Raw genomic sequence first — 72,089 nt, forward strand, 5'->3', positions numbered from 1 at the left:
CGAAAACGAATTTTAATGATGATGATGATGATGATTATCATTTTGGGGTAAATAAGAATGCACCACAATTAATAATCATCTTGCTGATTCACTGTAGAAGGTGAAATCAGCGGAATTGTTCCGAATGCTCTGATGACCGTGGGTGTCTGAAGTAATTCCACGTTGGCCCTTGTTACCTCTCACCTGCCACATGCCAGACTCATTAGTAACAGAAAATATAGTGGTATAGAAGCGGAAGGCTCACGTGCAAAGTCGGTGGTTTTTGTTGCCATAGATACTTGATACAAAGGGTGTTCGGTTGTCATGGTAACAATTGTTCTCTATGTATTTCTACTTTACTCGCACTGTACTCGGTACCATGTCTCCACACAACTCCAATTAATCATGGACGCAAACAGACTTGAGTCACTTGTTTACTTACTGTGTAGAAGAGATCACATACCCAACACCTCCCCCGAAACCTGCCTGGGCTACACTGGGTTTTCTGTACGATCGTGCAGAGCATATTTCGACATAGCGACTCCTGTAGCGCCATTCTCTATTCTATCAAAGCATGTTATATATAAGTTATTGCACAATTCTAATAACACGAGAAAATTTGCGATACATAATTACAAACATACGTAACAGTTGAACAACATAAACACATATTAAGTAGAGTATCACATTATACTGGTGTCCACTCTCCTCAGCCCTACTGGGATGTCCACTCTCCTCAGCCCTACTGGGATGTCCACTCTCCTCAGCCCTACTGGGATGTCCACTCTCCTCAGCCCTACTGGGATGTCCACTCTCCTCAGCCCTACTGGAATGTCCACTCTCCTCAGCCCTACTGGGATGTCCACTCTCCTCAGCCCTACTGGAATGTCCACTCTCCTCAGCCCTACTGGGATGTCCACTCTCCTCAGCCCTACTGGGATGTCCACTCTCCTCAGCCCTACTGGGATGTCCACTCTCCTCAGCCCTACTGGAATGTCCACTCTCCTCAGCCCTACTGGGATGTCCACTCTCCTCAGCCCTACTGGAATGTCCACTCTTCTCAGCCCTACTGATTGTCTGGTGATTAGACATCTCAGTTATTCGTTGACAAAGCAGCAATTATAGAAGATTTTTACCTTCTGATATATTTCGTTTCATTTTATCGAGATACTTTTTATTTAATATTACCATATACATGTATATGGCATATATAAAACGTGTGCTTTTTTGTTTTTAGTAACATTACAACATTTACAGACGCTTCAGTGTCTAGGCATGATTAGTATGTTATTTATTCGACCATTCGCTAATTTTAAGTCGTGTTCACAGAGTCTAAACACAGTGTGCAGTTGTCTTAGATTGACGACGCTAATACACAAATTCCAAACTTTTTAGCAAATGACTGTTTGTATTTTAGAAGGACTAAATCACTAGTTTATAGTGCTACTTGTACATAGTTCTAAAGTCTTTTTCGAAATCATTTATTTCACAAGTTTATGAAGATATACCAGCAGTAAAGGAAGTTAGTGCAGCCTTAACAAGCCGATTTGGACAGATTGTTTCGAGAGATTACGTAATAACAAGCTATATATTAATCAAAGTTACAGATGGGTCTTGTTCTACTTCACATCTCGATGTAAGATCCAACACCCAATGCTACATGTAGTTTACACAGTTCTAAGTGTACATATTCAAATGGTGACTTATCAACGGAGGAGAGAGATTTTTCCGAGTTTTGGAATTAAGCAACTTTTGATAGAGATCCGTGTACCATACTTTGGATGTACATGTATATTTAAACAGTTTTTATTGAGCCCTAACAGGAAGATTTTTATTTCTATGAATACTGTTTTATTGCAAAAAAGTACCTTTGGACTCTTATCAGACAAGTGTTTTACAAAGGGGATAAATTTTCGCTCGGCACAACATTCCAAAGATACCTGTACTCATTAGTGGAGCGAATAGTTATTTAAAATTTGGAATTAATGCTTATGATTAATATTTTCTTTCTTTTCTTCTTCTTTTTTTTCTTTTTTAATACCTGACTGAAAAATCATGGATTTGGTTTTACCCAAGCAGGTTAACTGACCGATTCCGGTGTTTTAACAATACGACTGACAGTTATTGTGAGAGCGTTTGAGGCCCTCTGGAGTTTCTGACACAGGATGAAATTATCATGAGCAAAAATGAGAAATCCAACCTCAAATTTTAGCGATCATTTACAAGCAGGCTAAGGATATCATTGACAGTGAGCAGATTAGGGCTCAATCTGTCATATGGAAAATGTATGTCCCGTTTTCAGGGAAACGAGTCACAATCTTGTTTAAAGAGATATTGACAATTGGTTTCGCTAACTCATTACTTTCGTACATATAATAATGACCTACCGATTTTCAACATACGGAAATCGCATTACTCGGGTAATATTCAAGATAAATGAAATGAATTTTGCATATGTTTTTTTCGTTTCTCATTATATAGTTACATTAATCAAAAAGAACAACGTTTCGTTAACATATACATGTATACAATGATATGCTAGAATTTAATGCACAGTCTAACGTGTTTTTGATGTCAAAATATCATGAAAGTATGTTGTACTTATCCCTATAAATATTTTTGTTTAAAGAGATTTAAGGTCATCTGGTGTCCTTTGGTGGAAAGTCCTCCCTCCCTTCGGCGGTGGCCGAGTGGTTAAGGTGTCCCGACACTTTATCACTAGCCGTCCACCCCTGGGTTGCGAGTTCGAAACCTACGTGGGGCAGTTGCCGGTGGTTTTTCTCCGGGTACTCCGGCTTCCTCCATGCACATCCAAAACCTGGCACGTCCTTAAATGACCCTGGTTGCTTATAGGACGTTAAACAAAATAAACCAAACCAAACCAAACCAAACCCTTCCATATACCTTGGTATATTTACTTTTAAAAATAGAATAGCATAAGTTGGTATAACAGACAGAACTATCACTGAACTACTATGTTTAATGATTTCATTGGTAACAAACTCCGGGGCATATCATTCCCCATGTTTCAGTATCACAGAATTGACTCCACTGTATTAGTAATGTCGTTGTGTTTATAAACTATATATATATATATAAAAGGTTTAGTTGAGGTAAAGCTCTTTTTTCTGTTTCACTTACAGACATACACATCACTTCCAAGTATTTTAAAACATCATGGTCATACGCGTGTGTTAGTTTTATTTAATGATTTAAAAAATAGAAAAATGCCCCAATTTTCCTGATTATTGAATTAGCATATTTTCTAGTTTATGAAGGAGTGGCATTTCTTTTTATATCTAGACAATTTCTACAGTTTTAATTTACTGATTCGATTTACAACATTATGTTTTATCGTTATTTCTGCATATCGTTCCATAAGTGTTTATCCGCTGTGAGAACTAACGATCTATCCAGGGAACATTTCCCTCCTGTTTGTGAGTCCTTTAGCGTAAATATAAATTGATATGTTGATACAACTTACTCGCAGCTTTTCATATATTCCAGCTGGCCTCTCAGTCGCCGAGTCAATGCCCTGCCGAGTATGTCTATTACACGTGTATTTTGATTTTGAAATTTTACCCTATCAGTACATCACGAAGAAAGTGCATTTATTGATTGGTTTATTTTTATAAAGCTTTTTTCCAATAGTGACGTTCCTCAAACCTATTACTACATTTGGTTTCGTAAATGAACACAACAGTGCAATCTTCTTTAAGATCATTTTTATCACATCATTACCACTGAACATATCAATTCATCATTTTCATCACCCATCATCTATCCTACATCATTAAATTATTCGTATCAGAAATATTGAACAAAGTTAATGAGACTAATATCCATGTACGACACAATCAACAACACTACAGTCAGAATGGTATTACCTTTACTAGTGTTAGAGGAGGAGGCTGGTATATACACTACACAAAGATATGTATCTGTATTTCTTTCCTAAATAGATTTGTTTAATGTTATCCCTAGCCTACCTCACAGTGTTAGATTCTACGCCTTTAGATAACCACCACCTTTCCGTGTTTTCGTGTTACGTTCTCTATAAATGATATCACTTTAACCCTTTACAAAATATTTCCGAGCGACTACCACTCCAGGTTTCAAGTAAGATATTTACCCGAAAAGCTGCATATCATAGCACAGATTCGAAAAATGTCATTTATAAAGATTCATTTCTTGTTATTTCTGAATTAGATGAGAGGAGATATATATAATTAATTACTAGTAACTAATGGGAATATTTTTTTCTGTATTTCCTGATGGCTGTGTTCGTTTCATATACTCTGCCTGACTGCTAATCGTACCCGGTACCACAGCATTCTACAAAGGGGCTCTTTGATTAAAAAAAATAGTGAAGCTACATCATCATTGTCCATGCTATCTACTATGTATAGTCTACTAGTTTTGTAAAGAATAAAGAAAATGATAAATATATTAATTTTATACTGGATTATCTCCCCTAGTTTGAAACTTGGAAACCAGGCATATCCTTATACAGAGACGAACATTATAAAGCTTGATTTTGTTTAAATTTCTAATATTTCAGATACAAAGGTAGTCTATATGGAGAATTTCGTTGGTTTTACTGGTGTTGCTAACTAATCTTTTAATGGTCTATATACGAGTACATAACTTTATTTGTACATTTACAATTACAGTAGTAATTTGGTATTTATAGAAAATTATCACGTTTCCAAATGGGTTATGTAATGCGTGTATAATAAAAAAAAATGATGGTCGGATGGTACGGGGCTAATACACCTAGACGACCATGGTTCGATTCCCCGATCGGACATATAAATAGGTACATGTCACCTGCCTGATCACGTGTGTATATCCGGGTACTTCAGTTTCCTTCTCAGTAAGACCCCTCGCGCGCTTCCATCCGGGGCAACAAGACCGATTGATATAAATTGATATAGCTCAAGTTGTTTCGTTTTTTTTTTTTAAATAAATAAAACTTAAACAATAAACAAAGTGTGGACCCATCATTCTCAATTCGAATCTATTGACAGTAAGGGAGGGATGGGAAGTATATATAGTACAGGTAAAAAATAAAATCTCCAAGCCGGTACTCATTTGGAGAAAGTTTGCCTGTCGTAATGACGTCGACGTACGGTAGGCCCTATACCAATTGAGATTATGAAATGAAACAGGGAAACTATTCGCCTGAGCAGCAGATTTCGACTAGGACTGAACGTAACACGTACGTAGTTCAGTGCCCGAGAGACTGTTCTCAGTATTAACACAAGAAGCAATTAAATAACATCGGTGTATGTACATATCATGTCCGTACTACCAGTCTTACACACGTGTGTGCTTACGTGTGTCTTTTGTGTGTGTCTGCCCATACGCCCTCACACTGAGTGAGTGTAGTAAGAGCGAAACATCGGATCCTACCAAGGACGCCCGATTCTACTCTCCATGTTTAGGCAGAGCCGGGCCACTGAGGCTGGAATCTTGTACTGGACTGGTCCATTGTCTTTTTAGAGGGTGCATCAGGTTAAACTCGAGACGAAATCCAATAAAATTGTTTATAAAATTAATTGTATATGATTGGTTAATTTTGATGCCTATTATGTATATTTGTTGAGTTATTGTGATATATTATTGAAGTTTCTGCGTAATGCAGTAACCGTGCTATCATATAACAAAATCTACCCACTGAGTAAATAGACTTGTCCAAGGAAATGTATATGGAATCTCGGTACAATCCTATACGGGCTCCTGTATCTTGTCCCAACTCCCTCTATGCTGGGCTTACTTTGAGGATATTTTCGTTATTTTCTAAAACACTGAACCAGTAAGTCTGAATTTATATATTTCATCTCATGCTAAAAAAACATCATGTGAACATACCTTGATAACATTGATAATTTATCATGTTGTAATAAGAAAGTAATCTTAGATAGTAATATTTCCTAAGTTGTATTATCATTTCGTATTTATGAATATATATCATTACATATTAAGATAATTTATCAAATGAAAAAAGCGATGTCATGTTCTATCACCTTTGTAATGAATACCTTTGTGCATGGCTGACGTGTTAATTAGTAGCTGTTCATCTGTCATTTTTTTCTCTGTGCATGCAGAAAGCTTATCTGTACTTCACTTATTGTCAACATATACATTCGTCAGACATAGTTTTGATGATAATTTTGTGTAAAGGCGGGGCCGGACTGTCCGCCTCTTGGTTTCGAATGTTGTAAGGACCTTATAAAGGACGAGGAATTCCTTCGGATACTTCTGTTGTTAAGTCGCGTACCGCGTGTGCTGTTTTCCTTGTGCTGACGTTTTCTTTGCTTATTTCCGTTTTTCGTCTCCATCGACCGGTGTTCTCGCTCTTGCTGAGTAGTAAGAGAATTTCACTATAGAAAACACATGGATACTTTGGATATGTTTATCTACCACCCCGAGGATTACGAGGTATTACTTTAAACCTATCGGCGACGAATAACTACTGGATGCATGTGGGGCATTTACTAATGCAATATTTAGGAAAAAAGACGGTTTTGTTAGATTTGATGGTCAGCATGGTTATTTTATACTATCGAAGTTATACTTATCTTCCATTTTCTGTGTGTCAAAGTCTTTTTAAAATAAAAATCTCTGCGTCTAACTATTGGGCGAGATTCTTAGTCGGTAGTGCTATAAGTCATTCACATATGTATACGTCTTAGCGACAATTTATTATTTTAATAACAGACATTGATAATCATTTTGCCAGCTTGAAATTCGTTTGGGAAAAGAGATATAAGACTTATGTCTTGGCGGCCATCTTGGATTTTACCGGAAGTCGCTTTTTACCGAGTATACATAGCTACACTGACCATATAAGGCTAACACAATCGCAAGTAGAATATATACAGGTAGGTGACAGTTCAAGGTATTTATTGTAACCGATTTTATCACGTACAGGTAAGGCCTTGCCCGAAACAGGAAATGGCCAGAAAAAGGTCAAACATCCCCGGCTACATCACGGTAAGTGTTGCTCCACCATCTATATACTGTTTCCATACTGCTACACAACGTTATTATGTTTATATAATGTATATTTACTGTGTACATGTTTTAATTTGGTAATATCGCATCTACCTAGAAGTTATCCTATATAGTTTAAATAGCTATTTATCTATTGTACATACAGTTATTGTTTGCTGTTTTGCACTATTTATAGACGTGTATCCATTAATTTTGACGTTTTTGTAACACCCAATAGACAGTTCGATATTTAAGTCTTTATTCTATCTTTTTGTTACACCTACTTAGTGTATATGAATTACCTATAGCTGTCCATATCGTCGATTTATATTTTATCATTCAGTGATACTTCGGTGAATTTGAAAAATAAGAACAATATACATTACTAGATATATTGTTTCTAGAGTGTTAGGATGACATCAATAGTTTATGTGACATGTCCGATACCCTGTGTTACCACCGTATCTCTAGTATATGAATCGATCGTAACTGTTAAAGAAATTTCACGTTTACAACTTTTCCTGTAAAAAAAATGAAAATTCGTCATTGAAGTAAAGTGATTAAACGAGCATAAACCACCTTTCTGACCAGGATTTCCGTATATGCGGTATTATAATTATGGCGCTAATTTGCTGATTTTTCTGTTACCTGTCGCTACGGTCTAAATTAGGCTTGTACCCTCCTTGACCCACAACCGATATTTCTATTTCCGGTTCCGGCGAGCTGGCTGGCAGCCAAGGATAAATTCAAAGATGTGACAAAATATTGTATATGCAAACGGTTTACCAGAGCGAAGTTTGTCGGTTATTTTGCCCGTTTCTAGGTACCTCAAGTTCTATTAAGAGTTGTCGCCCATTTCTCTTTTGTAAGGGACACTAACGTTGGAAAGAGGTTTAGTAGAACGAACGATACATTTTGGTAGAGATTGCCATGATTTAATATCTTCTTTTTTTCTACTTACCATAACTGGGTTTTGCATTCCAATTTAAACATAAGATCGCCAAATTAAGACCTATTATATCAGTGCTGACACGACTAGATTGTTAAGAAGGTGAACCCTTGTTGATATAGATATAAAATGCAGTGTTCACTGGCATTTTATGTTGTGTACAGTATAGCCAGGCTGGTATAGTAATAAAACAGTATAGCGAGGCTGGTATGGTAATAAAACAGTATAGCCAGGCTGGTATAGTAATACAATAGTACAGATTAGAGTGATATACAGATATGATATATCTATTTAGGTAATAAATGGTAACATGACACCGCTAGTCAAAGGTAAAACCATTCACATAATTGCCTAAGCACTTATATGCAATTAATTGATTGATAAGACCTTTAGATAATCATACAAATGCATACATTATAATACTGGTTGTCTTAGAAAAACTTTACGCTCTTTATTCAGCCCTTTTTATTAGTTTTATATTAATGATGTGGTTGTACATGTACATATACAGTCGGTTGTATACAAAAATAGTGTGCTTTGTGGGCATTTCATTAAGTAACATTCACACAATGTAGTGGTTTATCGATATTTAGATTCACAACATTTACCGTATATTATATTCTACGCATTTACCGTATATTATACTCCACACATTTACCGTAAATTATACTTCACCCATTTACCGTAAATTACTCTCGGCACATCTACCGTAAATTACACTCCACACATTTACCGTAAATTACACTCCACACATTTACCGTAAATTACACTCCACACATTTACCGTAAATTATATTTCACACATTTATCGTAAATTACACTCCACACATTTACCGTAAATTACACTCCACACATTTACCGTAAATTATATTTCACACATTTACCGTAAATTACTCTCGGCACATCTACCGTAAATTATACTCCACACATTTACCGTATAAATAAAACTCCACATATTTACGGTAAATTATGCTACTGACCGTAGGCCGGTGGTTTTTCTCCGGGTACTCCGGCTTTCCTCCACTTTTAAAACCTGGCACGTCCTTAAATGACCCTGACTGTTAATAGGACGTTAAACAAAAGCAAACCAAACAAACCAAATGCTCCATACATTTACCGTAAATTACACTCCATACATTCACTGTAAATTATACTCCACACATTTACCGTAAATTGTACTCCACACATTTACCGTAAATTGTACTCCACACATTTACCCTAAATTATACTCTCCACATTTACCGTAAATTACACTCCACACTTTTACCGTAATTCCCTTAGACCCTTGTCCGTATTCTCATAATAAAACCAAACACATCAATAAATTCAATATATAGTGTTTATTGTAACCTAGCGATGGGAATACACGGCAATGAATTATACATTTACCGTAAATCATACTACACTCATTTACCGTAAATTATACTCAACACTTTTACTATATATTATACTCCACAAATTTACCATACATTATACTCCACACATTTACAGTAAATCAAACTGATAGTACAACAACTAACAATTATGTTTCATTAAACATTTTATTAAATAGAGTACATATACATTATTACATTTATAAAATCAATGCTTTTTATACAATTACCTTGGAATGAAGTGTATTGTCAGTACATTAATTAAGTATCACTCTTATGATATAACTTAAATCGAGGACTAGTAGCGGTACTGTTTTTACCGTGGTCTGTACGGCTGCTGATGCTGATCTCATGCATAGATTCATTAGCAAAGAAGTCTGTAGAGGTGGATCATGGTTCACGGGGCGTAAACAGACAGGCAGATAATACGTTAATACCCTCCCTGGAGGGAAGACGTGATCTGTTGGTGGCGATATGTTGGCGGGGGATATGAGGAGTGCGGGGTATCAGATTTCATCCTGATTAGACAGTATCGTGTAAGGTTACATAACATCTCACTGTGATAAAGCTTAACAAACTTTGTCAAATCGGTGTCTTCTGGTTACATCACAGACACCGTGCAAGTCAATGCAAATAAAAACGCATTAACCTTTGACCTTTGCACTCTCCTTTCCAACTGACGCTAAAGTCACATCACCTGACCTGTCTTGTATCACTAACCCGAAGAAAACATTGAGATTTTGTTTTGTTTTTTAATCATGAAATCAAAGTCCTCGTTCTTCCATGTCACTATTGAACACTATATATTTTTATATGTACAGTATGTATATAAATGAGCTAGGTCTAAGTTATGTCACTAGTATTTAGCTAACTGTCATGAATATTGTTTTGATTGATTGGAAATCAATCATATGTACACTCATAATAAGACGGCTTTCTAAACTCCAAACAGAAATACGTAGGAGTTGGTTTACATAAAAAATGTCCACCTTCTTTCATTTTAGAGTGCGTTGTTATGGATACCGTTTCTAAAAATAGATAATGGCCTTGGCTTTTCCCTATAATTGGTACAGTGTGTGTGATGATTACCTACGTTTGATTGACATTACCTTTGTTTATGAAGACGTTTTATGTACCGACGTCGTAATACCACACGCAAGCTGCACACCGCACGTGCGATGCACGTTCATTACATTTTCAACACATCGATGATCACAGAGTTTTGTCCATTATAATGACCTTTGACCTTGATGGTTAATTTATCCCTCTATTCATTAACGCGTACATAAAATGTTCCCGTAATTAACCTCTAGGGTTGATGTACAAGTACAATGGAGAGTATTCGATTTATCTTGCATGTGCACAATACACAGGAGAAGTCGACAATGTGTTACCAATTAAGAACCCTTACAACACAGAACCTGACATAAATAAGCATTTGCAGGGATAAATAAAAGAGAAAATGTAATGTGAGAAAAAAAGCTATCTTTAATGATATTTCAAACAGATCGTTAATCGAAACTGCACTATTGATAATTTCCAGATTCGAAAATAAGCTTTTACCCCCTTCCCCTTCCCCTCCCCCTCCCCCTCCCCCCTCATCCATTTTATTCCTACCCTCGATACTGACACCGAGTTCTGCCCTTATTTGAAAGGAGTATGTTAACTACGTGACGTCTATCGCAAAGCTGTACGCGTTAAAAATATGGAAGTAAAGAATAGTGACACCTCACTATTTGGAGTTACATGGTAGGTTGTCTATAGCCATTGCGTATAGTGGAACGATTTACAAGTGATTAACAAGGTATAACCTTCCGGACAGAAGTTTGTTGTGTTTGGATGTGGGAAAACATGCCAAGATGTACTAATTGTAAGCAGACTTGTTATCATCTCCTAAACTGATACGTGTCAATAAGGCTGCCTGGTCAGTCCCTGACCAGTCTGTTTGTAATCAAATCACCCTGTACGTACATATCTAATGTGCGGTCTGTAATGGATAATACAAAAGCCATGTGTTGTGTGTACATAACTTGCAGTTTTACGAAACATTGGCTCCGTAATTACTTTGGCCAAGGTCTCACTAATGATGTGGGTTAACTTACATTTTCGACCGCCATCTTGTCTTGTCTTATCTTTCTCAAATAACTCTCTGATAGAAGCGCTCCACGACATTGAAATCCACGGATGCTTTCAAATTTACTATTTTCTTTTTTCCCCACGATTTGGATCTCGTAGAGGATCTCGTATGACTCGTTTAACAGAAATCACAAGCTGATTAAACTTACGAGAACTAAATATAAACTATACATAAACTACATATAAACTATATATATAAATAATATTGAAGCACCATTTTACATATCTTCTAAATATTACATGTATATAACTATACATATGTACGTTTTGTGTCGTCGTGAACGTATTGTAATGAACATTCCATATACCACGATAAACATACTGATACAGGTACAAAACGTAGCTAAAGAGAATATCAGAGTGTCAAATACACCATAAACCGAACTCAAAATACTGAAACTAAGGCAGATATCAGGACGAGACAAGATTGAAACGGTACAGAACAATGATAAGTTATTAAAACTATGTACATGTATGTAGGAGTTACTAGTATTATACCTTTAAATGACTGTTACGCTAAGGATAACTGAATTATCACAATAGTATTCACCGATCATGATATTGTGGGGTTTTAAACTTCAAGCTTTAACTTTTTTAACATCAAATTGTAAAAAAAAAAATATAAAAAGTATAAAAAATGATTAAAGGGAAACTATACAATAGACACTTAAAATGTTACCGATATCAGCTGTATGTAACGCATGACTGTATTGATAAGGTCTTCGAAATCAAAACCTGGGCATGTGATAACCAATGGAAACGTATCCCCGAAATCATCTTCAGAATCCGGCTACTCTGAACCGAATTTTCAAACCAAAACGTTAAAGAATAAGAATAAAAGTCTTGTTTTGAAGCATTTTTAGGTCAATCTATTTATCAATCAGACAAATGGTTCTTAAATAATCAAAGCAATCTTTTTTTTTTCTTCTTCTTCTTCTTCTTCTGTTTATTTATTTATTTATTAATTTTTTAAATTGACGTCAAAATTTACCTTTTTTTATCATCATCTTGTTATGAACACATAGAAACCAACATCGCATTTTCTTTCAACTCTTGTCGTCGTTGATGATAATCTTTATTACATATTTAGTTCAGCATTAGATGCTGATTGGCCTACATCTAGCATTGCAGTTTGTGACAACGTATTGCAAACTCGTGCGAGTGTTCTGTGACGTCGCATAATTTCAGCCAATCAGATTTGTCGGACACATGTCCGCCAAGTTGCCCAGAGTGCAATATGCTGTTTTATCAAAGATGCGATTTTTGTAACGTTGTGGATAATATTATGGAATGATATACGATTTTAAAGGCATGGGAATATACCCAATATTGATCGAGGCTTGAGATTGATCGAAACAAATTACTATAATTGTAAAATGCATTTCATATTGACATTTTCTTTTGATCGTGCATTCAAGATATATTCTACAGATCGAAGTTTCGATGTAGATACCTTTGTTATGCCGAACTGTCATGTCTCGTTAAATTCTTCTTGTTCCACTGTTTCATTAAACTATCCATAGCAAGCTGTCTGTCTCTTTAACTCATGTCGAATTATCTTTCTCGTTAAATTCTTCATGTCGAACTACAGTTTATCTATCTCATTGAATTATTTGTGGCAAAGAGCTTGCCTATATTTAATGTTTTTCATATCAAATTATTGTACAATTGTTAAGACTGGCACGGAGCTCAGATAACCAATATCGACCGAGGCATGCATCATAGACTGATATTGGTCATCTGAACTCCAAAATTTGCCATATCGATAGAAATAAAGGGCCGTAACTGTTTTATTACATTTTATTATCAGAACTAGAGTACAGAATGTTAAAGGTATGACCCATGCCATTTAAACTACTCTGTATTCCATAATATTCATCAAAACGTCATAGATATCGCATCTTTGCTAAAACATCGTATTGTACCCTCGTGCAACTTGACAGAATATGTCTGCCAAATCTGATTATTACGCGACTTGGCAGAACACTTGCACGAGCGTGCAAAACGATATTTATCACTGTTGTAGAGTGCGATTCGATGTTAAATAGAACACCACGTGTTCGGATATAGACAAATCAGCATCTGACACAAAACTGAAAATGACATGAAATAAATCACGCGTCATTATGTTCTTTATGCTGTTTATCTTTTCTAAGTCGTATTCTCAATCTCCTCACTTCATTTAGCAGATTGTACCAGATCAGTGGAAACCAAAGTTATAAGTAAATCACGAAGGAATATACATTTATGACGTAACATCTTGTCTGCCTGTGTTCCGAACGAACCTATTACATGTAAGTCTCATATATCATACACCAGCGCGCCCACAGATGCAGATGGCTGATAGGTTACACGTGCGCGCGTGTTCTCGGTATGAGGTATCACGCAGGGATGACTTACCGAGAAAAGTGGGCGCCTCGAACATTTCTATTTTAGTATACATGGATTTATCTCTATGATAATGCTATCCAGAAACATGTAACATACATATATATATATGTGTGTGTTATAAATATTTTCGTGTCGATGAAATTCCACATATTCCCTACTTATCTAGGCTGTTTATGGCACTGATGTGTACCTACAAGGTGGTTCTCTCTTTGATATTTTTTATCCTTTATGTTATCATGATATATGGTTTCCAAGGTTAAGTGAAATTTAGTACTCTACTTTACTTTAACATTTAACACAAAATCATCAAATTGTTGTGACGAAAAACAACATATTGCTATAGGCATGTACTATTGGTTACTCACATTCAAGAACATTCCAACAGTAATGATGTATTTGCATATGGGGATATATGCCACTGACGCTCAGACATTGATCCAACTCTCAAAACCCACAAGAGCAAAGACAAAAGACAATCTCTGAGCACATAACCCCTTCCCCAACCCCCACCCAACAGTGTGAACCCTAAATTACCCACCCCTTCAATCGGGGAAAGCCATAAAATGATATAGACTTTTCTGACATCATATTGGCATCGAACCAGAAATAAGTCTCAATGCCTATTTCACTTACGTATTGATAAGACATATTCAAGTTACTCTCCTAATGGAAGTGATTAGGAGTTACCTACCATTTTATACCGAAACATCTGTGCGACCTTGTAATAACTAAAGTAAGGTTCTAATTTGTTACAAGACAGTTGCTATGTATCTATATTCGTATTAATATAATTACGCTCAGTCATTTTAGAGTGGAAGGAGACAGTTAGATTGTAAAGCTTTAACTCTACATCTTTTATTGATACTTCCAGTTTCGATAGCTGGGTCCCTACAGCTCGTGTGCGGATATGTGTAGGGGAACTGTTGGAATTACACCAACACGGTATTTAAGATATTTAAGATCAATGGAATGAATCAACGTAAACAAAATTCCGTACATCTCTACTGTCGTTAAATTCATGTAATGAAAGTGCTGGTTAATGTTGTGTTACTTTGTTAGATGACGAAACAATATTCAGTTTATGTCAGAATGGTATAAAAAGAGGGATTTAATGATAGTTAAATTTTCACTTACCCCATTAACGACATGTATCTATCAAAATAGGATGTTTAATGATGAAGAAGTGCTTTATACAAATTACATAACTGAAATTCCTTTGAAATGATTCCAACACTCCGACCTGAAGACGCTATAGCTAAAACACACACACACACACACCATGTAACGGCGCTACAGAAATATTACTTATAGGTATCATTACCTAACGTTCTCCGTATTATTATTGATATTCTAATGTTTTAATCAGTCTCAGCGTTTCATGATAGAAACATTTGCTCTTCATCCCTCTTTGATAGTTAACGTCTTATCATTTACCACGTAAGAAACCACCATTATGACGGAAATGACATTCCGACATTGGTATGTACCATACCGCTGACACTCATATAGTATTGTTTTAAACATCAAGAGAAGACTTTGTTATGTAATATATAACACCTTGTAACCAATAGGGACCTTACATATCACTCTAACGATAAATATTTCAAATCACCATAATAGTGAATATAGGTTTGGTGTGTAAATCTAGACAGCTACATTATTTCGTTGAACAAGCAATTTTGTCATCGTTTATGTGCTAAGTCATGTTTTACAATCCTGGCAAATGTTTGGTTTATTGACCAACACAAGCCGTTGTTTTGATGAACAGTTGCCAGCCATCATAAATGTATACATGTGGTATGTGTATTCAGAGATAAGGAATGCACCTCGTAAATGCACTGCCGATATACCACATACCAGTGTCCTATTTCATCTCACTTTATACTTCCGGGTGCCAAGTCAAGAAAATGGTGTAGCGAATCAATGATTGAAGACGGCAAAGTACACCATGCACGAATAAGTCAAAAATGCATGCTTCATCAGACAGCTACATGGGATTATCACTTGGGAGGAGGAAAAGTACGAACATTCTTTGGTAGATACTCATCTAATGTATATAAATAGTAAGGCAACCATAGGGGCACCCATATCTTTCCAAAAATAAAACCAACATCTAAAAATGGGTCATTTAGATTGTGTTATAGTGAAATGCCTTTCCTAGATTTAATAGAAGTTATATTGCATCTAGTATAACATATTGGCACTCGTATCCGCAACTTTAACACTGGTGGCCCCTTTCATGGCCTCCAACAGTAGTGAAAGTGTACGCAGTGACGTCACGGTGCATGATATGCTACTGATCACAAGGAAGAGATGGCTAGATGGAGGCTAACGTTACATGTTCTATATAAAGACCGAAGGCGTGTGCTCCAGTGCCTCCTTGTTCTTTCTACCTCTGCCAAACATATCCTGCCGTCTAGGTGAAGTGCTGAAACACCACATAATCTAGACTTGTTGTTGGACAGAAGATACCATCAGAACTGGTTCTTGTCTAACTCAATTTAAGTACCACCGCCCCCACGTTCTTATAATGGAATCGACTAGTATTTGTAATGAGCCAGTCTATTGTTTCAACGGGATGATAGGACACTTTCATTTTGGATGTGTGGAAGGGCATTACGATTAAAGTTTTGACGTTTTTGCATAACTTCGAGATACCCAAAACGTCAGTGCACAATTTGATATGGTATCCTATCCGTGTTTTAAGACTTCAGAAACATATTAAGCTTCCTAACTAGGTACACTACCGTCAAATCAAAACATCAGATCAGATTTAACATTTGACGACATAATGTTAAGTGATTGGTGTTGTTACATCACGGTGAAAGATATTACAGAGTGCTGCAGGAATCCTGCGTACACTATAAATAGATACATACATTGTATAGTGATCACGTGCGGCTATTGATTATATTTAAAAATAGACGTATAAACCTTGAAATCACGATTTTTATTATACAATCATTCTACTGAGACGTACAATATTTTATAGGTTTTAGTTCCAATTTGATGTGGCCACTCTGCTTGTAAATCTTATGTAAGCTTGCTTGAAGAGACATTTAAATTGAAACTAAAAACCAAGTTTTAATAGAATATTAAGGCTGCACTAGTCTTTAAGATCTATGGCTATATATGGCTATGATTGGTCTTTTACTTAATACAACACGCAAAAGCTAAGAGCATTTCATCTAGAAGAGCAAGAAATTGTATGGATTTACATACAATTTACATTTTGTACGTATGACTTAGACAAATAGCTGCGTGTTAATTTGTTAAATGATATTGGCCTGATTGTGTTAAAATGTTATAGAGGAAATAAGTAAAATATCGTTAAATCTACATTTATATAGTGCACCACTGAAATAATGTTACATAAATATATAAAATTTGAAGGAATTCAGCTTAATGTTCATTCCATATGACGTAATCGCGAATGTCTAACATTGTATCATTATTAAGTAAAATATGCAAGATATCGAAGGGAGATTGTTGTTATGATCATTCTATTGTACTTTGCTCCTGAAACTACGATGGCCGATGTGAGCCATGTACTTAAAACAACAACAGTGATAATATTGTACACGCAAACTTGACAAAGTGGCAAAGTGACATGTCGGCACACACGTCCAAGTAGTATATAGTTGTACATTTAAAACGTGTTGGGTACTGAGACCTTGAAAATTGTGTCAATTTGACATGGCACTTTGTCAAATTTCAAATGTACAAATTGTTGTTGTTGTAAGTACATGGCTCACATCGGCCATCGTATGAAACAGCCTCTTTATGAGTGTTATTGTTAAGTATTACCTGACAACACATAGAAATATACAATCACCATTATATATTCGTAGACATAGCTACTTCATATAAGCAGATTGGTTGTGAGCAGGATATGAAGTAGCCACTCCAGAATTTTCGTCTGCTAGTTAATCATTCTATGTTACGTCAAAGGAACATATTCCTCCATTTTTTCTATTAGTATTACAGTGGCCCAGATGTACCTATCATACCTCCTCTCGTCCTTCTTGGTGTGTTGTCTTTAGTGTCTATGGAATACTGTGAAACATAACTGGTTATAACTTCATAGGACTGTACAAATCTGTATACAGAGACTAGTACAGCCATATAATTACACTATGAAAACTTCAGTAGCAATCTTCGATTATAAATGTACCATCTAACAATACAATGATTTACAATACAAAAACAAATAGGATCTTTTAAAAGAAATACTTGTTCAGTGTTTCAAGAATAGCATCCTCATTTTAATGTTTGTGAAGTTGAGAATACAGTTAGTGTTAGCAAAATAAAAGAATCAACAAAATGGTTCAATAGACGTTCTTAGGTGCCTGGGTTTGTTAGCGAAACCTTATCCTTTCTTTCATGAAGCGTCTGGGGAATGCCTGATTTTTGTTACAAAACAACATGTACGTACTAATTGTCTGTGAATCATCCATCCTCCCTTTATCTGCAGGAGCATTTAGATAATACACCTTTTTGATTTCACTAAGAGAACAATATCCATTATTACTCTTAACGCTTTATGCATTGTTTACAAGTTTTATCCTTTTCAGATTTATCCGTCAATACCATTACTGGTCTGTGTACTGATTCTCGTTCTCCTATCAACTCTGTACTGTTATCTAGATGCCAGGAATTTAATTGGGATATGATAACTTACACCAAGTGCTTCTGAGGTTTTTATTGTTGGTTGGCTGCCATGCAGTAACTTATCTTACATGCCGTTGTTTCTGTTCTTGGTTTGATAGGATTTGAAAGGTTGGCTGTCTGTCTGTTAGCCTATTTCTCATGTGATCTTTTTTTTTCTCGCCGACAACACGAGTATCGATAAGGTATTTTTTTCATAATCACATAACCATTCACAACAGAAAGATATATTACGTTACGTGTACTTGAAACCACCCTCCATCTTTCGAATCTAAATATCTCATACGCGTATCTTATTATTGCATGATTTATATCAACATGAGATTCACTAGTGACTACTTACGAGTATATATTATACACCCTAAAGATAGTGTGTACAGATTTTTATTCAATTTATTTAAATGGTTTTACGTCCGCTGTGTACAGATAAAATGTTAATGTCAGCACTAGATGTTGTATTAAAGCTGATGTCATTATGTAATAATGTTTGGACTAGAGGTTATATTATATCTGATGTCATTATGTGATAATGTCTGGACTAGATGTTGTATTATATCTGATGTCATTATGTAATAATGTCTGGATTACATGTTGTAATATATCTGATGTCATTATGTAATAATGTCTAGTCTAGAGGTTATATTATATCGGATGTCATTATGTAATAATGTCTAGTCTAGAGGTTATATTTTATCTGATGTCATTATGTAATAATGTCTGGACTAGATGTTGTATTAAAGCTGATGTCATTATGTAATAATGTCTAGTCTAGAGGTTATATTATATCGGATGTCATTATGTAATAATGTCTAGTCTAGAGGTTATATTATATCTGATGTCATTATGTAATAATGTCTGGACTAGATGTTGTATTATATCTGATGTCATTATGTAATAATGTCTGGACTAGAGGTTATTTTATATCTAATGTCATTATGTGATAATGTCTGGACTAGATGTTGTATTATAACTGGTGTCATTATATAATGTTTTATTTCTACAGAGCACCAAGGGTCACTCAGTGTTGAGAAATAAATGGGGGTATGGAGGGAGAGCCATGTCACCAGTAGATGACCTCTACCTATCAGACATCTACCGCCCCAGATATTCTTCATACTATGGTAAGTGACTGTGGTAATAACTGATGTTATAATTGTCGTTAGAACGTAAATCCATACAACATCAAACCACGCCTAGGGTTTTTAAGGTACTTTTATTAGAATTATCCATTTACTAATTTTAACAAAATTCCTAATTTAGAATTACCTACACTACATATACCTTTCCAGTTACACAAAACATATATGAGACAGCTTGTCTGATTAAGCCCGGTTATAGCTTATCCATTACGTTTTTCCCATTGACTATGATTATTTCGAAAATAAAATGTATTTCATTCCATTGTAATGTCCCGAAAATAGCAAAATCAAGTACAACAACCTCTTGAAAATGAAGACTTTTACTGTATAATGAATTTTCTATGTGATAGTATTTTTAATACATATTCCATTATGTTAGGCATTTGTCTATGTAATTAACCACATTTCGCTGTTATATAATTCACTGTGTAAATGTTTTCTGTAGACTCTACGGGGACGGAAAACGAGATACGGAGAAACGTCAACCGTGAGCTTCTCTTTTCGACAAACGCTGCTGATGACGCCTTCGACGTAGCGACTAAATCTAGAAACAGAGACCAAGAAATTCTCAGAGAGGCCTCAAACGCTATCGTGAGTGATAATAGGCGTCGTATTTATCTTAACTAGTATTGTGTAGGAGTCTAGCGTTCAGATATTTCTAGTATTCATATCATTATATCATTTCATAACGAGGAATTCTAAGACGGGTATCATATAGGTGTCAGAACCTAAGTTAATGAAACCCCACTAATTATCGAGTCCGCTATACTTGGGGATCATAGGTTTACTACGCAAAACATTTCTTGATGCCAGTTTAGACTGGGTTTTAATTGAATTACAACATTCATTGGGATACTCTCGGAACACATCTGTCACAAAGCATTATATCGGTACATGGATTTATTACAGAATTATTCAGTTGCTTGAATCTTATAAGTTTTGTTCATTTCTTCGTGTTTTGAGGAAATCTCATCAGTTTTGATATGCTTAGTTTATTTTTGATTTCATTGTGATTTATTTGTAATGCTGTTCAATTTCTTCATTTTGTTTCATATTTATGTAGCCTGTTAGTGCATTTGTCATTATTAGTCATAGGGCCTTGGTATCACGTACACAATGTTGGTAAAACAATACAATTGTCATTTTTGTCATCACCTTCATTTTTCATTGACAAAAGTTAATAATCATTTAATAATCATTTTGGTTTATCAGGGCCCTCCACTGAATGTTTGATACAAACCATCGACTTTCATTTATAATTGTATACCACTAACAGTAGATTACTAACACAGGATGGAGTACGCATTCTATCATATTGTTTCAATTGCCTCTAGCATTACCTACCATCCGTCACATGAACAAACAAGGCCAATTCTTCACAATTCATAACCCAAGACTTTATTCAATGTCAGCTATGTAATCCCTTCCCTTTCTCTAGTGAGTTATCCCATTTAAACTGTCACTCATTGAAAACTGTATAGACAACATCAGTTCTACAAAACTAATTAAATCGATTACTGGCACTAGTCGTTTTGAGGCACGGTGTGTTGCTCATAATTGGAAAAAAAATATCTTTTTCATCTTGATTATTAGAATTTGATTAGTAATGTCTCATGCACCAAGTCGACGCATTCCTGTAATAATACACTCACTTAATTTTCGGCTGCAGCATTAAAAAGCTAGTGCTCTCCCTTATTTTACTGGTATATCCCCCTCTCCTTTGACTGAAAATGCGTACTCACTAGCCAGTATTTAAATCATACAGTAGCTCTGTATTCACAACGTTAAATATTTCCTACAATAACACTACTAAACCCCTGATTGAAACATTAAAAAATAGTGCTCTTCCCTTTTCCTTTACAATAACTCCTTATTTCCTGACTGTAAATGCGTACTCACAAGCAATCATGTTTTGTCTTTTAACATCATATATTCAATTTTAACATGTCAATTGGATAATCATATCATTATTATCATTTCATAAAGATCATCACCGTCATTACATTATAATTATGTATAATATTTATAGTTAGTGTCATATACATTTTCATCGTTTTTTTTATTGGCTGCATCTTATGTGTTGCTTAGTAGAAAAGACATACATGCTTTGCATACATGTGTATATTTCTCTTACATTACCGTATGTCTTTCGATATAGATTTCTTTATACAAGATCATACAACGTAGGTTCCTGTGAACGTCAGTTTCGTATAACGTTACTGTGTACCATTTGTAGTTTGATTTCTAGCACACACGTGTACAAGCAGAACTATTTGGATAAATAAGGTAAAATGAGATTTTTGGTTGATCGAAATTAACTGCATGTTTTTTTGTTTCTATCTCACTTTCTTTCTCTCACCCCTTCTGACCAAATTCTAAGATACGTCCTACTTTTGATTTAGAAATTATCGAACCCAACGACTTAGATTGTCCTGTATATGAATTCGACGATACTTAAATCATGTTATAGGTGTTCTGTATCTATAGAAAACAATATAAAACCTTCCCATGGACACATTACGACGAAGTTTCACAAATTTATAACCCGCTTTCCTGTTTCATCCATGTATTCCTACAGAGTTTTTTCTAAATCCTGACGATTAGAAAAAAAAAAGATTTTATGCTTTAAAACATATTTAAAAGATAATAAACTCAATATTTCGGGAAAAAATAATGTGCACAGCTTATTGCTTTATAAATTTAGTTTTAAATGTTGTGCTGTGTTTCATCTTGCTTTGATTTTGAAAGTCGATGGTCAGTTACCTCAAGATCAAATGGTACGATTCACCATAAAACCATATAAATATTTTAAAGATATATAATTACATTTACGAAGCGATGCCCATTATATTTTCCCCAAGTAAATAATTTTCTTTGTAACATTTGATACTTGAGGAACTGTGGCTATTTATAATAGGGAAAAAACAAGTAACATGTTGACATATTCAAATGATTTCATATACAATTCATTTTTGTTTAAGATCCAACTCGTACAACATAAGATTATAATGTATTAGATTATTTACGACGGAATATATGCATTTCATGTTTTATCTGGAAGATAACTATTTCTAAAACATTTTATTTCTCCCTGTAAAGTTGTTATGGCATTTTTATGAGGCAGCACAATCACTTATACAAAATACCCTCACATGTTCACGCAGCCCCCGTCGAAATCCACGCCTGCTGCCTACGACTCCAGCGCTGGTCGGAAAGTATCGTCTGCTTATGTTCCTCATAGGCGTTTTCAGACTGAGAGGCCAGATTCGGAATCATACAGGAGTTTTCTAACATTGAAACCATCAGGAGCTCGTTTCCAATCAGATAGGGTGTCTAGTTCAATATATAGAGATTTACGAAATCCCGACACATATGAACTGAGGCGCCGCCTCGCCAGAGAGTCCCCCATTCGCTCCCCCACCATTTCTCCTTATCAGAGCCCCAGAGAATCCCCTGACAGGGAGTTAGGACAAGGTCGAAGGTACAGAAGGGCCGGGCCCGGTCACATAGGAAGTTCCTACACTAGGCTGGTTAATAAGCAGACAAACAGATATCCCTCTTACGATGTGGAAGATTTCAGTGACATAGATGATTCATTCATTGACGATGATGACAGAGACAAATATTTGAATTATCCGATTAGGTGTGATGACACGTATGATGTTGGTGATGACATCAATGATGACGGGCAATCAACCACGAGTCATATCAGTAGCTATTATGTGCCCCCGCGTGAACGCTCGCCTAGCCCAGTTGAGTATATGGCTTACCAGCCTCGAAAACGGAGGGTATATGATGACGATGAAAAGTCGGAAACTCCTCCTCGCTACACAAGTGTCGCAGATATCCCCCTCTTTTCAATGTCGCCTTACCGATCCGCTTTGAATATCAATAAGTCCGCGTTGGTTCAGAGCAACACTTCGGTGCGGCACGGCTCCGCAGTTGCAAACGATGTCATGTTCCACGATATCATTTCTCAAACAGCCGCCAAGGCACGACAGGCTCTGAAGAATGTTAACCTAGATGAGTATGACTCGGCTGCTCTAGTGTTTAGTGTAGAGGGGGAGATGAAAGATCCTGTCAGGGGAAAACCTATGGGGTTCGAATATGTAGCTCGTCCTCTTATGTTGAAGGGTCCAATGCTAGCGGGTCCAGCTAGTTGCGCTATCCGCTCATCAGATCATGATTTTAGGGGCTACTTAAATGATTTATCAAACTTTCGACAGGGAATTAACGACAGACTTTCACGTGGCTATAGTGCCCTTTCCGAAGCATTAAGATTGCCCCGTTATCGAAGGAGATTGCCATTATCATTAGATTACGAGGATGATGAAGATACATACGGTTATGGTTACTCTTCCCCACTACTCAGTCGTAGAAAACGAATCGGGGACTACTCCTATGGACAGGAGAGACTTAACCTGTTTCCACTGCTAGGAAGCAGACATAGAGCTTTGACATCGTCCGATGCTTCCCTAGACCAAATCGATTCGATGGAAACGCACGAACCCGACGCAGAGCTTCAGCTTACAACTCTTGAAAAAATTAAGATTAAGGTAAAACGTTTGAGGCTTCTTCCAAATCCGAGATGATCCTCACATTTTCCTTCCTGGTGTTTGTACCTTAGATACCACTTCCCTTTGCACGTCCTGTTTCTGACTTGGACTCATACCTTAGTGTCTTGCAAGGTCGTAGCAACTGTGGAAAGTTCATATATACATATTTATATATCCTCTATTAATAATTAAATCGCACGTTTATAGTGTTTAAAGTATATAACTTCCCATTAAGCCCTACTAAATCATATATATACACGTAACTATGCCATGTTGTCAATGTGCTAATCAGGGCAGGGGTAACTTCGGTATAAGATACGTCATGATGTCAGTGCGAAGTTCATTGTTCTTCCTCCCTTTAGCCATGAATAATTCATCGCTTTAATCACGATGTGACAGTTTTGTGAGATTATCATTTCACTAAAAATTGTTCATGCAGGTAGTTATGAACTTATTATTGATATCATGACGGTTATTATTTTTCATTTTGGTAAAAATGGCAGAATATATATAAAAATGAAATAAGTTTCAGTGTGTATCATTCCTTATTGTTTCGTTCAAATTCGGTGATTGGGTCGGATATGTCTTGTTTTTGAGACCATTTTGAAGTTACTTTAGACCCTGGTCGTGTGCTTGTTGGAAATGTACATAGTCTAGAGCGAGTGTGCTTTCCGATTGTATCTAGTACCGTCAGTGATTGGTGTGTTCTCGTGAAATGAAGTGGTTGATATCGTCCCAGCCAGCAGCGCTTTCTGCTTATCTAACGTCGACGGTGGGTTGCTTGAATACAAGTGTATTCTTTTGGGGAGCTGAATAACTCTCTTGCCCATGAGAATGAACAATTGTGACTATACAAATTATCAAAAATAGCCCGTTCTCAATAGATAGACATTCCTGGTCCTCTTCCGCGAACGTGCTTTGCCTCATACAACACTCATCTACCCTCACAGAACAGAAATCAAAAGTCATCTATTTTGTTTCCTTTTCAGTGTTTATATCTAAATATTTATTTTTTATATTTCAGCCAAATCTAATATGTTTATTCTTCCTTATTCTCACATTTGACTCCTCGCCGACAGGTGAACACTGAGACCCATGCCAGTCCAAAAGCTGCAGTGGCCTCCAGGCGTGCACGATCCCATAGCCACTTCACGTACCACCACCCAACGGCCGCTCCCAAGTCCTACCACCTACCACCACCTAAGACCATCTCTACTCCCTCACACTCCTATGTCCGACGACCGAGGAAAGAGGTAGTAGTAGTATCTTCCTTCTCACGTCCTCGACCTGCTTCCGCCACGGACTCAATCTACAGAGTCTATTCCAAGAAGGCGGCCATGGCTGACTGGTATTACAGTAGAATTCCGACTATCCCATACTACTCTCCCTGGTGGCCTTACTACACCTCCGCGAGCCAACAATACCACAGCTATTATCCTATCAGGTCACCACGTTTGATCGAAACCGTCTATGGTCCGAAAGTATCTTCGGCAACCGAGTGGTATTCTAATTATTTTTCGGTGTTCCCTTCAAGATCCGTGTATCCGGCCCGCTACAGGTTGTACGATTACGATTACCCAACCTTCCACCGTAGGACTGCACGGTTTCTGGCCATACCTCTCGTACACAAACGAAAGTACGCCGGAAAGGTGAAATTGTCTTCTTCACATAAGCATTTTTGTGCTTGCGAAATATTTAAGGTTATTCACGAGAAGATAGGGGTGTATTTAGTTATTTATAAATCTTTTTTTTTTAATTTTTTTTTTTTTTTTTTAATTTCAAGCGTTTTGAAATGCACCGATAATTTGACAAAAAAAAAACCCTCAATCCTCATGAATTCTCTTAAATATTGTTTTGAAGTGAAGCGTTCTATAATAAATCAGATTTGGAACGGATTCCTTGTTGTCCATCAGTTTGTCGCAAGCAAACTAATCAGTCTGGTTCGTTGCAAACCCATTCAGCCATGGCTGTCATGCTTGTCCTCACGTCTCACCATCAAAACATGTTCTCATTGTAACAGTTCTATCCACAGCAGCAGTGTACATATATTGTTTCGTCTAAATCATGAACGAACATTTTTCGCTTTCTTTCTGACTATGTATGTTGTTTATTCTCATGGGAAGGACAGCGCGCGCTAGAGCTTTGTTGCTATGCATTTTTGTACTAACCGATGGGTGTTTCCATTTTCAGACAAAGTGAATATCGCTTTCAGTCAGTCAGTTAAGCATGCGTAAACATGTGGAAGTGTGAAGCATGATGGGATACCTGAATGACATATTCCACACTCAGTGACGTCATGTGGTGGTTGGTATTGCATGTGTCGATGTCGCCAGCATGGCTCTGTGGTGCTTTCGTGTGTCTCTCTCCAATAGCAGCAATTGTTATTATTTTATCTAATTGTATCAAATTATGAAATAGGTGACTTTATATTTAACTGATGTTTATTCTCATGTTATACAGATGATTATATGATAGAAGACACAGATGTTTTATAAAGCGAGTGATACTGCTCACAGATAAATCGTTGTTCATCACGTTTCTAGTGTCTTGGAAGATACAAAAAAAAGGATCAAATACGATATGAAAAGGAATATCTAAAACAATGCATCACAGTGTATACATCTCGAAGCTCAAAGAAACATAGAAACATATTGTTATATACTGTGAAACGTAGCATATTGTACTATCATCATGTATTATTTGATTTACACAACGATTCCTTTTCTTTCACGCAATTTGCGTTTTAATATTTAAAAATGCATATAGCAACGGTATGACATCAAATACGCCCATCACAAACGCTCCTCGGCGTGTCATTAAATGATCAGGGCCCTATGTTTTTTGTATATGTGGCTGCACTTTCAAATTTAGGGATTTAATTGGTGACCTTTTATCTCGATATCTAGAACCAGCATAATAGATTCAGAACTATACTTTGCATCTTTGCATTCGTTCGACTCGTTTATGCAATTTGTTGGAAAAGCCTCAACAACACGCATCTATTTATTACGATAAAACCGAAAGTTTTATATATATGATTTATGTTGTTAAACATACTTTTTCTGTTCTGGTGTTTTTCAACGCTTGGACTAGCAGAAAGGTTCTAGCTTTCTTGTTACTATGATTTATGCATAAACGTTAAAAGAGTGTTATCATTTGGTATTGTCATCAAAAAGTATTCCTCCATACATATAGTCCGCACAATGGGTTCATAAAAACGGAATTAAGTGTGTAGAGAATATAATTCGTGTATGTGAGATGCAGAAACTTCAACGGAAATATTTTTCAAACGGTTATTTCTGTGATATGCAGTCATCACTCACTTTATAATTATTTTCATGAAGTCGTGACAATGATTTGGATAATTTTAACCTGAACTATAAAGCAATACTATCAATGTATTTTTCTTTCAAATATATCACAAAACGGTTTTTTATTGAAATATTTTAAAGTGAAAAGTTTTTGTATATATTTCGAAATAAATGAATAGATTATCATTAAAACGATTCTAGCTGTTATGGATGAGACAACGAAATTCGTCTTCAGCCCATTTCGTATTGTCCAGCACTGATCTTACCTTGTTCCAAAACAGGCCGCTCTAGTGGGAAGCAAGGTCGACGTTGTTACACCAAAAAGCCGTAAACCCAAGTCGGATTATGCTGCCAAGGTTATTCGCAGAATTAGGAAGGAAGAGAGGGAACAGGTATTTATCATGGACCTGTCAAAAAGACCAGCTATAGAAAGCCTTCTTTATAGATATTCGAGTATTTCTCTCTCCTGCTAGTTTGGAATCGTATTCCTCAACTTGCATTTCAGTCTGATATTGTTTTCCATTGTGAGATGTAATACCTTAAAAGTCTAGTTAGAGTTGAGTGTGTGATGTATACTGGAATGATGAAAGACTAGTTATAGATGTTGTAGAACACATATGTTATACCCCTATCCTATTTGGAGAGAACTAGTCGATGGAACTTTCTCAAGAGGTTGATCTGTATGCACGTTGTTTCCCTTTTATGTATTTTTTTCATGTTGGTTTTTATTTTAGTTATTACTAGAGTTGCTGCTTCTATCATAGTTCGATCCTATTAACCTTTACAGACTGCCCCTGAGGATGTCACGTGTTCATCGATGTCCGCATCCAAGCCAGTTGTGAGTATTACCGCCGACGCCGTTCAGGACACACCATTTTATTTCTCCTACTAAACCGCCATCTATTAACATTCATTTTTTTCAGTGTCATCATAACGGTACAAAACCTGTCGTCATAATTGAACACATTGTGCAGATGCTTGCTCTAATCTAGCTATTGGCGCCATATTGTAAATGATCTGTAATGTTTCACAGACAATTCTATAACCAAACGTTATCAAGCTTTGAGTTTTACAAGCTAGCTTCAAGTTTGCTCATTTGACTGTGGGTTTTGTACACAAAGATTCCATTTCTGTTTGGCGCGATATCAAATGTTTGATACGAAAGCACTTGTTACAGACGAGAAAATGAAAATGCATGACACGTGTTGTATAGCTGCGCATATCATTCGTTGTCTTCCCAAGCGTTGCTAAGCAATACTATATTATAAATCCACGAAATGAAGGTAAACCGTTGTCCTTTGCATGACAAGATCTTTCATCCATCAGTTTCCATGACACCGGGACTGAAATGGATGGTATATAATCATTATGTTTTTAGTTTCATTTACACCAATTCATAATGATGGAGTATTATTGAAAACAAAGATTTTTAAAGATGTTTTTAGCAGAACTAGTGTTAGTTCTATAAATGCATTTCATTAATAACCTTTGGTTTTCAATACGTATTCCCTCATGTCCATACATCTACATACACACGCACACACCAAACGTTGTGGGAGCAGGTGGACGTTTTCGTAATTAAGGTCCCAATGATGTTAATATCATGACGTCATTGGCTGTAGTCGTTATTAGTGTTGATTCCAATCACATTATTTCAGTCGACAACGTCAACAAGAGGAGGAAAAGCTATCAGGGACGTTGATGGGTTTTCTAAACCCAAAAATGTTTTGTCTTGGCAGGTTTGTAAAGAACGTGTTTCGTGACTTTGCTAATTGTAACGCTGTATTAGAAACATGTTGCAGTATCTGTGCTTTAGCTTAACAGAGCATCTGTCTTAGCTAAGAAAACGCCTTCCATGTCAAATGTACGTTCATGTAAAGCAAATGAAGATATGTCAAATGTCTTTTGCTTCCAGTGTTGTTGCAGGATATTATTGTAATAGGCTATTATTTTTCCACTTGCATGATGTGTTCTCTCGCGAACAGAAACAAAGAATTACGTAAAATACCGATTTATTTTTACTATATATTTATTTATCAAAGTTTCACATTAAATAGTACAAATCAGATTTTTAGACTAAGCATTGGTTGCAAATTGATGTATACAGCTTTATTTGTTTATTATTGTTTTTGCCATGTCAATTCATTAATCGTCTTTATATTTTCAATTGTAAGTTTAACTGTTTCATCAATACACAGCAAAACGTTATGTAGTTTCCTAAAAGTCAATCAAGTACAAATAAGTGACTGTTTATTTTTTTATTTCATTTATTGTTATTAAATTCAATCAATTCTCTAATTTATTCAAAGTAAAGGTATCTTTTGTAAAGCATAAAAGCTCCTTTAAGTCAGCTTTTTCTTGTTCTGTTGACGTTATATATGTGTTCCGCAATATCTGTCTCTGTGTTTGAAGAGTAATGCAAATGAGAAATGGGTCAAGATCTCTTTTAACTACCCAGTCTTTTTTACGATTAAAAACATTCTATTAATTCACTCGCCTGTGAAGTTTTAATGTTCAGTTTAAGAAACAATCAACATTTGCAAACTCTTGCCATGCTTAAAATAAGCTCGAAATACGCTTATCTGTCTGCGATTCAGTGTGATTTTGTTTTTGTCAAATGCATTTCTTTCTGGTGTGATTGGCGCAAATTTCATTCTATGTTTATAAATATAAATACCAAAACTTGCTTTGCTTGATCAATCTTAAAAATACGTAAAATAAAACAACATACCTGGTTGCACAAACTCAATTCAATTTGTATTAAGATTTATGACCTGAATTTGGAATGACATGGAACATAAATTGTGTCCATTACCAAACGAAAGAACTGCATATTTTTTTTAAAACATTATTTCTTTGATATCAAACAATAATATACTTTCCAGAATATAATATCAAATAATAATTTCGTCATTTCTATTATTTCTTGAGAATTAATGTACATCTAGCAATATCACTAAAGGGTATATTTTATGTTTCATACAGTTAATGTCTTGAGATTGGATTATAATCCTACCTCACCTTAATATTCTATCTCTAACTAGACCTTAACAACTGGATCGTCTGTATTTAAGCATGCGCGGACATAATCGTTTATTATAGTACAATTATCTTTACTGCCATTAATTATATTGTAATAAAAATAAGTAAAACCATATTTGAGAGGTAGAACCTGTGATTAGCACGTTCCTGTTGCTGATTCCAGTATCGTATTGAATCTCGCGTGGATCCAGAGGATATCATCCAAATGCCCAAAACGTATGCAGCTGTGAAAGAGCAGATGAAACAGGTCCAATGCAAAATGGACAAACATCGCCAGCTAATGGACAGGTATCTAGAGCCTGATTTGAAACCCGAATCCGAAGACGTAAAGAGTAAAATAATGAATTTGTACGTGGATATGGAGCAGAGGAACCCCTCGTAAGTGACGGGACCACATGCCTGCCACCGGGACGAATGCAGTGCATGGATTGGTTAAGATATTTCGCGCTACAACTTTGTATCTAGACTGGCTCTAACTCGCCATTAAACAGGAGTGGTTATTACCAGATTAGCCTTAGTATCTAATGTACTACTATAATATATATATACATGTAGAGATTTATAAGTCTACTAACCTATTTTTCCACTATTGAAGAAATGATAACTTATAATGACGACTTTCGAGTGTTACACCGCCATATCAATGACATGAAAACGCCAGAACATTATTCAGTCTAACTCGGATTCTTGCCGTAAATGATTTTTAGACATTTAAGTGTCTAGATATAAAGAAACAGAGCCTAGTGAAAAAAAACACATATTCTAAAATTGTTAAGGACTCAAAAAATGCCGTGATGCTTCTTCGTGTTTGCATTTTTGTTGAACTATTTAAAAATGAAAACCGATGTATGTATCAAATCAGTAATGCCTTCAAAAGTGGATCCGTAGCTCGCTTTATTGCTGCATTTCCTGTGTTTGTACGCATGTGTTGCTAACCTGCCATTTGCAACTGTGTCCAAATGAAACTTTCGAACGATGCTAGCTTATAATAAATTCAGAACCGAAATCCTTTAATAAATATGTATGCTTATCTTTCGATAGCAAAACATTTACATCAAATCTAACTTCTAAGCTTATTCTGCCGAAAGTTTCGGATTGCAACCCACCCTTTTTCCATTTAAACATATGTTGCCAAAGACTTGTGTTAATTTACAAACTGTTCTTGATATTTTACTTATCAAAGAATATTGAGGGGAATTAGTAAGATGATGCAATGGGATCCTCAACCAGGAAAATATTGTTCTATGTACATACAAATTGGCGTACTGTTTTAGAAGTTACTATCAATACCTAAACTAAGGGAAATATTTATTTTGGAATGTGTTTATCGTTTTGGAAATCGTAATATTTACATTACGTAAGGGAAATTTTGCATATTTGAAATTTTCTGCATTATTTCTGAAGCCATTCTGGACTATGTGGTTATATATAAAAGCTCGTCTATTAGTTTGGTCTGAGGGGAAGGTTGTGGTGATATATCAAAATTAGTCTATCAATTTGATCTAAGAGGAATGTTGTGATGATATATCAAAACTCGCCTATTAATTTCGTCAAAGGGGAATGGTCAAGTATTTACTATTCAAAAATTAAAAAGACGGAAAACTAATACTGGTATAAGGCTTTGGTAACAAGTGTCGCCTCTAACATTTCAAACAAACCTGAGCAAGACGTACTCCAATTCTTGTCCATTGTGTGAAGAAACGTCGTTACCTTCCCACATGATCAACACCACAAAACAGTACATCCTTCATTTCATCCGTAGATTAGTATCAACATGGATGGTCCTTTATGCACATTATTTGCATGCATTTCCACTTTTCAGTTTTCTATATTCTATTTTTGTGAAAGATGTAGCTGCAGGGAAATGTGATCTGTGATTATTATTTTCTTCTTCTAAATTTGATTTCTTCTATTTTCGAACAGGAATTATATTGTGTTTTCACTATAACAATTCCTTATATTCTTTCGTCTTTCGATATATATGTAATAAGGATGTTGTTTATAAAGACATACAATGTATGTAAGTCAATTATATGTAATAAATACTATTGATTGTCCAAAAACAGAACTAGAAGTGAAATGAAACTTGATGAAACAACTTTAAAAGGTAAATAATATATTGTCAAATTTATACATATACTTCTTTATTATGCTTAATACTTAATGAAACGAATCTAACTTGGCTCATCTGTATTGAATGTTTCATTATTCTGTTAAAAAGAAAGACGAAAGAATATTTTAAAACTTTCTGTGACTCACACTTTCCCTATCACATTTTAACTTCATTTTCCGTCATATATACAGTATGACACAACTTTTCAGCATGAAACGTGACGGTACTCAAATGTTACTCAGATATGACACTTAAAAGTACACATGAACTTCATTAATTATACGAAATCTGGCCTTCCAGGTTTCGTATTTGTAGTTGACCGATTAAAATGCTTTGCTTAACTTTATGAATTATTTACTATTTCCAGGTTGTCAATTTTAGTTCATATTAAGTAATCTCCTCATGTATACATTAAATCTCGATAAAACCATCTTATCGATAATCTAAGAAATTAAGATTAATTAATGTACAATACAAACAATATCTATGTTTATATTTATAATCATATTGTGGTCTTTTTGTTGAATTATTTGATCCGTGTGTTATGAAGTTTATCCATAACCTACACAACAAAATCCTGGAATATAAGTTCTCGTGTACGATTGTGAGTTCCCTCACGTTAATGTGTGTTCCACCTAGACTTGTTTCTCATTAAGCTGGTTACAATGTTACTATCCAGGCAATGAAGTATAAGTTTCAACGCTGATAACTTGTTTTTCATATAATACGAAATAAATGCCTGGATATCATGCACAATGACAGTACATTGTAAAATGCATTGAGAAATGAAATAGTCACCAAAGCGATCATTTGTAGAAATTTTAGAAAATAATTGTAGTAAAAGTGCAACCATATTCTCATACATCAAAACAGATATGAGCATTCATCCATTATGATAACTTTGTTTGTGAAATTATATATAAGTAGTGGATGAATTTTCCTAATAAATACATATGTATTAACAAATAAATCACTCATTCAAGAATATCAAATGATACTAAAAGTATTCATTTTGCTGAAAGAATGATAAAGGTATTATAATTGTATTATTATTGGCAAGTATTATATTACTATAATGATAATAATGAAAGCTACTTTTATCTGGTAAACGATGATATCGCTTTGTTTGTGAATTCCATTTGTGTCTTGTTTTGTGTCCAAATATCCTTAAGATTGTACCATGTCTTTCCGAGCATCCTTATCTGACACTGGCTAAGCATACGTTTCCATATCTATGCACGGCTGCTACACTTTGAATTAGGAATGAAGCTTTATCAAAGTTTGCTTCGGGCTGTTTTACCTCTCAAATTTAAATGTCTCACGGAGAACACTCGCCACTGTGACACAAAAGGAAGATCTCTGGTTCCCTATGAATGCCGTTGATTGCCGTGGTTGATATATACTAACGATCCATTCTCTTTGTCTTTTTCTGACCTAAAGTCTTTTCAGGGCAACCGGAGAAGGCGTTACGTCATCATCAACTGAACATAGCGAAATTACTACATCGGTACGGGTACGAGCAAGTTCTGTACGCCCGCCGCCTGTCGTAAGTGCTTGCTTCTTGTGCAGATGTCGTCATAGGTAGTGCTGCTTCGTCGCCGGGACAAATACGCTTATTAAGATTTAGTTTTTTGTATAAATGTTTTTCCGGGGGTTTTTTGGTTGTTTTATTTTTTCACTTCATAGAATTTTATCAAAACTCTGTTATAAATACTGCAAATTACAAAAATGTCGTCGTCAAATAATATTTCTGAAAACACCACTGACACACAATAGAGCGTGCACTTTACATATAAATTGGTAAATGGCAATATATGCCGATGTACGCCATCTACAAGTATAGTGACACAGTCGCCTGATTAAACCTATTATCATGTCATCAAACTTAATTTCTACCTTTACATTTTAAAACTTTTTGTCAACAAAAAAAATTGTTTGTCTAAAAATGAAAAGCGGATTGAATGTCCTGATGTAATATTTGCTAACTTGATGTTTCACATGTACTTGATATTGTTTCTTTATTGTGATCTCTTTATATTGTTTCAAACAGGCAGCAACACTACTGTAGATAATTGCTAATGTGAATTACGCCATGCATGTGTTGCTGCGCGTTATATTTTCATGTTAAGGATAACGATGTATTTTCTGTGGTGTGAACGTGTCGCCAGATGCCGCGCGTGTGGCCTATGTGTGCCTGTTTATGTGTATTGCATCTGTGCTACATGTGTTAAACAGCAATATGACCCTCCAGTCGATAGATACGAATATCGGTTCGGGTATCCGTAGCTACAAATATAGTGACAACCTGGACACAATGTATCAAGTGCTTTCGTATGTAATCTACAATCGACTATATTTCATTATCCCTAAACATCCAAACATCCTTTCCTGTTCTCCTAATGATCCTGTAGATCAATAGGTCAATAAATGACGTTACTAACACAGTTTTAATAAGTTACTATATCACTAATGTAATGTTGTCAATCATTTCATTAATTTATATCAACCCCAAAGACTTTTAAAAACATTGTATGGATATTTGGTAAGTGCAAATATTCTTATATACAAATGTAGATGTATTATTACTTTTATGATGAATTTAAAAGGAAGCACATCGGTGTACCTACTCTGATATTTCTCGGAAGCACTGCCATGTGACTTTTTTGCTTTTACATCTTTACAATTTAGCTAGCAATGCTTGAGATTGACCTCGATGACCTTTGATAATCCGCAAATACGCGCATCAGAGGGGAACGTGTATTGTAAGATCTAAGACCAAAATCTACCGTATGCATTTCGTGCCCCCTCCCCTGTGATTTTGGGTTTAAGTAGATGTGAGAACCCCTTCCTATCTACCTTTCTTCACCGTTTATTCCAGTGTAAATACGGGTTTCCTTTTCCTTTTATATCACCCCCTTTTTGTCTATAATAGTTACCCGGGTACATAAAAATCTGTAATAAATCAATGGTAGGACAATCCATTCCATAGAGTAGATATCGAAAAATGTTAAACTTTTCAAGTCTTCAATATATTCAATTCGGTAAATCGTAAATCTCTATATATATCTAAGTAATGATTAAGTTTAATATTTTCGAACTTTCTTACAATATCAGAGTTTTACACCTGGCACCAAGTTTCATGGAGATGACGAATATTCCCCAATGTCCGATGTTCGTAGACGAGTACGGAGTGTGATTCGCAAGAACAAGAGGGCTGCCTCAGTCCTTTAGTACAACCGGAGGTCAATCTTAGGTACAAAGGGGAGGGTAGGTATGGATAACAGGATCTAGAGTAGATCTCGGTGTTTGTTCCCTTCTTGTCTACATTATCTACACAAGAAACAGAAACTTTCAAAAGAATTCAGATATTTGAAAATAAATTCGCTTTATGTTAGTCAGAGAGCGTATTCACTTTTAGGAAATATTCTATTCAATAGGTAGTTAACACCGACTGATATCTTCTTCTTTTTCAACATTATCAATTACTGTTAACAAATTTATATAAATATGTATTTTAATGATTCAAGTAGATTTGAAATTTCGTGTGTAACAAATATTCACATAATATCACAATCATATCTAAATTATCTCGCCGCGAATATTTTTCAAAGAAAACATATCAAGAAAAATCCTTATCTAATATATCCTGTATATGTTATTTAACGGCCTTGCGATGAGGTGATTTAAATAGGAATTAAGGATTTGTTCAAGATATGTATCTTACAGTATACAATTTAAAACATTTAAAAGTATTTGCAATGAAGGGAACAAGTGCTAGATACATAACTATGCATCGTGCACAAAGCCTACTCTAGCATTGTATATCCATACTCCTAATAAACTGTGATCTATACACGGGTAACCGTCTGGTGTGTGATCTTCCTTCTTTCCCCTGGACGCGACTGATGACGTCATCCTCAATATACTCATACCAAGTCTCCAGAACTGCCCTCACTCTACGTCGATTCCAAAACCTTATGCATACACTTATGTTGATGACAGCTTCATTTCTGATTGGTGTACAATATAGAAATAACAAATACATTATAAATAATATCAGTAAATTTATTTATGTAATTATACATTGGCATTAATTATAAAACAAAGAGGAAATTTACGTTACAGTAGAGTACTAGTGGACGCCATACGATTTTGTTCAGAAATGGAGCTCCGACAACATTTATATATATGCAACATCTAAATTCTTGCGTGCACTAAAATAACTATAGATCCGTCCTCCACTATGTATAACAAATGAAACCTAGTATTTTATTATATTTACACTATCCATGCACGACCAACTTTCACGATAGTCACGTTCTAACTCCCAGAGACAACAGCCGATGATAACCGAATCACCTCTCCACCAACTGTGAAGTTGCCGGATATTTGCGCGGATGTTTTAGTCGACTTTAGAGACTTCTCCTGGAGAACTTTCCTCTATGCTTGCGTATGCATCGTAGCGTAGCATTATTAGCCTTCCATGTCTGTCTGCTATATATACACATGCTTGTGTTTATGTTCTCAGTGTAGTTATCATTCACTTTCTGTTGCAGCAACCATTACTAAATAAATGTTTTGTCTAATATTCATTCAAAATATATTATAAAGCATCTAATAGTCTATACATTATTAACAAGGTTGGCTGACACGTAGAGAAAATTGCATATTGTTAACAAGGATCTGACACGTAGAGACAAATGTCTATAACTAGTTGAATAGTTCTAACGTTGTTTTAAATGTTTTGAAGATGTTTCTCCAACATTAGTGAATGATATTACATTGCACTGCATGAGTAGTCTATTTCATTCTATACTATCCTCACGTGTGACAATCGTAAGTATGAACCAATTTTCTTGATTATTTTTTTATTGTTTCATTCGATATCAGTAAACGGAGCTAAAAGCATTAATATCTTAAAAGGGTATTATCATTAGATATAAGAATATGTAAGTGATTCCAAATCGATGTTCAAGTACCTAAGCTGTTTCAAATTTTGATAAAAACATGTACATATTAAAAGAAACGATATAAAAAGAATCCACCGCGGAAGCTATAACTTTTGCAAGCCTATTTTATTAGTACATATCATTCTGTAATTCACTGTTAATCTTTCAAAATCAAATTCGCAAAGATATCCGTATAAGTACCAGTTGACGGCATTCGATAGAATCTACAATAGAGACACTAAAGTTGTAATAGGAACTAACACAGTGCTATTTTGTATTATTTTCAGGACTAACGTTCGGATGATAAATTCTTGAGAGTCAATGTTGCAGAAACTGGCGTTTCTCTTTGAAAACGGTCTCCAGGCTACACAGACATTCTGACATATTTTCATACCTTTTCTTTTTGGTGCGCTTTAAATGGGTCAAAACACAACATGGTACGATGAATGGTACAAATAACTGCATCGAGCCGGCACAGGATTGGCAAAAGAGGTCAAGCTGCCCGACAAGTATATCAATCTACGGGAGTTACTTGTGAGCATGGCATAATCTTTAAAGGAAGTACGGGACTATTTTGTTATCGTCAATAGTGAATGTGGTAAAGTTGCCAACAAAACTACACAAACAATATATAAGGATTCGAAACATGGAAATGGATTCATTGAAATTTTGTCTTGAACTGAGATTTACAAGGTGTCGAAAGTGTGTAATTAAAGTCACTTTATATGAAGAAAAAAAATCCAGGGGACATTGGATTGTCTTGTTCCTGTACTTTATTAGATGACCAGCAAGTTTTCAGATGTAAATTAATTATGCTTACTATCCCTCTCGTTTGTGTACAAAGTTTTTTTTATTATTGTGTGTAAAATTCTCCAATTCATTATTATACCTGAATTGAACTGCCACAAAGCCACATTGTGATAAACGACATCATTTCTATTGTTTGAACTGTATGATAACAAACTCTTTCATCTTTCATACCAATAATAGTTATGTGCTGGACAAAGTTGTTACCAATATTGCATTGTATTGGAACTACAAGAGAAAATAAGACATGTACATAAGCTATTATTTTAGGACAGTATAGATATAACTAATTTATTATATTTGAATAAGATTAAAGTTTCTTTACTACTTTGTGTTAATTTAACTTATAAAAGATGTACAGCATATTATGAATTGTATACCCTGCTTAAGGTGCGGTTTGTTCTAGAAATGGAGAAATGTACGTTATTTCATGATATTGTTTACATTATTATTAATTTAGCTACATAAAAAATGTGAACGCCCTCGACGTACTTTCGTTGTTATTTATCAGTTCAGAAGATTCTTACATACACAATTGTTTTCCAGCCAAGAGTGGTAAGGGTTAGGTGAGCTAGATAAACTGAGGTAGGCGGACGGACGATGTGCCATGACATAATCACTCCTGGTCACACGATGCAACTTTTAACGATGTTCAAAAAATGGTTGACATCGGGGATGATCAATATCATGAAAAAATCGAAAACTATAACGTCAGTATACTTCACTGTAAATCAAGGTTATTTTTCCGATATTACTTCCATAATGAACTCTCCCTTCTCCGATACGAGTCGGACACGGCTACTGATATGGCATCTCCAAGTAACTCTTTTAACTAGTATACCATACGATGCATCTCCCATGCAATCTAGGTAGATTTAGAGAGGCTCGTCTCGACAGAAGTGAAGCAGTCCTCAAATAGGTTTGTTTTATGTCTATATTGGATATGTTTAAAAACCCTTTAACATAACTGTCAACCACATTTTGTTTGAATTCAAAACATCTTCCCAACACCTTCGTCTCTCGTTATCGTTACATCTGAGCTCAATTAAAAACTAACAAAATAAATATTTTGAAATTTCTTAAACAATTCAATAAAACTTGCATGTATATGTTGGGTGTTTTATTCGTTCTCCTGGGTAACATGTAACAAGCATCAATCTTCAAACGTAACAAACCTATTAGCTCTTTCAAATACAAGAGGCCCATGCGGCCTGTATCGCTCACCTGGTTGGATTAGACCAAATGTCAAAATGATGTTCATGTTCAAAAATTCGTTTTATCTGTAAATCTCCAACAATGCTATATATGGTTATAGTGTGGGGATCCCAACTGCTTTAAAGAAATAATGAAGTCCAGACTCTCTAAGGTTTGAAAGATCTCAAGAATTGTTTTAGAACATGCATTCATCACTTTATGACTAGTAGATATTTAGATGAATTACGTTCATTTCCCCTATTCGGCTCCTCCCCTTTGGCCCTTTGGGGGTCAGAGTCACCATTTATGCAAAATCTGTTCCCCTTCCCACAAGGATGTTTTTGACCAAATTGGGTTCAAATCAATTTATAACTTTATGACTAGTAGCAATTTAAAGAAATTACCTCTATTTCCCCTATCGGGCCCCACCCATTTGGCCCGTCGGGGTCAGAGTCACAATTTATGCAATATCTGTTCCCCTTCCCCCAAGGATATTTCTGACCAAATTGGGTTCAAATCCATTCATAACTTAATGACTAGTAGCGATTTAGAGGAATTACCTCTATTTCCCCTACTGGGCCCTGCCCATTTGACCCCTGCCCACTTGGCCCCTCGGGGGTCAGAGTCACCATTTATGCAATATCTGTTCCCCTTCCTCACAAGGATGTTTCTGACCAAATTGGTTCAAATCCATTCATAACTTATGACTAGTAGCGATTTAAAGGAATTACTTCAATTTCCCTGATTGGGCCCCTGCCCCTTTGGCCCCTCAGGGGTCAGAGTCACCATTTATGCAGAATCTGTTCTCCTTCCCACAAGGATCTTTTTTACCAAATTGGGTTCAAATCCATTCATAACTTTATCACTAGTAGCGATTTATAGGAATTACCTCTATTTCCCCTATTAGGCCCCACCCGTTTGGCCCCTCGGGGATCAGAGTCACCATTTATGCAAGAACTGTTCCCCTTCCCCCAAAGATGTTTCTGACTAAATTGGGTTCAAATCCATTCACAACCTAATGACTTGTAGTGATTTAAGGGAATTACCTCTATTTCCCCTATTGGGCCCCGTCCCTTTGGCCCCTAGGGGGTCAGAGTCACCATTTATGCAAAATATGATCCCCTTCCACCAAGGATGTTTCTGACTAAATTTGGACGGACGCCGCGCCATGGCATAAGCTCACCGGACCTTTGGTCCAGGTGAGCTCATAAAAACTTAACATTTCATCTTTTAACACTGTCATAATAATGATAAATTTTTATCATTTTATATACTTTGAAAACCACAATCAATGATGTATACAAAGACATCAATGTAAATATCGCATACACAACACACAGGAACAAAACTAAATCTATCACAGATATTGTAGGGAAATTCTGGGATTTAACATCTATGTAAAGAAATAATAATCCAGTCGGATAATCACAAAGAATAACATCACATAAAAGAGATATGTAAATTAACATAAATGAACACAAACAAACCTTTCCGAGATAAGATATATGGAATGAGAGGTAAACGTATACCACCCGGTATGTCATTATACGACATAGATACAGTAATACATTATTTTATCTCACCCAGGAATACTCAATTAATTGGATATCGCCACTATTAGGTACACAAAATGTATCTACCAATAGGATTGTATGAAGCATTTGGCTTCGTGGAAGTTTTTGTTTTAGTGCAAGGTTAGCAGAAGTGGACAAGATGTGGATTTCTCACTAAAAAATAGCATGCATGTATGTACATGTATGATAAAAATATATAAATGATACAGTAAAATTTGATCTAAAAAAAGACGAATTTTTTTATCAGATTAAGTCGATGTTGTCAATTGATAAACCCTTTGGTGGTTATATAGACAGAGGGGTCTGCAGAAAAGTGGTGTAAAGTAAAAATATCAAAAACTATAAATGATTAAAGTTTTGTGAATAGCAAATAGCAAATCCTAATACATAATTAAATGATTTGATAATTAGACAAGGAAAAATAAATGTAACAAGAGAAAGATAATACAAGCTAACTATTTTTCAATGAACAGGTCATAACTTTCAAATATGTACATTTATTTCCAGTTGTTTGATATCAAAAGAGAAACCAGAGCAATAGCATTTCATCACAATAAACATTGATATGTATTAATAGTTATCCAATTGTACTTGAACTCCATAGTTACCAATTCAGTTACCAATCTTGCAGTAACCAAATCAACATTTACCAATTCTGCAATCACTGATTTTACAGTTACAGTAGCAAAATTCACAATCACCAATTCAACAGTAATAATTTTTCAATTACCAAATTCACAGTAATGATATCGCAGCAACAATATCAAAGTATGTTTCCAGTTAAATCCATGTAGTAAATACATATGCAGGGAGAACTTTTATTCCATACACAACTAGTACATAAACTGTCAGTAATCAAGGGTGTCCATTATCAGGACAACAAAATGATCATTTGGTCTCTATCACACGTTTCCTCGGGCTGGCAATATAGTGCCAGTAAAATCCAAAACATATAACAACAATAAATACATGTTAAGATATATAATTAATGAAAGCTCTTGGATATGAATAAATATCATATTGGATCATGTATGACAAAGTAGCCAATCTCAGTAAGGATGACAGTAAGGCTTCAAAAGTAAAGATACTGTGCACACTTCACTACAACAGTACAGGTGTTGTACACTACAACAGTACCGGTGTTGTACACTACAACAGTACAGGTGTTGTACACTAAATTAGGACAGGTGTTGTACACTACAATAGGACAGGTGTTGTATAGACTACAATAGGACAGGTGTTGTATACACTACAAAAGGACAGGTGTTGTATGCACGACAACAGTACATGTGTTGTATGCACTACACCAGTACAGGTGTTTTATACACTACAACAGTACAGGTGTTTTATACACTACAACAGTACAGGTGTTGTATACACTACATACTGAACAGGACAGGTGTTGTATACACTACATACTGAACAGGACAGATGTTGTATACGCTACAGCAGTACAGGTGTTGTATACACTACAACAGTACAGGTGGTGTATACACTACAACATTACAGGTGTCTGTATACACTACAAAAGGACAGGTGTTGTATACACTACAAAAGGACAGGTGTTGTATACACTACACCAGTACAGGTGGTGTATACACTACAATAGTACAGGTGTTGTATACACTACACCATTACAGGTGTTGTATACACTACAACAGTACAGGTGGTGTATACACTACACCATTACAGGTGTTGTATACACTACAACAGTACAGGTGGTGTATACACTACACCATTACAGGTGTTGTATACACTACAACAGTACAGGTGGTGTATACACTACACCATTACAGGTGTTGTATACACTACAACAGTACAGGTGGTGTATACACTACACCATTGCAGGTGTTGTATACACTACATACTGAACAGGACAGGTGTTGTATACACTACATACTGAACAGGACAGATGTTGTATACGCTACAACAGTACAGGTGTTGTATACACTACAGCAGTACAGGTGTTGTATACGCTACAACAGGACAGGTGTTGTATACACTACAACAGTACAGGTGGTGTATACACTACAAAAGGACAGGTGGTGTATACGCTACAGCAGTACAGGTGTTGTATACACTACAATAGTACAGGTGTTGTATACACTACACCATTACAGGTGTTGTATACACTACAACAGTACAGGTGGTGTATACACTACACCATTACAGGTGTTGTATACACTACAACAGTACAGGTGGTGTATACACTACACCATTACAGGTGTTGTATACACTACATACTGAACAGGACAGGTGTTGTATACACTACATACTGAACAGGACAGGTGTTGTATACACTACATACTGAACAGTACAGGTGGTGTATACACTACACCATTACAGGTGTTGTATACACTACAACAGTACAGGTGGTGTATACACTACACCATTACAGGTGTTGTATACACTACAACAGTACAGGTGGTGTATACACTACACCATTACAGGTGTTGTATACACTACATACTGAACAGGACAGGTGTTGTATACACTACATACTGAACAGGACAGATGTTGTATACGCTACAGCAGTACAGGTGTTGTATACACTACAGCAGTACAGGTGTTGTATACGCTACAACAGGACAGGTGTTGTATACACTACAACAGTACAGGTGGTGTATACACTACAAAAGGACAGGTGGTGTATACGCTACAGCAGTACAGGTGTTGTATACACTACAACAGTACAGGTGTTGTATACACTACAACAGTACAGGTGTTGTATACACTACAACAGTACAGGTGTTGTATACACTACAACAGTACAGGTGTTGTATACACTACAACAGTACATGTGTTGTATACACTACAACATTACAGGTGTTGTATACACTACAATATGACAGGTGTTGTATACACTACAAAAGGACAGGTGTTGTATACACTACAAAAGGACAGGTGTTGTATACACTACACCAGTACAGGTGTTGTATACACTACAACAGTACATGTGTTGTATACACTACAACAGTACATGTGTTGTATACATTACATACTGAACAGGGCAGATGTTGTATACACTACAAAAGTACTGGTGTTGTGTTACTACAGCAATATTGTACTGCAGTACAGTACTGCATGAACTATGAGGGAAAAAAATTTAAGCATTCTTTGAGAGAAAAGTGACAACAAACTTCAAAAGCTAAAGTCCATAATGGCCACTATATCAGCTATCTTGTTCCAATCAGTCTAATAATTCAATGTGGAATTTAATAGCTGACAACAAATTATCCCAATAATTGTGAGCTAAAAACAAACTTATTTAATAAACACTCATGGCAAAGAGTTACTAATTTCCTAGATAAAGTAAATACTAAATTTGAGGTTTTTACACATTCACTGGTAATAAATCATTCTATAAATTAATATTAGCATGCATGTTAGTGATTGAAGCCACATGCAGCACGCATCATAACACAATGTGTCATAAGGAGAAAAATTACAGGTAAATAATGTCAAACTATATACTACACAGCACATGTTTGTATAATATCATAGCAGTTCTATTTGATGAATAGAATGGCAAACACTTGAATGGCTTAACATCATTAGTAACCAAAAATACAACATAAAAAACTAAATCAATGTTTAAAATACCAGAATATGTAGTTATTTTATACTGCATAAGATTTTATAATACTGATGCTTTCACAGAATTATAGTTCCTTATAAGATAACATTGTAACATTCATATAAAGTATGTATGCATTGGAATATAAATAGCATATATACTTAAGATTGTCCCAATTGTATATACATGTACAGAAACAAGTGTAAAAGTAAGTTATATTACCAGCTGGTAACACTAAAACACAATGGAAAACTTAATCACAAACACAGCAATAAGTATAGTGCAGTTAATATAAACTAAATAAATATGTACCCTTTCATAAAATCGGACTTGGTCCTGAATTTCTAATCAACAACCTCACATCAGCAGAGTATTTTGGATCAATCCCACAAAAAATCTGGGTCAGACCCTACCTCTGGGTCTAAACAGGGTAACTTAAGCTAGAATAATATTATGGTGTATCAACAATGAACTTCAAAAATAACTTTCACATTATATCCTTGTGCACTTCCCTGAAGATTGCCCCTTAATATGTACAGTACTTTCAAAATGATAGTATTTGAATAATGCTGCTATTAACAGAAATAGTTTCAGATGAAATATATGAAGACAAATTTGTTTTCCTTACCTAGGCTTAAGCTTGTATGTACTGTACAATTTTTCCAAATCTGTTAAAAGAATGTACATGTATAATGAAAATTACCCTGTCTATGCTGGGCCTCAAACTACTGATCATGGCCTCTCTCTTTCTCCCTCTTAGGGGAAATTCTTGACTAAAGGAAAGTTCTCATTAGCATGAGCTAGCCAGACAATCTATATTCTCTCCACTTTTAAACACAACCATCAGTACTCAAACATATAAATAAAAAAAGACAATCACAAGAAATAATTAGTGCGCTAGCATGATTGTACTTAAAACAGATTGTTGGAATCTATGATAGACCTTCCCCACACTTACTGCCTTAAGTGGAGTTCACACATATTCCCTACGCACAAAATGTAGGTGGATTTTTCCGACAGATAATACCTTGTCAGAGGTTAACCTACATCTCCCATCATTATATAATACTTATTGGAGTTTCCATCTTCAACCTAAAATAATACCTTGGTCTGTGTTTCTCCATTCACTAACACTGAACCTGCCATCAAAAGCTTCCACCAAGCAGTCTTTTATGCACATTCATTAAGTTTCGACTGGTCTCCAAATCGTCAACAGCAGAAACGGATATGTTCTCACAGAAGGACACATCCAGTGTACGCAGTCTTTTTGTATGGTCTTTCAGAAACTTTATACTTTTATTGGTCAATTTATCACAGTTGGAAATGTCTAGAGTTGTCAATCTGGGTAGACGCTTAGCTACACATTCGATAGCATCATCAGTCAGTGCCGCACACTGAGCTAAGCTTAGGTTCTCCAGACTTGGATTGTGGGAGGTGACAGAGTGCACAGTCAAGTCTGTTATCTGAACCATACTCAAGTTCAGTGACCGTAGTTCTTTGAACTTGACAACTTGTGTTAATCCAACGTCTGTTATTTTGGAACATGCAGACAAATCCAGTTCACGAAGGATTGAAAGGTTTTTCAGGGAACAAACTTCCTCATGTCTGGACACCAGTTTTTCAATTTCCCCAGGCACACTTTTTGTATGTTTATCACCAGTAGGTTTACGGAATATTTCAGTGCTATTGTATTTCCGTGTACATTTGCATTTTCCATGATCGTTGTGCTCATTTGGATCCCTCGACCCACCATCTGTACTCTCATATCCCAATAGGCCCAAGTCTGTGATCTCTTTACACCAAGCCAGTCGTAGGTATCTTAAATGTTTTAAATGTTTTGAGATGGTGATCATGCTGAGATCGGTGAGAGGAAAGCAGGACCCTAGATCAAGATGCACAAGGTTTGTGACTACTTTACACATAGATAGGATGAAACTGTCAGAGACGCTGGGGCAACAGTTAAGGTTGAGATGCGCAAGTGGAATATTGATATTACCACAAAGGCCTTCTATAAGTCCATGGGAGGTCACAAGGTAGTTCTCAGAAAGGTCTACCAGCTCTAGACATGGCAGATGTTTCAACTGCTTTATGGAATGGTCGGAAATTCTTCTGCATTTTCCCAGCTTCAAGCTCTCCATAACCATCAGCTTTTTACACACCAGGTTTAAAGCCCCATCTGTGAGATCCAAACATCCCTTCAAGTCAATTGTCTTCAACTTTGGCTGATGCTTACATATGATAGAAATTCCTGAATCAGAAATATCTTTGCAGCAGACAAGAACTAATTCCTCTAATTGGAAATTGTCCAGACTTACAAGAGCCTCTAACGCACAATCTGTTAATGCTGTCCTGCTCAAATTCAATGTTTTCATTTTTGGGCTTTGAAGTTTCAGGTACTCAAGAATATTGTCAAATGTCAACAAAGCGCTATTGGCACATATTGTCCTGCCCCGGGGAACATAGGATGCGCTATTAAAGGTTATCTGTACTGATCCCAGAGACAAAGATGTTAAATTAGGGCAAACTGTCACAATGCGATTGAAGGTAGAATCTGAGAGGTACCGAATGGCAGACAAATCAAGGTGCTGCACAGAACCTAATACAGATCTAAGTTTCTGCATATCTCCATTCATCTCCAGTAGGTTTCCTGACATGAAAAGTGAATTACAGCAGCTCAGATTCAGGCTAACCAGATTAGTACAATGGGATAACAACTCTACAAATGTACTTTCTGTGATATTACTTGACTTCAGAGAAAGACTCTGCAATGATTGGCTCAGCTGCTCACATGACTTCAGTAGCACAATCTTAGAGCTCAGTGAGTTGTCAAACTCGTCAACAATGAGATGAGGTAGGTTGCGTCTTGTGAGGTGAGGTGTTCTCTCATTAGATGTTAGGGCGTGGAAGTGTAGAACAATGTCATCTTGGAGGATCGGATCCAGAGACGCTTCATACCAACTTCTATTAACCAATGCAGCCTCTTTCCTATCCGAAACACTCAGGAAGCGCATCATATGGGCAACAACCTAGTCAAAAAAAAAATATACATATTATCACTTTGGTTTCACAAACAAACATGTTTTGTCTTTTATTCATCAAAATACTTCATTTATGTCTTTAAGATCAAATAATTGATCTTGATCATTAGGACTATAAAATATCCTTTGAGACAGAGAGAAATTAGTCTGAAATGATGAAAATATTAAGATTCTTTTCTAATATACAATAATGAATTGTGTAAAAATCACATATATATTATGTGAACTATATAATACAGTACTACACTATGTACCCCCATATGATCCTTCAATTCTGATGACTTACCTCCCTTTTGCAAAAAATTATATATACATTGTATGACATTGTTACGGTATACTGGTAGTGATAATTTGCTATTTAAGTGAAGGGTTAATTGCTTCAACATTTAACATTTCAATTTCTACTCAAGTTTTGAGTTGGACTCAATGAAACTATTAGATTTAATCTGTTCCATTTGTCCATGAATTTGACCATATTAGCATCATTCTACGTGTGTGAAAAAAATTATAGTGCACAAGCCGCCCGTCCACTTCTGTACTGTAGGCCTAACCCATACAATGATACAGTACATACATCAGGCCAGTTGGGGGGGGAGGAGGGGGAGAGATATGTTACGATATACATAAAATGCCTCACGGAGGCCTACATTAGGATTCTGAAAATATAAATGAAATTTTCAACAAAAACACTGGTAAAAAGGTCTATGTTTCAGTTCAGAATAATGACTGATTTTTGTTTATGTTCAGAATCAGCTCATAATGCTTTAAATGCCCATTTCCAGTCAAAATAAATTTGAAAACATCACGGTCCGATTCTATCCTTATCCTGTAAATCATCCGAATGGACAGTAGACTGGGAATCGTTCGTGTCTATCCTGATCCTGTAAATCATCCGAATGGACAGTAGACTGGGAATCGTTCGTGTCAAGTCCCTATATGACAGGCGGTCAAAATAATGCCTCCATTTGAATAAATATATACCAGGAAGTTCAATCAATCAAAAAGAACTACTAGTAAATATTCAATAAATATAGTGCTAGCATCACCTTTTAATTAGTTGTAGAGCTTGTATCAAGGTCAAAACCAACTCCGTAACAGGACTATTTCGCATCACAAATCAGTTCGTATCGAAGCAAGGGACAATCGGAGAACACAGATTAGTCATTACTCTTCTGCGCAGCTGGCAGAATGTTTTATAATAAATTTTAAATTCAATGACATAATTGATATTTCAATTAAAGCATGCTATTTTTGATATTGTTACGGTAATGGTTAATGTGTTCCATAATCGTATTTTTGTCTTTATAATACAGTTTGGTCATAATCTAATGACAAACTATTTCTTTAGCACAAACTATTAGACTTGCACAAGTTCTAGTACCTGAAGACTTAAGCTTTTACCTCTTCAATTGACTAGGAAAAATGCATGCTAATTTTAAATATAAGGATTGAATATTGCTTTGGTCGATTTTGGGGTGATGAATTGAGTTGCTCTTGAGACTAATTTAATGAACTGCGAATTTGCTTAGTAAAGTCTCAAGAGCAACTCAAATGATCACCCCATGAAATAAGTAGCACACCACAGTAGGACATGGGCATGGGCAAATAACTCCTGTATTATGATATGCATAAAAAATGAAAACATAAATGTACACTATAGTTGGTATATTCAGTATGAAGTAGTACATACAGGCTTCACATTTGTTAAAACTAAAATAAATAAATTCGTTCCGGATTTTAAATTTCCAGATTTTCCAAAAGTGTGTCTACACAGGAAATTTAGTTTTGCCTACAGCAAAACGTGGAGGCTCATAATCGAGGTAAGATAGCGGGAAAACTTAATATACAAATGTCAAAACAAGAATTCTGTCTTTGGGATAGAGATATTAAATTTCAAATAGGTTTCAGAAAAAAATATGTGTAGAGAATTGTGTCATTTTATCATAATATCATAATATTTTGCAATTTTTAAGCTATTTTTAAGTTGTTACCGTGGTAATCACAGCTCTACAAAACAAAGAAAAAATAAGTTTACTTATCCTTCAGAGCTGTATTAAAATCGCAAATGTTGTACAGATTACAAATATATATACTTTATTAGAGGCAATATGTAGGGTTTACTGTCAATGTTTACATATCTAAAACATTTGCCATATTTTTCAGAATTGGACATTTTTACTGTACACTGTACCAAGTTTTCTACAGCGAGAACTTGGGCTACCCATTAAATTGACCAAAAAATTTCAGATGATCCAACCACAGGGACACGTTACAATAGTAATGTATGTATAAAATATATGGGGGGTCGATATAAACATATGTTTATATCGACCCCCCATATATTTTATACATACATTACTATTGTAACGTGTCCCTTACTCCAACAATGTTAGAGGTCGCAGTCGGCAAAATAATATCCGATAGAAAAAGAGCCGACCAGCGGCCTCTTATGTTATAGGAGTAACGTGTCCCTGTGATCCAACTCAGTCTGTTAACACATTCCAACAAAATTATTCAATAACGTTTGCAAAATTTACTGTTTTAGCAATTTTTGCTATTTTCAGTAACAAATCCCTACTCCAACTCGCGTATAATAGTCGAGTTTGTGTACTATACGCAAGCTTGTGGTTTTCCCCAACCTGACAATAGGTGCCCTTATTATACTCAATGATCTCGAAAAGCCCCCTTTCAGCAGACAGTCCTACTCATCAATGACGGTGTCTCACGGGACCTCGAGTTTTGTCGCCACATTGCCTGAATATGTTGATTACGAAGTAGTCGCGTTTATGTAAGCTTATGCATACTGCCGTGAAGGAAAATTACCTCAACCCGAACTTGAAGACGTGACGAAGCTTGTCATAGCATCCAGTAAGACCGAATTTCCTCTGCCACACCAGATATGGTGACTCAGGGCCAGAGGAAACTCTTACATAAACAAATAAGCTTCTATCACTGTCTATGCTGCATACATTTGGATTTTCCAAGTTATTGTGGTTATATTTTATTTCTAGGAAGTTTTATCGTCTGATGTGGTTGTCAACTCACCTCGACGGGTAGTCGACTAGCCATCGCGCCGTCCTTTGGGGTCTTCAGTCAGATTCTTAGTCTAATTGTTACATCGTCATATCATTGCTCTGTGGTCAAGTCTCCAGTCATACGCCTTGTCGGGATCCGTATTGTATAGCATTGCTACTCTGACGGATATGAATTTGCTCACGCAATTTTTATCCGTCTATCTATAGAAAGTCTATATTTTTTGTTTCTCTAAAGTTATCAAATTAAATCGAACACATTAAAATTAACCACGTGAATAAGAAATGCCCGTTACAATCTCTCTTTTTTTCGCTCTCCTTGTAGATGCAATACAATATAGGACCTCTTTCACTCGGCCTTTTTTCGTACCCCTGTCCATTTTGTCGGTTATATTTGATCAACGTCAAACAATATGATCCGTTTCCATTGCAATCAAGCATTTAAATGACGCACTCAACGGAGTACATATTAAAAGTGTGTTTTCGTCGGATCACGGATCCGGAAATAGTTAATTAAATTTTGAATGACTCTCTCAACGTTAATCAGGAAGGAAACACAGCGACCTGAAAATTGGTTACAGTCTATGTACATGTATATTGGACCTAGCTCAGGGTGTATACCACAGATTAAAAATTTTCAGACTTTTTTTCGGGGAATGGGTTTGAAAGAACTTACACAATGCGTCTGAAAAAATGTGCTACACACTTGGCCAATAAAATGACCAAATCCAAATGCATATAGAGTGTAGATTATATCCTCCCATCCCCCACACCAAAATAAATAAACAGATTAATTAAAATTAAAAAAATCAAATAAACATGTAAACAATTTGTAACATAAGCTATTTATTACATCAATACATATGTCGGCTGAAATTCCTATTGCTGGTCCTGATGTGACTTAAGTTGTCTTCACTTTGCATCGTCGGATTCCAGATGATTGTACATATCATATCGGCATCAGTTTTCTACTGTCACATTTAACATGCTACGTAAGAACGTAATAGTACAGACGATACAAAAAAAATTTCATTACATTTATTAATACACAGGGGATCGAACCCGCGACCCTCGGCTTACTGTATGGTCCGCCTCTCTACCGACTGAGCTACAGGGAAATTCCCCCACCAGAAGCAAGGCGACCGTATCACTATGTACACTATTTACAATTCAAACCTGCCACAATATTCCCCACTTTTCAAACGTGGTCGCCCCCGAACACACATATCCCAGACTTTATCTCCAACGAAGCCTCTCATTTTCCAATAGCTTGCATTTGGAGTGGTCAACATCACCAAATGTAATAGAACGAATATTCATACCCTGCCTAACTGCTTTGTCAGAAATTATCCGTCCGTCGTCCAGAGCTACGTTATCGCAGCTACAAATGTAACAGAAGTAAGTAGTGTGCTCCCACCGGCATCGAACCCGAGACCTCCGGCTTTAATTACTGGTCAGCTGCTTTACCGACTGAGCTAAAGGGAACTCTCACGAAACTAAAAGGCTAAAATTTGCCAAACACACATACAGTGTATATATTATCTATTATGTATATCGGACATATATAAGTTTGTATATCTAAGTCCGTATAGTAATTAACATGAAGCAAAATACACAGACTATTATTTGAGAAACATCTAGAAGTTTTAATCTGGAGTGGAAGTGCATATTGAACAAGTTATAAATAAGGAGCTTCATTTTCAACACAAGGACAAAATTATAAAGTCTGTTTTCTCTGGGGAATTTTTTAAACATATTTTCCGATATTTTGGATTTTGTCCCCTCGTATCATTATAGTAAATACACTGAAATAAATATTTTGAACAGTCTACCCGATAAATTTGGTAAGTGAACTTAATTGTCTATATTTTTCTGCAAATGTTGATACCGTTTTAAGATTTCCTAAATTCTCATCTGTATCCCCACACTTTTGGTCCTTAGCATTGCTGAGGAGCCCAACATTATGGCGGACGTTGTTTGGAAGGTGTGGCCGTAGTACGTGTACTTTTTTTTTGTATTTGTTTTATTTTAAAAAAAGTTTTTTTTCTGCATAGTAAAATACAAAAATATAACCCATAAACTTATACTCGCACATAAGATCATAATCACATCACATATATGATATCATCATTATCATCATCATAATTCATTATATCATTCTTTTCATGCTACACATTCCCTTACACACATTAATTCATAATTATTTCACATACAGTGTAGTGACCACACCTATACCTATATCATCATAATCATCATGATCATGACCATCATCATCACCATCATCATCATCAGTCAATATATCATCATATAATGATATATAATTACTATCGTCATCACACCTACATTTGTATATGCATACATAATTTGGTCATCACCATCATCATCACCCATACTCGATATATCACCATTTTTATGATATACACACAGCTACATGCACTTATATCATCATCATCATCATCATCATCATCATCATCATCATCACTCGATATATCACCATTTTCATCATTTTCATGCTATACAATGTACATTATTCAGTTACATACACTAATTATCTCAGAAATAGTGACCAAAATCACTATCATCATCACACATACATCATCATCATCATCGTCGTCGTCGTTGTCATCACCATGTAACATAATCATATATATTTGCTATGATATCATCAACATCATCCTATATCCTCATCAACATTACCCTCATATATATTCATTATGATATCATCATCCATTATGTATAATCAGTAAAATAAGAAAATCATCATCATCCACACGTTTACATTATGACAGTATATCATCAACATACACACATTCTCCATACCCTCACACAAATCATCACATCCATTCCACAACAAACAAAAAAACAACAGAAGACAGGAGTTTGAATACATGAGAAAGAGGGAAAGAGAGAGAGAGAGGGGGGGGGGGGGGGGGGGGATGGAGATTCGAATGAAGCTAGAGGATAGAGAAAGTAAAAGAGATAGACTGGGCTAGAAATGAGACTTACCAAACAAATATGTCAAATAAAACCGTAAAAAATAATTGTCATAGATATTTATCTTACATAGCTATATCAATTGAATCTAGGGTCTCCAGGGAAAGTAAGTAGAGAAGCATAAAAAAAAGAGAAGAAGAATAGGATAATACACTGGACATCATATATCAATTCAGAAAAAACTGTCCGCCAATTCTAATAATTTTCCCCATTTTCTCCATTCTTTGTCAAAGTTCTGCTGTACCTGGTCACCTTGGCTATTAGCAATGTATTTTTGAAAGATATAGAAATCTTTAATAGAATATCAGAGCATGTGGACTTAATGTTTTATGTAGACACCTTGTCTTGTATATATAAAACTTAATCATAATCAAAATTTCATTATCCAGTCTATTTGTTGTAATATTCCTATTTTTTACAAAAACACCAAAAAGGAAACTTTTTTTTGTTAAATTGGAATGGAATAAAGAGAGCATCAAGTAGTGTTTCTACACTTTGCAAAAATCTTTGTGTTTCTCGACATTCCCATAAAATATGAATAATCGTTTCTCGCTCTAAATTACATAGAGTACATATTGGACTATTCACCAGGCCTATTTTAAACATGAGAGTATTTTTGTTGTTAGTATATGTTGAACTATTCTGTATTGAAACCATTGTAGTTTTGTGTTTTTTGTAACCCTTAAAGGAGTTGCATAAATGTCTGACCAATTCAATTCACCATCTTCAAAAACTTCCTCCCATTTTCTCCTACCTCTAGAAATAATACTATTTTTAACCATCAGATTATATAAATCCTTAGTCCCTTTCACACTTTTCATGAGTAGTAATATATTATTAGGAATGATTGGGTAGACTATTAACTGTTTTTCAAAGTTCATCTTTGCTAAGTATGTTCTGACAGCAGCAATCACACCCTGATATTGGAGAAAGTTTGTTTTTATTTGGTAGATCTCAGTAAATTCTTGGAATGAATATAAAGTGCTCGTACTGTGATTTTTTACCAGATCATTAACTATTGTTACTCCTCTATTGTACCAAACTTTGTAAAAAATCGTTTTTTTCCCAATAACTAAATTTCTATTATACCATAATGGCATGGTCAGTATGAGGCTTTCCTGTTTTTCCCTTACTGTATCTGAATTATTGAATCGTATCCATGCTTTAAACACATCCTTCCAAAATTTGTTTTTACATTTATTCTGACATTCCTGAATATAACCACTGTCACAATTAGATAGCTTATGTATGTCTGAGTGTGTCTTAAAAATAGCTTGCCACTTGCATGTTTTCTTATATAACCTTCTAACCCAACCTAATGTAGTACGTGTACTTACTTAGTATCCACAATACGTCCCAGATTACTAGACTGCCATTCTCTGAGAATATGAACCTTAAATTCATTTGCATTAATTATATATAAACTATTTGACAATACTGTGTACTTCCAGGAGAATGTGGCATTCCAAAGTACAATAAGATATCAGCAGCTCTATAATGCAACTGTACTCAATATTTGACAAACGGTATCTATAATTGGTCAACAGATACATAAAGATCTATAAATGTGTGTCACTTCTTATTTGACCCATTACTTAAACTATGCTAATAAGGTCATTACTCGGTATAGTTTATTGGAATGGAAATCACAGGTGTACTTTCGGTTTACAGTACTAACTGAAAATTGGTTGTCGACCTTCCATACATTTCAAGTTTAAGTTCTTTATTAACTTTGGGTCTTCCGACTCAACAGTATTCTACACATACACAATATGCAAACATAACATCTATATACTCTGTGAAGATATGTCTGTCAGACTGGTGACAGGATTTCCTTTCTCTTATACCAGACAACTTGGATCAAGAATATGGAAGCCCTTCACAGTGACCCCGACTTTTCACGGTACAGTAAAAAGTAAAACAATATTTATCTCTTATATATATTATTTTCTAAATATCTTAGTATGTATTTAACCATTTTGTTACCCCAGTATAATATTTCGTCATTATAGTGTATGCCTTCGTATAAAATGAATTGAGTAACAGCCAATCTCTCTACATACCGTGTACCTAATATACAATGTATGTATAATTTGTTACGTTCGTAGTGCTTTAAGACTACGTGTATATCAGTCACTAACCACAATAAATAATCAAGGACGTTTATAAAACTCGAGTTAATTTAAACTTTGAACTACTATTATTGTTTTTCTAACACCCGACACTCTTTCCGGGTCAGCAATTTAGTTCAGTCGGAACAGTCAACATTTATGATAACCACATACACCAGGACATATATAACCACACATATATAACAACACATACCCCGTATATACCAGCACATATATAACAACACATATATAACCAGGACATATATAACAACACATACCCCGTATACACCAGGACATATATAACAACACATATATAACCAGCACATGTATAACAACACATACCCCGTATACACCAGGACATATATAACCACACATATATAACCCCACACATATATAACCACACATATATAACCACACATATATAACAACACATACCCCGTATATATAACCACACATATATAACCACACATATATAACAACACATATATAACAACACATACCCCGTATATACCAGCACATATATAACAACACATATATAACCACACATATATAACAACACATATATGTGATCCTGATAATAATACGTGTGATTCCCCTGGACTATCTAATCATGAAGACTGATTCAAAACATATCAGTTATTCGACACGTGGAATGATGTTAATTTCTTAATACTGATAATTTGTGTTTATATATTTAGCAGCTACGCAGACGATTCTAGCTATGATGATATTGCTGTTCAGACAATTTACCAGGAGTCTTAAAAGTCATAATTAACAATTTTATATGGATTGCTTACGGTATTTTATATTTCTATCATTAAGCGATTATTTACTATCTGATTTGTAGGAGGGAAGGCTGTGTCTTTCTGTAGTAAACCTTATCAACCTTTTAATGTAAGTACCCTATGTGTACAACATAACTTTGTATGGAAGTCCAATGATCATGGAAAGGTTGTGTTTGGTTTACTTAAATATCAAGATACTTACAGTGAGTTACAGGGGTGGAATGTTATGTTTTATATTTTGTTAAATAGACATAGCATACACGGACAAATAACAATTGAATGCTACAAAGGAAAATACCTTCTTATCTGTTCTATAGGCGTCTATTTTTTTATTATCGTAATCATTTAAATAGAACGGCATGCGATATTGCTGTCTATATATATTTACATGTACCTTAATATCTGTATCTCGCACATATGATGTGATTAGGCAAGATTAATTTGGACCGTCATATGACCACAGAAATTCTTTTTTGAGGAGGCTACGCTCTGACGAAACAAAGTGTTAGCCAAAAATGACAACATTAAAAAGTCAGACTTCGTGTTGACAATAAATTAATGCACCACCATTTACTAAATCAATTTGATTTTGATTCCTTTATAAGAAATGCTATATTCTTGTAGTTTCAATTCACTATCCCAGTTCTCATTTTGAGAACACGACATTACATTGATCAAAAAAAATACTTTGCGGGTATCGTCGATGGTGCATTAGATGTTTCCCTCTTCACGAAAACCTTATTCTTATTGATATCCTCTTGAATTGTTGTGCATGTATGATGGTAAGTAACTTTTTCCTGAGAATATTCTATCCTTAAACGATTGTAATTGGATGAGTCGGTTGACGTAACGAATGTACCACATGATGTATGTATTACAAGCATTGCGATATAGAAATCCCGAACGTAAAAAAGGACATTCCAGACATATTATCATAAAAGCATGTTTTCTTTGATAATATAGGTTTGTGTGGAAGGGAATATCGCCAGTGGAAAAACAACCTTAATACAACACTTGGCGAAAATAGAGGACATTGACGTAAATATCTTCTTATTTAAATCTTACAATATAACATCACTTATAAAGCAAGTACTCTTTGTAGAGGACTTATAATTTACCTCGTACAGTTGTGTATAATTATTCTGATGAAGTGGCCATTGATGAGTGCCTATAATGATTGCAGAAATACATACTTGTATGGAATGTTTAGAATAAAAAAGGCAACACAAAGCATTGTCAATTGATCATTGTCATCGCATTATTCCTTGTGACTTACTATTTAGTAATATTACATTGACACCGTATTGTTCCCTGTGACTTACTATTTAGTATTTTTTTAATAATATTAACGCTTACTTTGCATTTTCTCTAAGTGACACAAAGCAAATGTATGTAATTATCGATGTTTACACGTGGTACTTACGTGCACAATGCAATGTAAATACACTTCGATGTAGGTACAGAAAATAATAAAGAACCTTAAATATCATATTTTACATCCCCAAAAATGTTTTTCATAATGTATTGATTTAAATCGTGATTAAGTCAGAATATATACGGTAACTGCATAGAAAATAACGAGATATATTATTTGTTCAACAGAAATGATATCAAAGTCTATATCATTTCTTTAAAAAAAATCATCAAGTAATGTATTATGTTATCCGCGTCAAAACATTCGATTTCATGTAGGATTTTTTTTAAACTCTTCCGAATTCTGTTGTCTTTATTGTTCCAGCTAGCTAAGTTATATATATTGTACATGCTAAAAATTACCACACACACACACACACACACACACACACACATATATATATATATATATATATATATATATATATTATTTGGAGTTAAGAATAGATATAGCATAGTAGTTATATAAAATTTTAGATCATATTTTGTAATAATCAATAATTCAAAAACTACATAGATATATTGATACAGAAAAATAGCAGTGATTCATGGGCAAATGAAATATAACTTCACTTTAATGAACGTGTTAACAGATTATATAAAAATATACTTGTACCTTTTACTAATGCCCTCAATAAATACTGTGTTTGACAGATTGAAGAGAGGAACCGGTATAACCATATGGCCAGATATGCCATCTTAGTAAGTAAAACATTAAACACTATCTACAATGATATACACAGTAAATACGTTTGCTTTTGAGATTTGTCCTACCTTTTGTTGATGTATCTGCACTTTTATTGGATTTTCTTACACTGCCTCTAGCGGGGATATTTAATATCTTAAAATAAACAACAAAAATGTATAATTCATTATGATGACATGAAGATGTATACTAGTACTCTGTGTTAAAAAAAAGAAATTAACATCGCAGGTTCTTGTTGAGCATTCTAATAACATAAAACATACAGAATATACATCTAGTAGGCACGAATCAACAAACAATCCGGATGTACAGAACTTTTTTTAAAAGTAGAATCAAAGGTAAAACTTGTATCACATTTCAGTTTTCAGTGCACTCCCACACATAAGGGGTATACTACCTACTAGTTATATATTGTGTCTCTGTTGAGTTTATGTTTTCATCCCAGCCTACCAGGTATTATTGCTACCATGTTTGATTTAGATCATGCAAGAAATTTTCAGAAGAAATTGTAAAAACACTGCCCCTTATCCATGATCCCATATTTGGCCCTGTCACCATGTCCTCGGGACTCTAGGGGGTCAGCTACTTTTACATCCTAAGGAATGCTCTCAGGTTATTATGAAGTTAATAAAAAAAAAAAAAATCATTTTTTTGTTTTTTTTTGAGCATTTGATACAAACAGTCTAGATGCTTAACTAGGTCACTGTGACCTGCTTATTTCAATTTGTCATTTCTTCAACTGATTTTCAAAACCCGACACTTCCAAACACTGTAAAATATTTTCTTGTTTTTCTCCAATACTGGCTTTGTATGAACTTGCACAATAAAAAAACTTGAAGCCCTAAATTTCTATGAGTCCATAAAAATACCCATATGTTTACATATCAAATGCATGTGACATTAAAGTATCTTCCTGCAAATGTATGTATATATGTTTGCCGAAGAGGGACAACATAGTGGCACAAATTGACATCCTCCATTGATCGCCTCATACTATCATGCAATGGGCGTAGAAGGCACAATTCGTATGCCTTGCATGCAGGACAGTAGACACCCGTGATAGCAATCATTGCTTGAACATATATATCTCAACGGCAGAACGACTACTTCAACTGATTAACAAACTATAACTTGTCGTGAAATTGTGTAGCCGTATAGCCATGTTCAATCTTTACATATTTCCAAGTGTTACAATAAAGTTCTGTTTCCAGACAAACATGTATGATGATCCGGCCAGATGGTCCTTTACCCTTCAGACATATATACAACTGAAAATGTTGGAGCAGCACATTCGGCCGTCTGTAAGTCTTACAGAATCACATATGTACATGTATATACAATTGACAACGATAGAACAATATTCGTCCGTGTTTAAGTTTTCACAGACCCTTGTAAATTGACAATGTCAGGACAACACTCGACCGTCGGTAAGTCTTACATAACTATATATGTACAGTTGTATTTATAGTTTACAATGTTCGAACAGCATTCGACTGCAAGTAAGTTTTCACAGACAATGTCTGACAAACACATTTGAGTGTCTATTCAACAGAACATTGTAGCCTGCAATGTTCTTTACTTTACAAAAATGCTAGAACACAGTTCGAACGTGCATGTCAAGCCTGTCTGACGTTTCCATTTAATAATGAATTGAGTTGTTCGGGTCAAAATAGGTAATGTTTACAAAATTATACGTATTATATCTTATTCTGGTCACAAGGCATACAAAAATATATCTCTTTTTTTTTTAAACAATTTTGATTTTTTTTATCGTTATCAATTGCTGTTGTTGACCAGCAGAGAATAATTTTAGTTGGCTGGTTGGCCTTATCCTGTCTCAAGAGCAATTCTTAATTTTTTAATTTGGTATTTCTTCGCAGGCCTTTCCTCTAATTTATCTTCATATTACGATACGGCATGGCTTCTAACTTTCTAAATGAAATTTGTTTAACATTAAATCTTTCCTCTATCCAGGAAAAACCAATGAAAATAATGGAAGGATCCCTCTTCAGTGCCCAATTCTGTTTTGTGGAAAACTTTCATAAAAGGTAACCACTACGAGATTATAAATGGTATGACGACTAAATTTGTAGATCGTGAAATTCGTTTGTACCTGTCACTGATATAGGTATATTTCGAGAAAATAATTAAACGAAAATAAAGTATGCGAATTGAAGAAATGTCAGAATTGTTATATTGTATTATTGTTGCATAGACTAAAAACGAAAGTTTGTACCCGCGAAATAATTTGAAAGTTCATAACCAGGAAAGAAGAACATTTCATGATACATTGTATAACAATAATACTTACATGTACATCAATGTTCGTAGTATTTATTTTCGTGGTTCTATAACAAACATGAAAGTTTAAACACAACGAATGTTTCGTACTACAGTATCGTAAAACCTTTGACTTTGACTTGCTACCGCTTTTAAGTAAAATCCTTTTGTTTTCGGCTGTTGCTATAATATGGATACCAGATCTCCCGTATACCAAAAAGGCTTTCCAGGGATTGTTGCTTTTTAGGCAAAAATGTCAAAGGTCAAGGTCACTGTTACTAAAATAGAAAATTCCATGCTATAATGCAAGTTCCCTTGGGTCGATCAAGCTCAAACTTATGGAGCTGCTCATTTACCGAAAGCTCATGCGGTGTATCGCTGAATTTCGAGCATATTTGATGGTGGTCTTGCTTACTTTTAACATTATTTCTTGAAGTGAAAAATATATCTTTTCCTTTTTAATCACCCAACTTATTGCACAGGTGACACATCCACTTCCGTGGAATTCGTGTTAGGTAAAGTAAGTTTTCGGCTGTCATCATATCAGCTAAGGTACCACCGTACGGGAATCAGACCGTGCTCTTTTTTATGACTCAATGATAATTTCAAAAAATCTGCTTATCAGTAACTTTCCTTTACCTTTGGTTATTACTAGCCTGATACCATAATCTTTCATCAAATGACATATCTTTTACTGAATAGTGATAATGTGAAAAAATGCATAAAATATTTCGTTATCAAATTATAATTAAAAGCGATTATTTTTATGGGTCGGAAGCGCTCTAGGCTGCTTTTCACTATACCAAGATTAGAAATTTATAATGCTTGAACATTACAAGTGAACCCAACAATCAGTACATGTATATCGATGAGATAACGCGAGACTTGAAGTTCCTGAAGATTATTTTATGATTTCGAGATTAGTATTAAATAATTAATGTAATCATCCCCTTTACTGAGCGTGTGACAGAAAAATCTATATATATATAAAGCTATGACCAAACATTGTTTATGTTTACATTTCAGTGGCCAGATGACAGATATGGAATATGTTGTAATCAGCAGATGGTTTGATTGGATTCGCAAATCACATGACCTGAACATTGGACTTACTGGTAAAGCAGTTTAATCACCATCGTGTCCTTCTGTTAACAGATTATTCCGAAATCTGCAAAGTACCACTGGAATTTATTTCCTAATATGGAAATGTTCACTTTTGCTTGTGGTTATGTAACAAAAATTGAATTACCTTATGGACATTATCTGATCCCTGTGACGTACAAATTGTATTTTGCAACATACATACATCTATGACGTGACCATCGAGCTTCAAAAGTCTATTTTTACTGACGTTTTGTTTTTTCAATGGCATGTGGCTGATCTTCCTTATTTGTATACACTCTTGTCATGTATTTGTTTCCAAGTCACTCCTGATGTTTATGTTGTGGTATATTTTTTATACTTTACCGATTTGTGCTGATGGCCTTAATGAAACGGTATTGACTAGCTGAATATAAACATTAGATAAGCATCTGGTATACTCAGTTTAATTAAAGTGTTATTGTTATATAATGTCAGGTTTGTGTTCTTAGAACAATAGGCAAATATACATTTTATTTGTTTTTACAGTGTATCTCCAGACAACACCGGAAGTTGTTTATCAGAGAATCAAAACAAGGGATCGACCAGGAGAAAACAGGGATTACAATGGTGAATATACGATGTCGGCCATTGCCATTTAATTTCTATATTGACGAGTTTCGGCCCACGTGGGGCATCAAATGTTACATAACAGAAACAGAGAGTAGAGGAGCCAAAAAGGCAGCTTAATGGATATGATTATGGATAGTTTATCTTTGTGGCACGTTCTTTATATAAAATATATTAATCATGACCATACTTATTTATAGATATATTTATACATAATTTGGTTTTTAGCTATCTACTGTTGAGGGCGAGTCGTATATATAGCTCTATTCACTCAGAAGACTCCGTGTACTTACATGGAGATCTTGTTCGGGTTTGTTTTTTTGTTTTTGTTTTTTTGTTGTTGTTGTTTTTTTCTAGCTACAGCTAAAAATTAACGGGACAAAACTACACATACGCAACTTAATACATGTACATCAATGAGGTTTTTTAGAGAGAATTATGTTCGTTGAGGTAAAATGAAATAAATGTATATAGACACTGTAAACAGTCTTAATGCCCCGGTATTGTGGCGTATACAATGGTTTATATTATTCCACCAGGAGCATCTTTGGGCTCTTCATGAACTACACGAAGACTGGCTAGTTAGGAGAAAGAGAAAGATTCCGAGGGACAGTCATGTCATGGTGAGTATAGAGAGTAGTATCTTTAAGATAGAAAAAGCTGTAGGGATGTGGATCTCGTCTGAAAGAATCGTATAAAGCCGCCGATAAACTCGTGACAGTTTCTGTATTACGTTGCAGTAATGACAGGATGATACTAATTTAACAAGCATTTATGAAAACATAAGGCGGAATAACAAAACATTAAAATAATGATTCCATTATGTTTCAGCAGTTCAATGATGATTGCTACATTTCTAGACGAAGTACACAATTAAAACATGATCAAAATATATGTTAAAGTCAGCGACAAGACACTTTATGGTAGTTCTATTGTTTTTGTAGGTTATAGATGGACATCAAGACACCGAAATCATTGTTAAGCTGTTTTTGAATATGCTGAGCACTTTAGGAGAGGAAATGTACACAAACGTGTACGGCGTTTAGATAAATATACAAAGGAGTGTGCGTGGATATAAAACAATGGCTAAAACCTGTGTACGAGGATTAGATGTTCCATGTATTCTGTAAACATAGTAGCAAATCGAGGTTGTAAATCTAGTACAGGAATATGTCTGCATCCAATTAGTAACGCAATTTGCTTGATCCATTCGTTAGTTTTCTTATCCTGCAGGCCAACCTTTAAACAATATCCATGACGTTGAACGTGGAGAGTGTATGGTAGTTAGGTCCCCTGGGTTCGACTCCAGTGACCTCTTCCAATTGATGGACCTGGGCTTCAGGTTAATTAAGGAAGAGACATGAATTTTAGCTGCAGGAAAATTGTCAGTTTCGAATTCGTTAGATATTGTGTTGAGATATTTATGTTACTATGTTAATTAAAGTTTATGTACTATGTTGAAGGATTTGTGCATATTTATATATTGTATTGAAAGATTAGATTTAGTACTATCTGCTGAAGGATTCATGTTTACAATGCAAATGTATTATATTAAAGTGGGGTTTTTTTGGGTTTTTTTTTATCTGTTGAAGGATTTATGTATGTTATGTTGATTTTTTATAATCTGTTAAATGAGTTATTTGTCATATCTGTCCGATTCATGTTAATTAGAAAAATAGCGTTAACTAATGCGATTATTCCATATTCTACCATGTTTGCTATGCAACGCCAGTTTTGATTGGTTTAAAACCATGTATTATTTTCCAATAATACACGCTCGTGCTAATAATACACGCTCGTGGGTCACGGCTGTTACAATTTTATATATCTAAAATTCACCCGTTTCATAAAAGGTTACTATAGCCGAGTGGGCTAATGGGTTAGTCTTTCAATACATTTTTATCACGACGCGAGTTCGAATCCTACGGAGGCCCCCCTCTTTTTTTCTTTTTCTTTTTTTTTTTAATTTTCAAAATCAATGCCATATGATAGATGCTTTTGATCGTAGTACTGTATTGCCTGTATATTTCATCAACAAATAATGCAATACTCAAGAAATAAATTACAAGGTTTTCTCGGGGTTTCTTTGCTGTTTTTCTATTAGAAAGAGGTCGATCTCAGAACTAAACAGTACATGGTAGAATAGAAATAATCAACTTTGACTCGTGTATTGTTGCAGGATATACAACTCGGACTCGGATATTTTGCAACTTTAATTAATAACTCAGGCCTGCGGCCTTCGTTATTAATTTAATTGCAAAATATCCTCGTCCTCGTTGTATATTCTGCAACAATACACGAATCATCGTTAATTATTTCTTAAATGATGCCAGTCTAATGACTAGAATAATATATAATATTGTATATTAGTCTAACCATTCTACGCAAAATGGAGCTGAACCTCGAACAAATTGCAAAAGAAACTTTTTATTCAGTATCATTATCTTTATATAGTGGTTAAACACATATACAAATTCGAAATCAAAGAACAAATGGGAAAGGTCATAATGATAGAATGGTAAGACTATAATGAGTGATATTACTTTTAAGTTAGGGTATCAAATGTTCTAGACTCAAGTTTATTAGACAAAACCATTGTTATATTATCTTAAAGTGAATATTGTGTTGATAGCACTTTGGTCATAACAGTTCTAGTTTAATCTTGTACCTTGTTTACATTATATGGCGAAGGGTATTTGTTGTGTAATATTGTCGTTCAAATGATATACATGTAGCAAATGCAACACGCATGCGAATCAGTCTGGACACTATCATGAGGTAATACATGGTGACGTGGCAATATTGCACATGCCGTCAAACTGTTTGTTGGTAGTAAATATGTATTTATATTTGTGTAATATAGGATTTATTACTTTCGTTCATCAATTGCATACAACATTCAATATTGCATATCATGATTGCAGATGTGAGTTCCTCATCAATCGATTTCAAGCATTGCTTCCGCAAAGACCTGGTAGTAAAGGGAAGTAAACGCTCCGATAGACATCATTATCCAGGCCGAGGAGAACAGTGTCCGCTCTACTCACTATGTTCCTAACATATAATCCTTGTGTAGTACCCATTACAGTACATATAACACACGTTAATCGACTTTTGTGTGGTTTACTCAAGCTGCTGACAAGCATGTGTTTATAGGTAGGCATGTGTTTGTAGTAATCATGTGTTTATAGGTAGGCATGTGTTTATAGGTAGGCATGTGTTTATAGGTAGACATGTGTTTATAGGTAGACATGTGTTTATAGGTAGACATGTGTTTATAGGTAGCCATGTGTTTATAGGTAGCCATGTGTTTATAGGTAGGCATGTGTTTATAGGTAGGCATGTGTTTATAGGTAGCCATGTGTTTATAGGTAGGCATGTGTTTATAGGTAGGCATGTGTTTATAGGTAGCCATGTGTTTATAGGTAGGCATGTATTTATAGGTAGGCATGTGTTTATAGGTAGCCATGTGTTTATAGGTAGGCATGTTTATAGGTACGTATGTGTTTATAGGTAGACATGTGTTTATAGGTAATCATGTGTTTATAGGTAGGTATGTGTTTATAGGTAGGCATGTGTTTAAAGGTACGTATGTGTTTATACGTAGGCGTGTGTTTATAGGTAGGCACGTGTTTTTAGGTAGGCATGTGTTTATAGGTAGACGTGTTTATAGGTAGGCATGTGTTTATAGGTGGGCGTGTGTTTATAGGTAGGCGTGTTTATAGGTAGGCGTGTGTTTATAGGTATGCATGTGTTTATAGGTGGGCGTGTGTTTATAGGTAGACATGCGTTTATAGGTGGGCGTGTGTTTATAGGTAGGCGTGTTTATAGGTAGGCATGTGTTTATAGGTAGGCATGTGTTTATAGGTAGACGTGTTTATAGGTAGGCATGTGTTTGTAGGTGGGCGTGTGTTTATAGGTAGACGTGTTTATAGGTAGGCATGTGTTTATAGGTAAGCATATGTTTATAGGTAATCATGTGTTTATAGGTAGCCATGTGTTTATAGGTAGACATGTGTTTATAGGTAGGCATGTGTTTATAGGTGGGCATGTGTTTATAGGTGGGCGTGTGTTTACAGGTGGGCATGTGTTTATAGGTGGGCGTGTGTTTATAGGTAGGCATGTGTTTATAGGTGGGCGTGTGTTTATAGGTAGGCGTGTTTATAGGTAGGCATGTGTTTATAGGTAATCATGTGTTTATAGGTAGGCATGTGTTTATACATGTAGGTAAGCATGTGTTTATAGGTAGACATGTGTTTATAGGTAAGCATGTGTTTATAGGTAATCATGTGTTTATAGGTAATCATGTGTTTATAGGTAGGCATGTGTTTATAGGTAGACATGTGTTTATAGGTAGGCATGTGTTTATACATGTAGGTAGGCATGTGTTTATAGGTAGGCATGTGTTTATAGGTAAGCATGTATTTAAAGGTAATCATGTGTGTATAGGTAAGCATGTGTTTATAGGTAGACATGTGTTTATAGGCAAACATGTGTTTATAGGTAATCATGTGTTTATTGGTAATCATGTGTTTATAGGTAAGCATGTGTTTATAGATATGCATGTGTTTACAGGTAAGCATGTGTTTATAGGTAGACATGTGTTTATAGGTAAGCATGTGTTTAAAGGTAATCATGTGTGTATAGGTAAGCATGTGTTTATAGATATGCATGTGTTTACAGGTAAGCATGTGTTTATAGGTAGACATGTGTTTATAGGTAAGCATGTGTGTATAGGTAAGCATGTGTTTATAGGTAGACATGTGTTTATAGGTAGGCATGTGTTTATAGGTAATCATGTGTTTATAGGTAGGCTCGTGTTTATAGGTAGGCATGTGTTTATACATGTAGGTAAGCATGTGTTTATAGGTAGACATGTGTTTATAGGTAAGCATGTGTTTATAGGTAATCATGTGTTTATAGGTAATCATGTGTTTATAGGTAAGCATGTGTTTATAGGTAGGCATGTGTTTATAGGTAGACATGTGTTTATAGGTAGGCATGTGTTTATACATGTAGGTAGGCATGTGTTTATAGGTAGGCATGTGTTTATAGGTAAGCATGTGTTTAAAGGTAATCATGTGTGTATAGGTAAGCATGTGTTTATAGGTAGACATGTGTTTATAGGCAAACATGTGTTCATAGGTAATCATGTGTTTATTGGTAATCATGTGTTTATAGGTAAGCATGTGTTTATAGATATGCATGTGTTTACAGGTAAGCATGTGTTTATAGGTAGACATGTGTTTATAGGTAAGCATGTGTTTAAAGGTAATCATGTGTGTATAGGTAAGCATGTGTTTATAGATATGCATGTGTTTACAGGTAAGCATGTGTTTATAGGTAGACATGTGTTTATAGGTAAGCATGTGTGTATAGGTAAGCATGTGTTTATAGGTAGACATGTGTTTATAGGTAAACATGTGTTTATAGGTAATCATGTGTTTATAGGTAACCACGTGTTTATAGGTAATCATGTGTTTATAGGTAGGCATGTGTTTATAGGTAATCATGTGTTTATAGGTAGACATGTGTTTATAGGTAAGCATGTGTTTATAGGTAAGCATGTGTTTATAGGTAAACATGTGTTTATAGGTAGGCATGTGTTTATAGGTAAGCATGTGTTTATAGGTAGACATGTGTTTATAGGTAGGCATGTGTTTATAGGTAGGCATGTGTTTATAGGTGGGCGTGTGTTTATAGGTAGGCGTGTTTATAGGTAGGCATGTGTTTATAGGTAGGCATGTGTTTATAGGTAGACGTGTTTATAGGTAGGCATGTGTTTGTAGGTGGGCGTGTGTTTATAGGTAGACGTGTTTATAGGTAGGCATGTGTTTATAGGTAAGCATATGTTTATAGGTAATCATGTGTTTATAGGTAGCCATGTGTTTATAGGTAGACATGTGTTTATAGGTAGGCATGTGTTTATAGGTGGGCATGTGTTTATAGGTGGGCGTGTGTTTACAGGTGGGCATGTGTTTATAGGTGGGCGTGTGTTTATAGGTAGGCATGTGTTTATAGGTGGGCGTGTGTTTATAGGTAGGCGTGTTTATAGGTAGGCATGTGTTTATAGGTAATCATGTGTTTATAGGTAGGCATGTGTTTATAGGTAAGCATGTGTTTATAGGTAGACATGTGTTTATAGGTAAGCATGTGTTTATAGGTAATCATGTGTTTATAGGTAATCATGTGTTTATAGGTAGGCATGTGTTTATAGGTAGACATGTGTTTATAGGTAGGCATGTGTTTATAGGTAGGCATGTGTTTATAGGTAGGCATGTGTTTATAGGTAAGCATGTGTTTAAAGGTAATCATGTGTGTATAGGTAAGCATGTGTTTATAGGTAGACATGTGTTTATAGGCAAACATGTGTTTATAGGTAATCATGTGTTTATTGGTAATCATGTGTTTATAGGTAAGCATGTGTTTATAGATATGCATGTGTTTACAGGTAAGCATGTGTTTATAGGTAGACATGTGTTTATAGGTAAGCATGTGTTTAAAGGTAATCATGTGTGTATAGGTAAGCATGTGTTTATAGATATGCATGTGTTTACAGGTAAGCATGTGTTTATAGGTAGACATGTGTTTATAGGTAAGCATGTGTTTATAGGTAAGCATGTGTTTATAGGTAGACATGTGTTTATAGGTAGGCATGTGTTTATAGGTAATCATGTGTTTATAGGTAGGCTCGTGTTTATAGGTAGGCATGTGTTTATACATGTAGGTAAGCATGTGTTTATAGGTAGACATGTGTTTATAGGTAAGCATGTGTTTATAGGTAATCATGTGTTTATAGGTAATCATGTGTTTATAGGTAAGCATGTGTTTATAGGTAGGCATGTGTTTATAGGTAGACATGTGTTTATAGGTAGGCATGTGTTTATAGGTAGGCATGTGTTTATAGGTAGGCATGTGTTTATAGGTAAGCATGTGTTTAAAGGTAATCATGTGTGTATAGGTAAGCATGTGTTTATAGGTAGACATGTGTTTATAGGCAAACATGTGTTTATAGGTAATCATGTGTTTATTGGTAATCATGTGTTTATAGGTAAGCATGTGTTTATAGATATGCATGTGTTTACAGGTAAGCATGTGTTTATAGGTAGACATGTGTTTATAGGTAAGCATGTGTTTAAAGGTAATCATGTGTGTATAGGTAAGCATGTGTTTATAGATATGCATGTGTTTACAGGTAAGCATGTGTTTATAGGTAGACATGTGTTTATAGGTAAGCATGTGTGTATAGGTAAGCATGTGTTTATAGGTAGACATGTGTTTATAGGTAAACATGTGTTTATAGGTAATCATGTGTTTATAGGTAACCACGTGTTTATAGGTAATCATGTGTTTATAGGTAGGCATGTGTTTATAGGTAATCATGTGTTTATAGGTAGACATGTGTTTATAGGTAAGCATGTGTTTATAGGTAAGCATGTGTTTATAGGTAAGCATGTGTTTATAGGTAGGCATGTGTTTATAGGTAAGCATGTGTTTATAGGTAGACATGTGTTTATAGGTAGGCATGTGTTTATAGGTAGGCATGTGTTTATAGGTAGGCATGTGTTTATAGGTAAGCATGTGTTTATAGGTAGACATGTGTTTATAGGTAGGCATGTGTTTATAGGTAGGCATGTGTTTATAGGTACAAAGTACATGCCTTTAAATCCATATACCTTATCTGATTACATCTGATTACTGAGTCAGTATTACTGAGTATTTACTTATGATATCGCCATACTTTGTAAGGTATTACAATTATAATTGCAAAGAAAACACTCAACAAATTGTATAAACAAAAAAATAAGAGTTTTATTCATATTTATTGAATCTCGATGTGTACAGTTTGATTTTGAAGCTTTGAGTTTGAACCGGTACAACATAATAGAAAGGAATTCATATACATATAGGTTCTGATAGGATTTCTATATATTTACCAGAAGTATACAAAATAGATAGAGGTACTAAAATTGTGTTAATGGCTCTGAACCTTTTTGGTTCGTCTGCATAATTAAGTTTGTACAACAGAAAATCTTTTTTCACTTGTAATGTTCCAAGTATATTTATATGCTAGCCAACTTCTTTTATCACTTGTGAAGCATGGTTATACTGCAACAAACTGAATGTTCACTTAACCATGAAGTTTATTGATTTAATAGTAATTTCCATACCACTATGTTAAATATCACATATGAATTATGGCAACAGAAAAATACAAAGAGGATTTCAACAGTATATCTATAAGTGTATTTATCTAGATTCGCAAATTAAAGATACATCAGAAATGTGCTCGAGATTCCGTTTATCATACATTATATATTTATATGTACATTGTCCACGAGTAATTCACGCCATACATAACAAAGCCTTCAATACAATTGCAGTAACAAGAAACAAACAAATCCCCCTCCTGTAAACACATTACGTTAAACCAAGTTGATCTCGGAATCCAATGAAATATAACACAGGTACCATATTTTAAATATAAGTGATTATATCACAGTGAATGGTGACAGCCTAGTCACTCATACACATACTTGTACATTTGTATACAAAAAAATAAAACAGTCAACAACATATCTTCATCATAAGTTACAACCAGGGTATAATGACAATAACACCCGAACGCTACCAAACCAGACCACAAACTCAAAATCGATAAAAAGGGCAAAATATGAAGATATGTAGCTTTTGCATGGAGACCATTGGAAAAGCACAAGGAAAATAAGACCAGGTGCTTCGTGAGAGTAAGCGTCTTCTGCTTCATCGACACCCGCAATATAAATCTAGGTCACGACTACACCAACTGTACAAATCTAGGTAACGACAACACCCGCCATACAAATCTAGGTCACGACTACACCCACCATACAAATGTAGGTCACAACGACACCCACCTTACAACTGTAGGTCACGACGACACCCCCATACAAATCTAGGTCACGGAGACACCCACCATACAAATCTAGGTCACGACGACACCCGCCATACAAATCTACGTCAAATCCGGTCTACGTCAGAGTCTCAACGAAAACAGAACTAGGATGGTGACGACGGAACCACAAGGCACATCAATGAGCATCAAACATGTATAATGTCGTATCGCAAAAGGAAATAGAATATTTCCAAATGAGACAAAGATGTCGACCACAGAACTTTCCCATGGTCTTCATCAACTTGCATCCCTCGAAACCTTGTGTTGTTATTTTCTGTTAGTCGTCGGCATCTGTCACGGTAATCGTGATAATGGAAACATGCCATTAA

At 35.2% G+C, this 72,089-nt stretch overlaps 3 protein-coding genes and 1 long non-coding RNA gene across 34 annotated transcripts in view; 2 read left to right on the forward strand and 2 right to left on the reverse strand.

The window, feature by feature from the left end:
* Positions 1 to 6,222: 6,222 nt before the first annotated feature.
* LOC117337129 lies at positions 6,223 to 38,898 on the forward strand. Of its 29 annotated transcripts, none has more exons than XM_033897930.1 (11): positions 6,223 to 6,423; positions 19,498 to 19,615; positions 20,079 to 20,224; positions 22,798 to 24,189; positions 27,782 to 27,892; positions 28,288 to 28,338; positions 29,159 to 29,239; positions 30,706 to 30,920; positions 34,096 to 34,201; positions 35,770 to 35,922; positions 37,892 to 38,898. In XM_033897930.1, exons 1-10 carry the CDS (start codon positions 6,379 to 6,381, stop codon positions 35,884 to 35,886), a joined length of 2,382 nt encoding a protein of 793 aa, XP_033753821.1. In that variant the 5' UTR covers positions 6,223 to 6,378; the 3' UTR covers positions 35,887 to 35,922; positions 37,892 to 38,898. The 29 variants fall into 29 exon arrangements, 25 of the variants coding, with proteins under 25 accessions (XP_033753821.1, XP_033753822.1, XP_033753823.1 ...); XM_033897931.1 differs by having other exon boundaries at positions 35,770 to 35,908; XM_033897932.1 differs by having other exon boundaries at positions 34,105 to 34,201.
* Positions 38,899 to 43,497: 4,599 nt separating this feature from the next.
* Positions 43,498 to 50,941, reverse strand: LOC117337132 (F-box/LRR-repeat protein 2-like). Its single transcript, XM_033897957.1, has 2 exons — positions 50,840 to 50,941; positions 43,498 to 47,782 (listed from the first exon to the last, which is right to left on the reverse strand). The coding sequence occupies exons 1-2, from the start codon at positions 50,861 to 50,863 to the stop codon at positions 45,902 to 45,904; spliced, it is 1,905 nt and encodes a 634-aa protein (XP_033753848.1). The 5' UTR covers positions 50,864 to 50,941; the 3' UTR covers positions 43,498 to 45,901.
* Positions 50,942 to 60,809: 9,868 nt separating this feature from the next.
* LOC117337133 lies at positions 60,810 to 64,329 on the forward strand. The gene is made up of 5 exons (XR_004534761.1): positions 60,810 to 60,883; positions 62,142 to 62,230; positions 62,745 to 62,825; positions 63,365 to 63,448; positions 63,770 to 64,329. It is a non-coding gene; the product is annotated as an uncharacterized LOC117337133 (long non-coding RNA).
* Positions 64,330 to 70,612: 6,283 nt separating this feature from the next.
* The window catches only part of LOC117337134, an 11,195-nt gene continuing 9,718 nt past the window's right edge, over positions 70,613 to 72,089 (reverse strand). For all 3 annotated transcript variants that reach the window (XM_033897959.1, XM_033897960.1, XM_033897958.1), the window contains exon 6: positions 70,613 to 72,089. This exon is cut by the window's right edge and continues 1,551 nt beyond it. The gene's annotated coding sequence lies outside the window, so the exon portion shown is untranslated.

The sequence above is a fragment of the Pecten maximus genome, chromosome 11 (assembly GCF_902652985.1).
Source record: "Pecten maximus chromosome 11, xPecMax1.1, whole genome shotgun sequence".
NCBI classification, from domain to species: domain Eukaryota; kingdom Metazoa; phylum Mollusca; class Bivalvia; order Pectinida; family Pectinidae; genus Pecten; species Pecten maximus.

What these genes read in the sequence shown, in the direction of transcription:
- LOC117337129 (XM_033897930.1), top strand. Translation starts at nt 6,379, where the DNA reads ATGGATACTTTGGATATGTTTATCTACCACCCCGAGGATTACGAG. An exon ending in CAGATATTCTTCATACTATG is followed by an intron (nt 19,616 to 20,078) that starts GTAAGTGACTGT and finishes TGTTTTCTGTAG; the next exon opens with ACTCTACGGGGACGGAAAAC. An exon ending in GAGAGGCCTCAAACGCTATC is followed by an intron (nt 20,225 to 22,797) that starts GTGAGTGATAAT and finishes ATGTTCACGCAG; the next exon opens with CCCCCGTCGAAATCCACGCC.
- LOC117337132 (XM_033897957.1), bottom strand. Translation starts at nt 50,863, where the DNA reads ATGGCTAGTCGACTACCCGTCGAG. An exon ending in CTAGTCGACTACCCGTCGAG is followed by an intron (nt 47,783 to 50,839) that starts GTGAGTTGACAA and finishes TTTTTTGACTAG; the next exon opens with GTTGTTGCCCATATGATGCG.